Genomic DNA, 72,089 nt, shown 5'->3' on the forward strand with positions numbered 1-72,089 from the left:
TTGTTTGTAACTTGCGATTCGGCATAATTCATGGGTAATACTTCAATATACCTTGAAAGCCTACAGTTTTATTCTGGTGAACAAACATAGAAGCCTATGTATTGACCACAAACGAGAACTCCACAAAATTTACAACTTCACTGAACTACGATTTTTAAAAGTGAATGAAACTCAGCGTAATGTTATAGTCGTCGTAGCTTGAAGGAGTCGTCTCATTGCCATACACCTTGTTTTAGAATAGCTGCAAAAAAACAAGAGTTACAGCCACTTTCTATAATCATTTTCCTTCCACAGATGGACGTGCTTCCCTGAGCAACACATCAGTGTTTCAATGACGTCTACCAAGAGCAAGTTTACAACGTTGTAGTAAAAGTCGGCTTCTCCTCTAAACAGAAATGCATTGATAAAAGAAATTCATCCGCGGAAATATACGACGTCCTTTGTTAAATGTACATACCCTAGGACATGTTTTTATTGTTTTTGTGTTTTTACACACTTTGAAAATGTCGCGAAGTTTTACTAGCCCGGGGGTTTGAGTGGGCGCCGCAACGTGGCACTACGCTTGCTTGTGATTCTTGTAGACATCCCTACATTGCCGGAGACGATGTGCTTGGACCTAGCCTTAGAGAGCTTCGCTGTAATCTGCTTTCTAGAGAGAAGTCAGCCATTAAAGTCAGCGTGCATGGTTTCGTTGCACAAGGGTGGAAAATAATGAGGTGGGATTTGGAGGGAGATTGGATCAGAGGTTCTGCAGCGTGAAATTTTTAGAAAGTGCAAAATTAGGTGCTGGATAGTGGCGGGTGTGAGGGAGGCGCGGAATGGACATCGAGGGAGCCGAGATGGGGTGCACCATTTGCGGAACATCTTCGGGGCTAGGCAAGCACTGGCAAAATATTTCTTTACGAAAATTTCCGCACGTCTTCAGAGCGGGAGCAGTGCGCAGAAAAAGCCGGTTGGAGTGGCGGCCTTCAAGAGGTATTTTTCTTTTTTGTACTTTAGAAGCTGTATGGCCAGCCGTATTGACTCGAGAAGAGGAGCTGCGATTGATGTATCTGTGACGTCCGGCCAGCCGAAGCTGCCGTTATCACCACTGCAGCTTCTCCTTCTCTTCCTCTTAACCCCTCTCGCACAACGCTACATTAACCCGCGCTATCGCAATAAACGTTTTGTCTTGGCCCAGCCACTGCCCCGGCGTGTTCGTTTCAGCGGCGACGAGGGTGGGATGAGAATGGGGTGTTAACTCAATCCACCATGACCGCTGCACCCACGGGAGGATACGCCATGAGAGGAGCGACAAGTGGCCCGCTTAGCAGGTTCGGCTGGAAGCCTTCTTTGAGGGAAATGGCATCGCGGAAGACAAAAAGAAGCGGGCCCTGCTGGTGACTGCACTGTCCACCCACACCGTCGACGTACTGAGCGGACGCTGTGCTCCGGATAAGGTGAATGAACTTTCGTACCAGCAAGTGGTAGCCTTGCTTAAGCAAGGCTACCATTTAAACTTGACGTCACCCCTGTCAGCCCGAGCTGTTTTTTTTTTGTTTTAGATGCGAATCATCTGATGCTCAGGGCTATGTCCCTCCCTTCTTGTTGCGCCACCCACACCCGCACGGCGCATGCTCGGCTTGCTTAACGCCCAGTGGTATCTTACCCTCTAATGGCTCCTGGAGCAACAGTGTTGCCGTTGTCTTCCTAGGCCACCACAAGACGAGCACGCTTTCCTATCCTCCTCAAAGCCGTCTAAACCACGGGTGCCCACGCCCATGTGCGCTACTCCACTGCGCATTCGCGTCTCTCCTCAATCCTCCTCGTGTGCACACGCGCTGTGCGATAGTCCACTGCGCATGCGCGTCTCTCCTCCATTCTCCTGGTGTGCACATGCGCTGCGCGCTACTTCACTGCGCATGCGCGTATCTCTTTCATTCTCCCCCTACCAGCCTCACACTACTATACTCACACTACTTACTTGAACTCTACTTACACACCAACAAACCCCCACTTCTGCTGTGCATCCTCCTCAGGGTTCCCCACAAGGTAGCATTGCGTACTTTTAAATTATTATGTCGCGCCGAGTTCAGTGTTCTTCGATCCATGTTATTCTATTGCAGAGAAACCATTTTAACCATTTCTTGCTAACGCAATAAAAACAAGCCAATCCGATAATTAATGCGACACAGCCACGTATGTGCCGATTAAGGGCATAGACACCCAACGGGAGAAAACACGGCAAAAGGGGACACAAAAGTGTGAAGGTAACGGCGGACACTCGCAGAGTCACCCGTTGATGCGGAGTTCCCGACCGATCAGAAAGATCCACTTTGTGTGGCACAAAGAAGCAACGAGAGACAAAATTTGTAGAAGGAGTGTCTCGCCATTTTTTGATATGGCCGTGATGTACAGACCCCCCTCACGTCGGCTCCGTCTTTGAAGGACCACAAAACCGACAAGGCCGAGCCAGCAACGAACAGGTGCGCCACAAGAGCTGTTAAAGGTTGGTGACGTTCCAAAACATCTTGGAGTGAGTGCTGACGAATATTCCAATATGGAAAATATTACAATATCAATTTCAAGACCCCGCTACGCCACTACGCTAACCCTAACGATGATTCCAGAACGCTTGTGCTCTCCTACTCCCGCCAGGTTTACGAACTCAATAGCCCGTCACGCATGAGCACCTGCCACGCTGCGCCTCCAGGCCTAACGGGTACAACGGGTAGGGGCCAACTTCTTCACAGAATTGAAATCTCTTCGAGGAACCCCCAAAAAGACACCCCGGAGCTGCTGAAGCCCGAAAGGTTGCAGGTCCGCCACAAATTTAAGAACCTCTCCCAACAACTCGCGACTAGTAAGGAGCCTGTCAAATGAAGACACCCCTCTGAACAGAAGGGTATACTAAGACCCCCGCCTCCAGAGAGCTCCCTGCCAGACGACGATCATCCTCTGCCCTCAAGGTAGACTGGACCTCCACAAGATTTCAACCACCACGATAGAGGACTACGCTTTGACGCAGGCCGGCGGAGAACTACCCAACGAGTGCCAAGTGAATATCACAAAGAAACTTCATTACTGTAAGCCCACCCTCCGAGGAGAGAGCGCACAAGAATGTCGGCATGACCCAACTTCAAATGACCAGCGGGAGATGCGCACTTTCAAATCATAACCCCGCCCTCCGCTACAGATGTTAGAGTAATATTGTTACGGGACTAATGTGGGCTATGCCTCACAGCCCCTTGACCGAAGAACGATTACGACGACAACGACGTTCCCGGCGCGCATGTTGCGCGAGGTCTGTGTGATGGCCGTTATGTCCATTCTGTAAATAGATCGCTTCACCCCATCCTATCGTTCGCCTCGTCTGTCCTGCCACCATGCAACATTTTGGTGGGATGTGCGGGATCATCCCCATCCTGGCCTCCGCGTAGCATCGTTTCGGCCTTGGGCGAAATCTTCGCGGGACCGTTGGCCATGTCGAGCAGCCCCAGCCCATTGCGACCTACATTAGACCCCGTCCCCCGCCCCGTGTCCCCAGACCGTGTGCAGCCACTGAAGACCAGCCAATAAAAGCCGAGAACAGAACACAGAAGACCCCGTGTCCCCAGCCCTTTCGTCCGACGTGGTTCGAATTCCGCCGATGGTTCGTTCCTGCTCGAAGACATCACTTCTGTGGGGCCAGGCATCAACACAGACATCATCTTCATCTGTGGCGGCAGGCAAAGCTCCTCTGTATGTATTCATCGCATCGTTCACCGCATCGCAGTCCTCACGCTGCCTCGGCACCGACCGGGACGGTCGCCCTGGACCCGGGGCGTGATGTTACGGGACTAATTTTGGCAATTCCTCACAGCCACTTGACTGAAGAACGATTACGACGACGACGACGTTCCTGGAGCGCATGTTGTGCGAGGTCTCTGTCGTGGCCCATATGTCCACTCTGTAACAAGATCGCTTCACCCTGTCCCATCGTTCGTCTTATCTGTGTCCTGCCGCGACGTCACAATATCTACAGTGCCAGAGAACGACACTAAGGACGAAATTATGCGCAGCCTGGTAGCCTGAAACCATGACTCCCACGTACTGGACTCCAACCGGCTTCGGAACTCCACCCTTGTGCATGTGCTATTTCAGGGAATCCATGGGCCATTCTGGGACCGCTACAGGGCGACCACCCTCCAGTTCCACCAATTAAAGAGAAAGGCAGAGGCATGTTACAACTGTTGGCCACCGGGTAGTCGAAAAGACGTCTGCTCCAATTAACCACCGACCAAAAGAAGCCCCACTTATAGGCTAGCCCAAGGCCCGGCGCAGCGCCCGTGCAAACTGAACTGCATTTTGCGCAGCGGGGCTGCCCAGGAGAGCCGTGGGTCGCCACGCCAGTTCTAATGAGGGCGTCAACAACCACACATGAAGAACGAGATGCGGAAGTTACCAACCAATAATCAACAATGCAGTGTAAACGAAGGAAAACGACCCCAGACAGAGGAGCGCCGAAATCATAGGACTGACAAACCCTCCGAGAAGACGACACCGTGGAATCAACTGCCAGCACAGGGGCAGCAGTGGGCTTTGACAGGCGTTCTCGAACAAGAGAACTGAACAGCAACAAGCAAAACAAAAGCAAAGGCAAATACCCAAGGAATTTTCGCTCCCATATTTTTACCCCAACTCCTCTGAATACTCCGTTACCACAGCTCAGGATAGCAAACTGGTTATAATTCTAAAAGATATAAAAAATATGTGAGCCGACGTAGCGCTACTTAGAAGCGATAACCGCGAACTGAGGGCCGAGAACAGTGACAACAAAGTGCATATTGCGAAGCAGACAAACACCACCGCCGATGAGACCGAACCCACTCAGCCACTGCTTACGTGCTATAACACAATGAAGCCGGCCACTAATCCGAAATCTGACGACAAAAGTGGCGCCGTAGGCGTGCAAGAACTCAAACAAGAAATGGTTCAATCACTCAGCGCCATCCCAAAAGAATTCATAACGCCGTGCGCGCGGAACTACTTGAAAGTACAACGAACATGCGATTGTACCGACAAGCAAAACAACCGACCAGGAAAGCACTACCCCTCTACCAATAGAAATTGAGCAAGATGCCGACCTCTATTGACGTATCACAATTCGGCAATGGAACTCCAGAGGCTACACATCCAAGGCAAGCCACCTGCAAGCCCAATTGTCCACCCTAGATAAGCAACTCTAGATAAGGAACCCAAGCTAATAGCCTTGCAGGGGACAGGATCTAACCACAAAATCCTCAATTACGCAGCGTACACACAACCCGATCAACCAAAGCTAGCTACACTCGTCAACAGCAACATATGAACGTCCGCTTGCGAAATCGCCAACACAAATATACTGCACGTATTCACCGCTCTATTGCCAGTCAAGAAGAGACAGCAGCCGCTCCACGTGCCCAACGTTTACAGCCCTCCAAAACAGGCGACCAAACTCTTCAGACACCTCAAGCTAAAAACCCTGAGAATAGCCGGATAAGAACCTTTAATTATAGTGGTAGACTTGAATGATTTACACCAGGGATGGGGATACCTTACGACAACAGGCAAGGGCAGGAAACTGGAAGATTCACTACAGCCATTGTGTGCCACCCTACGCAATAGTCCAGGAACCTGAACCCGCAACAGAAATAGCGTACAGAGGGACACAACCCTGCACCTAACAATAAAACAGAAAATATTAGCGAGAAATAGGGGGGGGGCCTCCTCTCAAAACTTAGGAGTGACCACCACATAATAGAATAAGAAGCTAACTACTAGATGTGATCGGCTGGCACACGAGCCAACAGGAAACAGTTCGCCAAATGGGATTACTCAGTTAGAAATGTGTGCAAGTGGAACCACCAATTGAACCCACACAAAAAGACGTCAGAGAATGGCGTTGAATTTTTGAAATACACAGACAGCGATGGCCCAATATACATTACGGTCCCGGCACCATACTTTATTTCTAATCAACCGCGCTTGTGGGAGGCGTATCGCAGTATCGAAGCGAGATGGAAAAACCACCGGCACAGAAACGCACTAAGAAGAAAGCCACAGTACCTTACGACAGAAGTAGCCAAACACGCAGGCTACCTGCCGCGATTACAATAGGTGCAAGCGTGCGAAGAAATTCGCGGCAAACTATCGATGAAGCGCGCGTGGGAAATTCTACGGAAACTAATCAAACCCAGCAACAATAGCACAAACAATTAGGAAGATCATGAAGCGTATACAAGATTACGTTCGTAGATACAAATGCATGGAGACCTCACAAAACTATATGCAACACACAATTATATTATGTGCTCCCCACTTCTGCATTATATGGGTGCAAGCAACGAAATTATAGACGAAGAAATCACATTCCGAGAGGTGCACGCCACCGTCAGAACATTCAGAGGAGCGACACACCTGGAGAGAGATAATATATTCAGCAATATACTACATCTCTAAGAGACGACGATTGAGAATCAGACTAACTACTTTAACAAGGTGTAGCGGGAGGGGGAAGTGCCCCCCACCCCCGCTAGAAGCACTCTATCGTAACAGTCATTCCTAAGCCAGGCAAGCCAATGTCAGACGAAAGCCCAGCAGTGATGCGTGGGGAAACTCATGAAGCAAGTCGTGAACGCCCGCATAATGTAGTACCTCGAGACGAACGATATGCTACAACACAACCAGGTCGGCTTCAGACCAAGCTTTTCCCTCAGGATTCAACTCCACTTACTGACCCGCCGCGGCGGCTCAGTGGCTAAGGCGTTGAGCGGAAGAGCAACACGGGTTTTATTTCCGGCCGCGGCGGCCGCTTTTCCGATGGATGTGACAGGCAAAAACACCCGTCCGTACGAGATTTCGGCACCCGTCAAAGATCCCAAGGTGATCAAAAATATTCCAGAGACTTCCACTACCGCGCGCCTCATCACCTGTGTTGGGTCGGCGAATTAAACCCCACACTCAATCAAACTGTATTTACTGTACTACCCACCTAAAAAGACAATGCGGCCATTTTAGCCATTATTCCCACCTATGGCTCCCACTAGGCAATACTCACAGAAATCTCCACGCTCGGGCTGGTGGCAACAATATTCTTTTATGGTGAATCCTTCCTTGAAGGCCTTACAGTGAGGATGAAGCTAGAAAGGTCCCAAACACAAATCTTCAAGATGCCAGGCATGGGAATTCCCCCGGGAGCCATAATTTCGTCAGTACTCTTCAACCTCTCAATCCAAACGATGGCCAGCAAACTCCACAGCATCCCAAAGGTCATGTCAACGATTTACGCAGAAGCTATCACCTTCTGGATCGACCGGGACAGCGATGCCGACATCGAACAGACGCCAAGGAAATGCGCCGAAATAAATCGCGGAATTTGCAACCAACGTGGGCCTCCCGTACCAAACTAACAAATCCGAACAAATGATCCTTCATCCCCAGGATGAAACAGGACTCCCAAAAGGCCATGAAAGTCAACATCAGAGAACAAAACATACCCACCGTCTCGAGGTTAAAAATTATGGCACTGTGGATACAAGCTAATAGAGGGACAACCGAGACACCACGCGTGCTAAGGTCACACGCGTTACAAACAATTTACATATTGAGAAACATCTTGGTTGCATGGTCTCTCTCCTTCTGTCAATGTCTCTGTCCCACGATTCAACGTCCCAGCCGATGTTCACGCATCTGCTGAACGCGATGTTTATATAGTAAAGGAATTTTCTAAACGTTTAGATCTGGTATCTGATACAGTGAACATGTCAACATTGTTGAGCTAAAACAAAACACTACGTACTTCTGAGACACAACCTATAAACAAGAGACATTTTCAGTGTTCTATCATTTTAATAGAGAGAAAGAAAGATAGGGGCTTCATATCTGTAGGAAGGTGCCAGGGCATGTGGGGGAAGCAGACTGGAAGGTGGGGTGTTTGTGGCTTGGGACATCTCGAAAATGGACAGTTTAAACCGAAGCTGATTGCGTCCGTCAGAAGGCGAGAGAGGAGAGGATAGTACTCTTATGGCTGTAAACTGCTCGCCATACACCACTTTCCAGAGAGTAGTGCGCAATTAAATTCAGCGTGGAGAGTTCCATTGTACGAGAGTGGATGCATGACGAGGATTCGAGGTTCTCTCTAGCGCGTAAAGTTCGGACAGTGCCCATTTGGGGGCTGGATATTCGTGGGGGAGGGTTCAACTTAAATTGGGAATGACTCAGAGGGGAATGGAGCGGAAAATGATAGGTTTAACATCAAGGGACAAGAAGAGAGCGGAGTGGGTCATGGAGCAAAGGCGTGTTAAGGACATAGTAGTAGAAATTAGGAAGAAGAAATGTACGCGGGCAGGGCATGAATTGCGAAGGCAAAATAACCATTCGTCATTAAAGGTTTCAGAGTGGATCCCCAGAGAAGGCAAACGTTGCAGGGGGCGGAAGAATGTTAGATGGGCAGATGAGATCAAGAAGCTTGCAGAGATTAATTGGTCACAGTTGGCACAGGGCCAGGGTAATTGTAGAATAACTGGAGTGGCCTTTGCCCTGCAGTTGGCGTAGATAGGCTGGTGATGATGATATTTTAGGGTGTGAGGGAGGCACAGAACGCACACCGAAGCGGCAGAGATGGGGTGCGCAACTTGCGGAACGTCTTCGGGGCTAGGAGAGCACTGGCAAAATATTTCTTTATGAAAATATCAGCTGGTCTTGGGAGGGGGGCAGAGCGCAGAAACGCCGATTGAATGACTTCCTTGAAGCAGTCTGTTTCTTTTTTGTAATGTAGAAGCTGTATCGCCGGCTGTAATGACTCGGGAGGTGGAGGATCCATGTCGGTTAGCAGCTAATATACATGGGTGCTTCATTTCAAAGACGCTAGGGTCTCCTGCGCGGCGATGAAAATCGACACACTAGCCATTGTAAGAAGGGCAAACGCGGAGCCATGCCCGCAGCCCTCCGCTACACTGTACCCTGGATATCTCTGCTGAAGACACGGTGCCGCCACCTTCCAGTGGCCCGGGGTGTGCGAAGCTGTATTTTCATGGGCCTGTGCCGGATGGCAGACCAATGTCACTTCGGTATTCACTTTGGGGGTGAAGTGAAAATGACTTTGCCAGATCACGTGGTTTTCCATCCTTCAGCGACCATGACAGCTGTAAAGATTTGCATTCGAAGATGTGGAAACATGAACCGAAAGCAGAAGGAAAAGAGGCGAGGACTTCTACAGCGAGGATTGCTAAGACGTTTGCTGCGAAACAAGCAGATACGTGGCCTATTATTTGCTCCTACAACCATACGAAATTTTATCCTCATTTTCTGAATCCAGAGGTTACAGTCGATCAAGGTAATCAAAGGTATTTTTTCTTCAATACGTACTTTCTTTCTGAATCCCCGTCTTTATAAGTATGAGTAAAAAGGTAGCAACTGAGAAACCTACATGTTTGAATGAGTTTCAACTGTATCCAACATAATGTCTGTAGTCATAGCTAAGGAAAAAATGAACTGTTTATGCTCCCTTTTTAGAAGTTTGCTCTATTAAACTTGTTATCATCCTGCTTGGTAACGTCTAGAGAAACAAAGAGAAAAATAGAGCGAAATACTCACTCGTTGTTGGTTGCGATGTCGTTGATGTGGTTTTCGAAGTTGTTGCTACCAAAAAAACAAAAAGTCAGGCCTTTTCAGCTATTTTTTGTCGACAAACTGCGAAATCTTCCGCTTCCAGAAGATCACGCTAATTACGGTACCATCAGCAATTCTATATATCAATGCTAAGAGGGAATTGCATGTGTAGCCTAGTAAATATACTAATGAATCGTTCAGCGGTCATCGATTTAGGAAAAAAGTCAGTGCCTTTCCACTCTGTGAAGGAGGAAGACCAGCAAAGCTGTGGTGCCGAGCGTATACGTGAGCGAGAAGCTGCTTTGACCCGGTCGCAGTTAAGGAGTGCACGAAGCAATACACGCTTCATGATTGAATATAACAGCGCAATAAGTGACGAGGGACACAGAAGAAAATGCACAACACGCGCGCTGTTCCATCATGAATATGAACCAACTCTCCCAACTTTCAATCTTGTTTCAATACGCGCTTGTTTGTAACTTGCGATTCGGCATAATTCATGGGTAATACTTCAATATACCTTGAAAGACTACAGTTTTATTCTGGTGGACAAACATAGAAGCCTATGTATTGACCGCAAACGAGAATTCCGCACAATTTACAACTTCACTGAACTATGATTTTTCAAAAGTGAATGAAACTCAGCGTAATGTTATAGTCGTCGTAGCTTGAAGGAGTCGTCTGATTGCCATACACCTTGTTTTAGAATAGCTGCAAAAAAACAAGAGTTACAGCCACTTTCTATAATCATTTTTCTTCCACAGATGGACGTGCTTCCCTGAGCAACACATCAGTGTTTCAATGACGTCTACAAAGAGCAAGTTTACAATGTTGTAGTAAAAGTCGCCTTCTCCTCTAAACAGAAATGCATTGATAAAAGCAATTCATCCGCGGAAATATACGACGTCCTTTGTTAAATGTACATACCCTAGGACATGTTTTTATTGATTATGTGTTTTTACACACTTTGAAAATGTCGCGAAGTCTTACTAGCCCGGGGGTTTGAGTGGGCGCCGCAACGTGGCGCTAAGCTTGCTTGTTATTCTTGTAGACATCCCTACATTGCCGGAGACGATGTGCTAGGACCTAGCCTTAGAGAGCTTCGCTGTGAACTGCTTTCTAGGGAAAAGTCAGCCATTAAAGTCAGCGTGCATGGTTTCGTTGCACAAGGGTGGAAAATGATGAGGTGGGATTTGGAGGGAGATTGGATCAGAGGTTCTGTAGCGTGCAAATTTTAGACAGTGCAAAATTAGGTGCTGGATATTGGCGGGTGTGAGGGAGGCGCGGAATGGACATCGAGGGTGCCGAGATGGGGTGCACCATTTGCGGAACATCTTCGGGGCTAGGCAAGCACTGGCAAAATATTTCTTTACGACAATTTCCGCACGTCTTCAGAGCGGGAGCAGTGCGCAGGAAAAGCCGGTTGGAGTGGCGGCCTTCAATAGGTATTTTTCTTTTTTGTACTTTAGAAACTGTATGGCCAGCTGTATTGACTCGAGAGAAGGAGCTGCGATTGATGTATCTGTGACGTCCGGCCAGCCGAAGCCGCTGTTATCACCAATGCTGCTTCTCCTTCTCTTCCTCTTAACCCCTCTCGCACAACGCTACATTAACCCGCGCTATCGCAATAAACGTTTTGTCTTGGCCCAGCCACTGCCCCGGCGTGTTCGTTTCAGCGGCGACGAGGGTGGGATGAGAATGGGGTGTTAACTCAATCCACCATGACCGCTGCACCCACGGGAGGATACGCCATGAGACGAGCGACAAGTGGCCCGCTTAGCAGGTTCGGCTGGAAGCCTTCTTTGAGGGAAATGGCATCGCGGAAGGCAAAAAGAATCGGGCCCTGCTGGTGACTGCACTGTCCACCCACACCGTCAACGTACTGTGCGGACGCTGTGCTCCGGATAAGGTGAATGAAGTTTCGCACCCGCAAGTGGTAGCCTTGCTTACGCAAGGCTACCTTTTAAACTTGACGTCACCCCTGTAAGCCCGAGCTGTTTTTTTGTTTTAGATGCGAATCATCTCATGCTCAGGGCTATGTCCCTCCCTTCTTGTTGCGCCACCCACACCCCCACGGCGCATGCTCGGCTTGCTTAACACCCAGTGGTATCTTACCCTCTAATGGCTCCTGGAGCAACAGTGTTGCCGTTGTCTTCCTGGGCGACCACAAGAGGAACACGCTTTCCTATCCTCCTCAAAGCCGTCTAAACCACGGGTGCCCACGCCCATGTGCGCGACTCCACTGCGCATTCGCGTCTCTCCTCAATCCTCCTCGTGTGCACACGCGCTGTGCGATAGTCCACTGCGCATGCGCGTCTCTCCTCCATTCTCCTGATGTGCACATGCGCTGCGCGCTACTCCACTGCGTATGCGCGTATCTCTTTCATTCTCCCCCTACCAGCCTCACACTACTATACTCACACTACTTACTTGAACTCTACTTACACACCAACAAACCCCCAATTCTGCTGTGCATCCTCCTCAGGGTTCCCCACAAGGTAGCATTGCGTAATTTCAAATTATTATGTCGCGCCGAGTTCAGTGTTCTTCGATCCATGTTATTCTATTGCAGAGAAACCGTTTTAATCTTTTCTTGCTAACGCAATAAAAACAAGCCAATCAGATAATTAATGCGACACAGCCACGTATGTGCCGATTAAGGGCATAGACACCCAACGGGAGAAAACACGGCAAAAGGGGACACAAAAGTGTGAAGGTAATGGCGGACACTCGCAGAGTCACCCGTTGATGCGGAGTTCCCGATCGATCCGAAAGATCCACTTTGTGTAGCACAAAGAAGCAACGAGAGAAAAAATTTGTAGAATGAGTGTCTCGCCATTTTTTGATATGGCCGTGATGTACAGACCCCCCTCACGTCGGCTCCGTCTGTGAAGGACCACAAAACCGACAAGGCCGAGCCAGCAACGAACAGGTGCGCCACAAGAGCAGTTAAAGGTTGGTGACGTACCAAAACATCTTGGAGTGAGTCTTGACGAATATTCCAATATGGCAAATATTACAATATCAACTTCAAGACCCCGCTACGCCACTACGCTAACCCTAACGATGATTCCAGAACGCTTGTACTATCCTACTCCCGCCACGTTTACGAACCCAATAGTCCGTCACGCATGAGCACCTGCCACGCTGCGCCGCCAGGCCTAACGGGTACAACGGGTAGGAGTCAACTTCTTCACAGAATTGAAATCTCTTCGAGGAACCCCCAAAAAAACACCCCAGAGCTGCTGAAGCCTGAAAGGCTGCAGATCCCTCACAAAGTTAAGAACCTCTCCCAACAACTAGCGACTAGTAAGGAGCCTGTCAAATGAAGACACCCCCCTGAACAGAAGGGTATACTAAGACCCCCGCCTCCAGAGAGCTCCCTGCCAGACGACGATCATCCTCTGCCCTCAAGGTAGACTGGACTTCCACAAGATTTCAACCACCACGATAGAGGACTACGCTTTGACGCAGGCCGGCGGAGAACTACCCAACGAGTGCCAAGTGAATATCACAAAGAAACTTCATTACTGTAAGCCCACCCTCCGAGGAGAGAGCGCACAAGAATATCGGCATGACCCAACTTCAAATGACCAGCGGGAGATGCGCACTTTCAATTCATAACCCCGACCTCCTCTACAGATATTAGAGTAATATTGTTACGGGACTAATGTGGGCAATGCCTCACAGCCCCTTGACCGAAGAACGATTACGACGACAACGACGTTCCCGGCGCGCATGTTGCGCGAGGTCTGTGTGATGGCCGCTATGTCCATTCTGTAAATAGATCGCTTCACGACATCCTATCGTTCGCCTCGTCTGTCCTGCCGCCATGCAACATTTTGGTGGGGTGTGCGGGATCATCCCCATCCTGGCCTCCTCGTAGCATCGTCTCGGCCTTGGCCGAAATCTTCGCGGGACCGTTGGCCATGTCGAGCAGCCCCAGCCCATTGCGACCTACATTAGACCCCGTCCCCCGCCCCGTGTTCCCAGACCGTGTGCAGCCACTGAAGACCAGCCGATAAAAGCCGAGAACAGAACAAAGAAGACGCCATGTCCCCAGCCCTTTCGTCCGATGTGGTTCGAATTCCGCCGATGGTTCGTTCCTGCTCGAATACATCGCTTCTGTGGGGCCAGGCATCAACAGAGACATCATCTTCATCTGTGGCGGCAGGCAAAGCTCCACTGTATGTATTCATCGCATCGCTCACCGCATCGCAGTCCTCACGTTGCCTCGGCACCGACCGGGACGGTCGCCTTGGACCCGGGGCGTGATGTTACGGGACTAATTTTGGCAATGCCTCACAGCCACTTGACTGAAGAACAATTACGACGACGACGACGTTCCTGGAGCGCATGCTGTGCGAGGTCTCTGTCGTGGCCCATATGTCCACTCTGTAACAAGATCGCTTCACCCTGTCCCATCGTTCGTCTTATCTGTGTCCTGCCGCGACGTCACAATATCTACAGTGCCAGAGAACGACACTAAGGACGAAATTATGCGCAGCCTGGTAGCCTGAAACCATGACTCCCACGTACTGGACTCCAACCGGCTTCGGAACTCCACCCTTGTACATGTGCTATTTCAGGGATTCCATGGGCCATTCTGGGACCGCTACAGGGCGACCACCCTCCAGTTCCACTCGTTAAAGAGAAAGTCAGAGGCATGTTACAACTGTTGGCCACCGGGTAGTCGAAAAGACGTCTGCTCCAATTAACCACCGACCAAAAGAAGCCCCACTTATAGGCTAGCCCAAGGCCCGGAGCAGCGCCCGTGCAAACTGAACTGCATTTTGCGCAACGGGGCTGCCCAGGAGAGCCGGGTCGCCACGCCAGTTTTAATGAGGGCGTCAACAACCACACATGAAGAACGAGATGCGGAAGTTACCAACCAATAATCAACAGTGCAGTGTAAACGAAGGAAAACGACCCCAGACAGAGGAGCGCCGAAATCATAGGACTGACAAACCCTCCGAGAAGACGACACCGTGGAATCAACTGCCAGCACAGGGGCAGCAGTGGGCTTTGACAAGCGTTCTCAAACAAGAGAACTGAACAGCAACAAGCAAAACACAAGCAAAGGCAAATACCCAAGGAATTTTCGCTCCCATATTTTTACCCCAACTCCTCTGAATACTCCGTTACCACAGCTCAGGATAGCAAACTGGTTATAATTCTAAAAGATATAAAAAATATGTGAGCCGACGTAGCGCTACTTAGAAGCGATAACTGCGAACTCAGGGCCGAGAACAGTGACAACAAAGCGCAGATTGCGAAGCAGACAAACACCACCGCCGATGAGACCGAACCCACCCAGCCACTGCTTAATAGCTATAACACAATAAAGCCGGCCACTAATCCAAAATCTGACGACAAAAGTAGCGCCGTAGACATGCAAGAACTCAAACAAGAAATGCTTCAATTACTCAGCGCCATCCCAAAAGAATTCATAATGCCGTACGCGCGGAACTACTTGAAAGTACAACGAGCACGCGATTGTACCGACAAGCAAAACAACCTACCAGGAAAGCACTACCCCTCTACCAATAGAAATTGAGCAAGATGCCGACCTCTATTGACATATCACCATTCGGCAATGGAACTCCAGAGGCTACACAGCCAAGGCAAGCCACCTGCAAGCCCAATTGTTCACCCTAGATAAGCAACTCTAGATAAGCAACCCAAGCTAATAGCCTTGCAGGGGACAGGCTCTAACCACAAAATCCTCAATTACGCAGCGTACACACAACCCGATCACCCAAAGCTAGCTACACTCGTCCACAGCAACATATGAACGTCCGCTTGCGAAATCGCCAACACAAATATACTGCACGTATTCACCGCTCTATTGCCAGTCAAGAAGTGACAGCAGCCGCTCCCCGTGCCTAACGTTTACAGCCCTCCAAAACAGGCGACCAAACTCTTCAGACACCTCAAGCTGAAAACCCTGAGAATAGCCGGATACGAACCTCTAATAATAGTAGTAGACTTGAACGCTTTATACCAGGGATGGGGATACTTTACGACAACAGGTAAGGGCAGGAAACTGGAAGATTCACTACAGCCATTGTGTGCCACCCTACGCAATGGTCCAGGAACCTGAACCCGCAACAGAAATAGCGTACAGAGGGACACAACCCTGCACCTAACAATAAAATAGAAAATTGATGTGATCGGCTGGCACACGAGCCAACAGGAAACAATTCGCCAAATGGGATTGCTCAGTTAGAAATGTGTGCAAGTGGAACCACCAATTGAACCCACACAAAAAGACTTCAGAGAATGGCGTTGAATTTTTGAAATACACAGACAGCGATGGCCCAATATACATTACGGTCCCGGCACCATACTTTATTTCTAAGCAACCGCGCTTGTGGGAGGCGTATCGCAGTATCGAAGCGAGATGGAAAAACCACCGGCACAGAAACGCACTAAGAAGAAAGCCACAGTACCTTACGAAAAAAATGGCCAAACACGCAGGCTACCTGACGCGATTACAATAGGTGCAAGCGTGCGAAGAAATTCGCGGCAAACTATCGATGAAGCGCGCGTGGGAAATTCTACGGAAACTAATCAAACCCAGCAGCAATAGCACAAACAATTAGGAAGATCATGAAGCGTATACAAGATTACCTTCGTAGATACAAATGCATGGAGACCTCACAAAACTATATGCAACACACAATTATATTATGTGCTCCCCACTTCTGGATTATATGGGTGCAAGCAACGAAATTATAGACGAAGAAATCACATTCCGAGAGGTGCACGCCGCCGTCAGAACATTCAGAAGAGCGACCTCACCTGGAGAAGACACGATATTCAGCGAAATACTACATCTCTCAGAGACGACGATTGAGAACCAGACTTACTACTTTAAAAAGGTGTAGCGGGAGGGGGAAGTGCCCCCCCCCCCCGCTAGAAGCACTCTATCGTAAAAGTCATTCCTAAGCCAGGCAAGTCAATATCAGACCAATAGCCCAGCCGTCATGCGTGGGGAAACTCATGAAGCAAGTCGTGAACGCCCGCATAATGTAGTACCTCGAGACCAACGATATGCTACCACACAACCAGGTCGGCTTCAGGCCAAGGTTCTCCCTCAAGATTCAACTCCATTTACTGATCCGCCGCGGCGGCTCAGTGGCTAAGGCGTTGCGCGGAAGAGCAACACGGGTTTGACTTCCGACTTCCACCGGCGGAGGCCGCTTTTCGGATGGATGAGAAAAGCAAAAACGCCCGTCCATACGAGATTTAGGCACCCGTCAGAGATCCCAAGGTGATCAAAAATAATCCGGAGATCTCCACTGCCACGCGCCTCATCGCCTGCGTTGCGTCGGCGCATTAAACCCCACACTCAATCAAACTCCATTTACTGTACTACCCACCGAAAAAGACAATGCGGCCATTTTAGCCATTATTCTCACCTATGGCTCCCACTAGGCAATACTTACGGAAATCTCCACGCTCGGGCGGGTGGCAAGAATATTCGTTTATGCTGAATCCTTCCTTGCAGGCCTTAGAGTGAGGATGAAGCTAGAATGGTCCCAAACACAAATCTTCAAGATGCCAGGCATGGGGATTCCCCCGGGAGCCGTAATTTTGCCTGTACTCTTCAACCTCCCATTCCGAACGATGGCCAACGCACTCTACAGCATCCAAAAGGTTATGTCAACGATCTACGCAGAAGATATCACCTTCTGGATCGACCTGGGCAGCGATGCCGACACCAAACAGACGCCCAGGAAATGAGCCGAAATAAATCGTGGAATTCGCAACCAATGTGGACCTGCCGAACCATACTAACGAATCCGAACAAATCATCCCTCATACCCCAGGATGAAACAGGACTCCCAAAAGGCCATGAAAGTCGGCATCAGAGAACAAACCATACCCACCATCTCGAGCTTAAAATTCTGGGACTGTGGATACAGGCTATTAGAGGGACAACCGAAACACTACGCGTGCTAAGTTCACACGCGTTAAAAACAATTTATATACTGAGAAACATGTTGGTTGCATGGTCTCTCCTGTCAATGTCTCTGTCCCATGATTCAACGTTCCAGCCGATGTTAACGCAGTTGCTGAACGCCATGTTTAAATAGCCAAGAGATTTTCTAGGCGTCTAGATCTGGTATCTGATACAGTGAACATATCAACATTGTTGAGCTAAAACAAAAAACTACGTATTTCTGAGACAGAACCTAAATGCAAGTGACATTTTCAGTGTTCCTTTATTTTAATAGAAAGAGAGAGACATAGGGGCTTCATTGCTGTAGGAAGGTGCCAGGCCATGTGGGGTAAGCAGAGTAGAAGGTGGGGTGTTTGTGGCTTGGGACATATTGAAAATGGACAGTTCAAACCGAAGCTGATTGCGTCCTTCCGAAGCCGAGAGAGGGCGCATAAGGTGAGGAGAGTACTCTGACTGCTATAAACTGCTCGCCATCCACCACTTTCCAGAGAGTAGTGCGCAATTAAATTCAGCGTGGAGAGTTCCATTTTACGAAGGTGGATGTATCAGGAGGATTCGAGATTCTGTAGGGCGTAAATTTGGCACAGTGCCCATTTGAGGGCTGGATATTGGCGGGGAGGGTTCAACTTAAATTGAAAACGACTCAGAGGGCAATGGAGCGGAAAATGATAAGTTTAATATCAAGGGACAAGAAGAGAGGATAGTGGGTAATTTGTGCAAACGCGTGTTAAGGACATACTAGTAGAAATTAGGAAGAAGAAATGGACGTGGGCAGGGCATGTAATGCGGAGGCAAAATAACCGTTGGTCATTAGGGGAAGCGAGTGGATCCCTAGAGAAGGCAAACGTTGCAGGGTGCAGGGAGCGGCAGAACATTACATGGGCAGATGAGATCAAGAAGTTTGCAGGGATAAATTGGTCACAGTTGGCACAGGACCAGGGTAATTGTAGAATAACAAAAGCGGCCTTTGCCCTGCAGTTGGCGTAGATACGCTGGTGATGATGATATTGTCCGGGGTGAGGGAGGCACAGATTGCGCATCGAGGCGGCAGAGATGGGGTGCGCCATTTGCGGAATGTCTTCGGGGGTAGGGAAGCCCTGCCAAAATATTTGTTTACGAAAATTTTCGCTGGTCTTGGGAGTGGGGGCAGAGCGAGGAAAATGCCGATTGTAGTGACGTCCCTGAAGCAGTCTGTTTCTTTTTTGTACTGTAGAAGCTGTATGGCCGGCTGTAATGACTCGGCAGGTGGAGGAGCCATGTCGGTTAGCAGCTAAAATACCTGGGTGCTTCATTTCAAAGACACTAGTGTCTCCTGCACTGCGATGAAAATCGACACACTAGTCATTGTAAGAAGGGCACACTCGGAGCCATGCCCGCAGCCCTCCGCTACAATGCACCCCGGATATCTCTGCTGAAGACACGGTGCTGCCACCTGCCACTAGCTCGCGGTGTGCGAAGCAGTTTTTTTCTGGGCCTGTGCCAGATGGCGCCACCAATGTCACTTCGGTAATCGCTTCGGGGGCGAAGTGAAAATGTCGTTGCCAGATCACGTGGTTTTCCATCCATCAGCGAACATAGCAGCTGTCACCATTTGCCAGGCGAAGATGTGGAAACATGAACCGAAAGCAGAAGGAAAAGAGGCGAGGACTTATACAGCGAGGGTTGCTAAGACGTTTGCTGCGAAACAAGCACATACACGGCCTGTTCTTTGCTCCTACAACATTACGAAATTTTATCCTCATTTTCTGAATCCAAAGGTTACAGTCGACCAAGGTAATCAAAGGTATTTTTTCTTCAATAGTACTTTCTTTCTGAATCCGCGCCTTTATGAGTATGAGTGAATAGTTAGCAACTAAGAAACCTACATGTTTGAATGAGGTTCAACGGTATCCAACATAATGTCTGTAGTCATAGCTAACGGAAAATTGATGTGTTTTTGCGCCCTTTTTAGAAGTTGGCTCTATTAAACTTCTTATCATCCTGCTTGGTAACGTCAAGAGAAACAAAGAGAAAAATAAAGTGAAATACTCACTCGTTGGTGGTGGCGATGTCGTTGATGTGGTTTTCGAAGTTGTTGCTAACAAAAAAAACAAAAAGAGTCAGGCCTTTTCAGCTATTTTTTGTCGACAAACTGCGAAATCTTCTGCTTCCAGAAGATCACGCTTATTACGGTACCATCAGCAATTCTATATATTAATGCTAAGAGGGAATTACATGTGTAGACTAGTAAATATACTAATGAATCATTCAGCGGTCATCGATTTAGGAAAAAAGTCAGTGCCTTTCCACTCTGTGAAGGAGGAAGACTAGCAAAACTGTGGTGCCGAGCGTAAACGTGAGCGAGAAGCTGCTTTGACCCGGTCGCAGTTAAGGAGTGCACGAAGCAATACACGATTCATGATTGAATATAACAGCGCAATAAGTGACGAGGGACACAGAAGAAAATGCACAACACGCGCGCTGTTCCATCATGAATATGTACCAACTCGCCCAACTTTCAATCTTGTTTCAATACACGCTTGTTTGTAACTTGCGATTCGGCATAATTCATGGGTAATACTTCAATATACCTTGAAAGACTACAGTTTTATTCTGGTGGACAAGCATAGAAGCCATTGTATTGACCGCAAACGAGAATTCCGCAAAATTTACAACTTCACTGAACTATGATTTGAAGGAGTCGTCTGATTGCCATACACCTTGTTTTGGAATAGCTGCAAAAAAACAAGAGTTACAGCCACTTTCTATAATAATTTTCCTTCCACAGATGGACGTGCTTCCCTGAGCAACACATCAGTGTTTCAATGACGTCTACCAAGAGCAAGCTTACAACGTTGTACTAAAAGTCGGCTTCTCCTCTAAATAGAAATGCATTGATAAAAGAAATTCATCCGCGGAAATATACGACGTCCTTTGTTAAATGTACATACCCTAGGACATGTTTTTATTGTTTATGTGTTTTTGCACACTTTGAAAATGTCGCGAAGTTTTACTAGCCCGGGGGTTTGAGAGGATGTCGCAACGTGGCGCTACGCTTGCTTGTGATTCTTGTAGACATCCCTAAATTGCCGGAGACGATGTGCTTGGACCTAGCCTTAAACAGCTTCGCTGTAAACTGCTTTCTAGAGAGAAGTCAGCCATTAAAGTCAGCGTGCATGGTTTCGTTGCACAAGGGTGGAAAATGATGAGGTGGGATTTGGAGGGAGATTGGATCAGAGGTTCTGTAGTGTGAAAACTTTAGACAGTGCAGAATTAGGTGCTGGATATTGGCGGGTGTGAGGGAGGCGCGGAATGGACATTGAGGGAGCCGAGATGGGGTGCACCATTTGCGGAACATCTTCGGGGCTAGACAAGCCCTGGCAAAATATTTTTTTACGATAATTTCCGCGCGTCTTCAGAGCGGGAGCAGTGCGCAGAAAAAGCCGGTTGGAGTGGCGGCCTTCAAGAGGTATTTTTGTTTTTTGTACTTTAGAAGCAGTATGGCCAGCTGTAGTGACTCGAGAGGAGGAGCTGCGATTGATGTATCTGTGACGTCAGGCCAGCCGAAGCCGCCGTTATCACCACTGCTGCTTCTCCTTCTCTTTCTCTTAACCCCTCTCGCACAACGCTACATTAACCCGCGCTATCGCAATAAACGTTTTGTCTTGGCCCAGCCACTGCCCCGCCGTGTTCGTTTCAGCGGCGACGAGGGTGGGATCAGAATGGGGTGTTAACTCAATCCACCATGACCGCTGCACCCACTGGAGGATACGCCATGAGACGAGCGACAAGTGGCCCGCTTAGCAGGTTCGGCTGGCAGCCTTCTTTGAGGGAAATGGCATCGCGGAAGACAAAAAGAAGCGGGCCCTGCTGGTGACTGCACTGTCCACCCACACCGTCGACGTACTGAGCGGACGCTGTGCTCCGGATAAGGTGAATGAAGTTTCGTACCCGCAAGTGGTAGCCTTGCTTAAGCAAGGCTACCTTTTAAACTTGACGTCACCCCTGTCAGCCCGAGCTGTTTTTTTTTTTGTTTTAGATGCGAATCATCTCATGCTCAGGGCTATGTCCCTCCCTTCTTGTTGCGCCACCCACACCCCCACAGCGCATGCTCGGCTTTCTTAACGCCCAGTGGTATCTTACCCTCTAATGGCTCCTGGAGCAACAGTGTTGCCGTTGTCTTCCTGGGCCACTACAAGACGAGCACGCTTTCCTATCCTCCTCAAAGCCGTCTAAACCACGGGTGCCCACGCACTGTGCGCTACTCCACTGCGCATTCGCGTCTCTCCTCAATCCTCCTCGTGTGCACACGCGCTGTGCGATAGTCCACTGCGCATGCGCGTCTCTCCTCCATTCTCCTGGTGTGCACATGCGCTGCGCGCTACTAAACTGCGCATGCGCGTATCTCTTTCATTCTCCCCCTACCAGTCTCACACTACTATACTCACACTACTTACTTGAACTCTACTTACACACCAACAAACCCCTACTTCTGCTGTGCATCCTCCTCAGGGTTCCCCACAAGGTAGCATTGCGTAATTTTAAATTAGTATGTCGCGCCGAGTTCAGTGTTCTTCGATCCATGTTATTTTATTGCAGAACCCCGTTTTAACCTTTTCTTGCTAACGCAATACAAACAAGCCAATCAGATAATTAATGCGACACAGCCACGTATGTGCCGATTAAGGGCATAGACACCCAACGGGAGAAAACACGGCAAAAGGGGACACAAAAGTGTGAAGGTAACGGCGGACACTCGCAGAGTCACCCGTTGATGCGGAATTCCCGACCGATCAGAAAGATCCACTTTGTGTAGCACAAAGTAGCAACGAGAGACAAAATTTGTAGAAGGAGTGTCTGGCCATTTTTTGATATGGCCGTGATGTACAGACCCCCCTCACGTCGGCTCCGTCTTTGAAGGACCACAAAACCGACAAGGCCGAGCGAGCAACGAACAGGTGCGCCACAAGAGCAGTTAAAGGTTGGTGACGTACCAAAACATCTTGGAGTGAGTCTTGACGAATATTCCAATATGGCAAATATTACAATATCAACTTCAAGACCCCGCTACGCCACTACGCTAACCCTAACGATGATTCCAGAACGCTTGTACTCTCCTACTCCCGCCAGGTTTACGAACCCAATAGTCCGTCACGCATGAGCACCTGGCACGCTGCGCCGCCAGGCCTAACGGGTACAACGGGTAGGAGCCAACTTCTTCACAGAATTGAAATCTCTTCGAGGAACCCCCAAAAAGACACCCCGGAGCTGCTGAAGCCTGAAAGGCTGCAGATCCGCCACAAAGTTAAGAACCTCTCCCAACAACTAGCGACTAGTAAGGAGCCTGTCAAATGAAGACACCCCTCTGAACAGAAGGGTATACTAAGACCCCCGCATCCAGAGAGCTCCCTGCCAGACGACGATCATCCTCTGCCCTCAAGGTGGACTGGACTTCCACAAGATTTCAACCACCACGATAGAGGACTACGCTTTGACGCAGGCCGGCGGAGAACTACCCAACGAGTGCCAAGTGAATATCACAAAGAAACTTCATTACTGTAAGCCCACCCTCCGAGTAGAGAGCGCATAAGAATATCGGCATGACCCAACTTCAAATGACCAGCGGGAGATGCGCACTTTCAATTCATAACCCCGCCCTCCGCTACAGATGTTAGAGTAATATTGTTACGGGACTAATGTGGGCAATGCCTCACAGCCCCTTGACCGAAGAACGATTACGACGACAACGACGTTCCCGGCGCGCATGTTGCGCGAGGTCTGTGTGATGGCCGCTATGTCCATTCTGTAAATAGATCGCTTCACGACATCCTATCGTTCGCCTCGTCTGTCCTGCCGCTATGCAACATTTTGGTGGGGTGTGCGGGATCATCCCCATCCTGGCCTCCTCGTAGCATCGTCTCGGCATCGGCCGAAATCTTCGCGGGACCGTTGGCCATGTCGAGCAGCCCCAGCCCATTGCGACCTACATTAGACCCCGTCCCCCGCCCCGTGTTCCCAGACCGTGTGCAGCCACTGAAGACCAGCCGATAAAAGCCGAGAACAGAACAAAGAAGACGCCGTGTCCCCAGCCCTTTCGTCCGACGTGGTTTGAATTCCGCCGATGGTTCGTTCCTGCTCGAAGACATCGCTTCTGTGGGGCCAGGCATCAACAGAGACATCTTCATCTGTGGCGGCAGGCAAAGCTCCACTGTATGTATTCATCGCATCGCTCACCGCATCGCAGTCCTCACGTTGCCTCGGCACCGACCGGGACGGTCGCCTTGGACCCGGGGCGTGATGTTACGGGACTAATTTTGGCAATGCCTCACAGCCACTTGACTGAAGAACGATTACGACGACGACGACGTTCCTGGAGCGCATGTTGTGCGAGGTCTCTGTCGTGGCCCATATGTCCACTCTGTAACAAGATCGCTTCACCCTGTCCCATCGTTCGTCTTATCTGTGTCCTGCCGCGACGTCACAATATCTACAGTGCCAGAGAACGACACTAAGGACGAAATTATGCGCAGCCTGGTAGCCTGAAACCATGACTCCCACGTACTGGACTCCAACCGGCTTCGGAACTCCACTCTTGTACATGTGCTATTTCAGGGATTCCATGGGCCATTCTGGGACCGCTACAGGGCGACCACCCTCCAGTTCCACTCGTTAAAGAGAAAGTCAGAGGCATGTTACAACTGTTGGCCACCGGGTAGTCGAAAAGACGTCTGCTCCAATTAACCACCGACCAAAAGAAGCCCCACTTATAGGCTAGCCCAAGGCCCGGAGCAGCGCCCGTGCAAACTGAACTGCATTTTGCGCAACGGGGCTGCCCAGGAGAGCCGGGTCGCCACGCCAGTTTTAATGAGGGCGTCAACAACCACACATGAAGAACGAGATGCGGAAGTTACCAACCAATAATCAACAGTGCAGTGTAAACGAAGGAAAACGACCCCAGACAGAGGAGCGCCGAAATCATAGGACTGACAAACCCTCCGAGAAGACGACACCGTGGAATCAACTGCCAGCACAGGGGCAGCAGTGGGCTTTGACAGGCGTTCTCAAACAAGAGAACTGAACAGCAACAAGCAAAACACAAGCAAAGGCAAATACCCAAGGAATTTTCGCTCCCATATTTTTACCCCAACTCCTCTGAATACTACGTTACCACAGCTCAGGATAGCAAACTGGTTATAATTCTAAAAGATATAAAAAATATGTGAGCCGACGTAGCGCTACTTAGAAGCGATAACTGCGAACTAAGGGCCGAGAACAGTGACAACAAAGCGCAGATTGCGAAGCAGACAAACACCACCGCCGATGAGACCGAACCCACCCAGCCACTGCTTAATAGCTATAACACAATAAAGCCGGCCACTAATCCAAAATCTGACGACAAAAGTAGCGCCGTAGACATGCAAGAACTCAAACAAGAAATGCTTCAATTACTCAGCGCCATCCCAAAAGAATTCATAATGCCGTACGCGCGGAACTACTTGAAAGTACAACGAGCACGCGATTGTACCGACAAGCAAAACAACCGACCAGGAAAGCACTACCCCTCTACCAATAGAAATTGAGCAAGATGCCGACCTCTATTGACATATCACCATTCGGCAATGGAACTCCAGAGGCTACACAGCCAAGGCAAGCCACCTGCAAGCCCAATTGTTCACCCTAGATAAGCAACTCTAGATAAGCAACCCAAGCTAATAGCCTTGCAGGGGACAGGCTCTAACCACAAAATCCTCAATTACGCAGCGTACACACAACCCGATCACCCAAAGCTAGCTACACTCGTCCACAGCAACATATGAACGTCCGCTTGCGAAATCGCCAACACAAATATACTGCACGTATTCACCGCTCTATTGCCAGTCAAGAAGTGACAGCAGCCGCTCCCCGTGCCCAACGTTTACAGCCCTCCAAAACAGGCGACCAAACTCTTCAGACACCTCAAGCTGAAAACCCTGAGAATAGCCGGATACGAACCTCTAATAATAGTAGTAGACTTGAACGCTTTATACCAGGGATGGGGATACTTTACGACAACAGGTAAGGGCAGGAAACTGGAAGATTCACTACAGCCATTGTGTGCCACCCTACGCAATGGTCCAGGAACCTGAACCCGCAACAGAAATAGCGTACAGAGGGACACAACCCTGCACCTAACAATAAAATAGAAAATTGATGTGATCGGCTGGCACACGAGCCAACAGGAAACAATTCGCCAAATGGGATTGCTCAGTTAGAAATGTGTGCAAGTGGAACCACCAATTGAACCCACACAAAAAGACTTCAGAGAATGGCGTTGAATTTTTGAAATACACAGACAGCGATGGCCCAATATACATTACGGTCCCGGCACCATACTTTATTTCTAAGCAACCGCGCTTGTGGGAGGCGTATCGCAGTATCGAAGCGAGATGGAAAAACCACCGGCACAGAAACGCACTAAGAAGAAAGCCACAGTACCTTACGAAAAAAATGGCCAAACACGCAGGCTACCTGACGCGATTACAATAGGTGCAAGCGTGCGAAGAAATTCGCGGCAAACTATCGATGAAGCGCGCGTGGGAAATTCTACGGAAACTAATCAAACCCAGCAGCAATAGCACAAACAATTAGGAAGATCATGAAGCGTATACAAGATTACCTTCGTAGATACAAATGCATGGAGACCTCACAAAACTATATGCAACACACAATTATATTATGTGCTCCCCACTTCTGGATTATATGGGTGCAAGCAACGAAATTATAGACGAAGAAATCACATTCCGAGAGGTGCACGCCGCCGTCAGAACATTCAGAAGAGCGACCTCACCTGGAGAAGACACGATATTCAGCGAAATACTACATCTCTCAGAGACGACGATTGAGAACCAGACTTACTACTTTAAAAAGGTGTAGCGGGAGGGGGAAGTGCCCCCCCCCCCCCGCTAGAAGCACTCTATCGTAAAAGTCATTCCTAAGCCAGGCAAGTCAATGTCAGACCAATAGCCCAGCCGTCATGCGTGGGGAAACTCATGAAGCAAGTCGTGAACGCCCGCATAATGTAGTACCTCGAGACCAACGATATGCTACCACACAACCAGGTCGGCTTCAGGCCAAGGTTCTCCCTCAAGATTCAACTCCATTTACTGATCCGCCGCGGCGGCTCAGTGGCTAAGGCGTTGCGCGGAAGAGCAACACGGGTTTGACTTCCGACTTCCACCGGCGGAGGCCGCTTTTCGGATGGATGAGAAAAGCAAAAACGCCCGTCCATACGAGATTTAGGCACCCGTCAGAGATCCCAAGGTGATCAAAAATAATCCGGAGATCTCCACTGCCACGCGCCTCATCGCCTGCGTTGCGTCGGCGCATTAAACCCCACACTCAATCAAACTCCATTTACTGTACTACCCACCGAAAAAGACAATGCGGCCATTTTAGCCATTATTCTCACCTATGGCTCCCACTAGGCAATACTTACGGAAATCTCCACGCTCGGGCGGGTGGCAAGAATATTCGTTTATGCTGAATCCTTCCTTGCAGGCCTTAGAGTGAGGATGAAGCTAGAATGGTCCCAAACACAAATCTTCAAGATGCCAGGCATGGGGATTCCCCCGGGAGCCGTAATTTTGCCTGTACTCTTCAACCTCCCATTCCGAACGATGGCCAACGCACTCTACAGCATCCAAAAGGTTATGTCAACGATCTACGCAGAAGATATCACCTTCTGGATCGACCTGGGCAGCGATGCCGACACCAAACAGACGCCCAGGAAATGAGCCGAAATAAATCGTGGAATTCGCAACCAATGTGGACCTGCCGAACCATACTAACGAATCCGAACAAATCATCCCTCATACCCCAGGATGAAACAGGACTCCCAAAAGGCCATGAAAGTCGGCATCAGAGAACAAACCATACCCACCATCTCGAGCTTAAAATTCTGGGACTGTGGATACAGGCTATTAGAGGGACAACCGAAACACTACGCGTGCTAAGTTCACACGCGTTAAAAACAATTTATATACTGAGAAACATGTTGGTTGCATGGTCTCTCCTGTCAATGTCTCTGTCCCATGATTCAACGTTCCAGCCGATGTTAACGCAGTTGCTGAACGCCATGTTTAAATAGCCAAGAGATTTTCTAGACGTCTAGATCTGGTATCTGATACAGTGAGCATATCAACATTGTTGAGCTAAAACAAAAAACTACGTATTTCTGAGACAGAACCTAAATGCAAGTGACATTTTCAGTGTTCCTTTATTTTAATAGAAAGAGAGAGACATAGGGGCTTCATTGCTGTAGGAAGGTGCCAGGCCATGTGGGGTAAGCAGAGTAGAAGGTGGGGTGTTTGTGGCTTGGGACATATTGAAAATGGACAGTTCAAACCGAAGCTGATTGCGTCCTTCCGAAGCCGAGAGAGGGCGCATAAGGTGAGGAGAGTACTCTGACTGCTATAAACTGCTCGCCATCCACCACTTTCCAGAGAGTAGTGCGCAATTAAATTCAGCGTGGAGAGTTCCATTTTACGAAGGTGGATGTATCAGGAGGATTCGAGATTCTGTAGGGCGTAAATTTGGCACAGTGCCCATTTGAGGGCTGGATATTGGCGGGGAGGGTTCAACTTAAATTGAAAACGACTCAGAGGGCAATGGAGCGGAAAATGATAAGTTTAATATCAAGGGACAAGAAGAGAGGATAGTGGGTAATTTGTGCAAACGCGTGTTAAGGACATACTAGTAGAAATTAGGAAGAAGAAATGGACGTGGGCAGGGCATGTAATGCGGAGGCAAAATAACCGTTGGTCATTAGGGGAAGCGAGTGGATCCCTAGAGAAGGCAAACGTTGCAGGGTGCAGGGAGCGGCAGAACATTACATGGGCAGATGAGATCAAGAAGTTTGCAGGGATAAATTGGTCACAGTTGGCACAGGACCAGGGTAATTGTAGAATAACAAAAGCGGCCTTTGCCCTGCAGTTGGCGTAGATACGCTGGTGATGATGATATTGTCCGGGGTGAGGGAGGCACAGATTGCGCATCGAGGCGGCAGAGATGGGGTGCGCCATTTGCGGAATGTCTTCGGGGGTAGGGAAGCCCTGCCAAAATATTTGTTTACGAAAATTTTCGCTGGTCTTGGGAGTGGGGGCAGAGCGAGGAAAATGCCGATTGTAGTGACGTCCCTGAAGCAGTCTGTTTCTTTTTTGTACTGTAGAAGCTGTATGGCCGGCTGTAATGACTCGGCAGGTGGAGGAGCCATGTCGGTTAGCAGCTAAAATACCTGGGTGCTTCATTTCAAAGACACTAGTGTCTCCTGCACTGCGATGAAAATCGACACACTAGTCATTGTAAGAAGGGCACACTCGGAGCCATGCCCGCAGCCCTCCGCTACAATGCACCCCGGATATCTCTGCTGAAGACACGGTGCTGCCACCTGCCACTAGCTCGCGGTGTGCGAAGCAGTTTTTTTCTGGGCCTGTGCCAGATGGCGCCACCAATGTCACTTCGGTAATCGCTTCGGGGGCGAAGTGAAAATGTCGTTGCCAGATCACGTGGTTTTCCATCCTTCAGCGAACATAGCAGCTGTCACCATTTGCCAGGCGAAGATGTGGAAACATGAACCGAAAGCAGAAGGAAAAGAGGCGAGGACTTATACAGCGAGGGTTGCTAAGACGTTTGCTGCGAAACAAGCACATACACGGCCTGTTCTTTGCTCCTACAACATTACGAAATTTTATCCTCATTTTCTGAATCCAAAGGTTACAGTCGACCAAGGTAATCAAAGGTATTTTTTCTTCAATAGTACTTTCTTTCTGAATCCGCGCCTTTATGAGTATGAGTGAATAGTTAGCAACTAAGAAACCTACATGTTTGAATGAGGTTCAACGGTATCCAACATAATGTCTGTAGTCATAGCTAACGGAAAATTGATGTGTTTTTGCGCCCTTTTTAGAAGTTGGCTCTATTAAACTTCTTATCATCCTGCTTGGTAACGTCAAGAGAAACAAAGAGAAAAATAAAGTGAAATACTCACTCGTTGGTGGTGGCGATGTCGTTGATGTGGTTTTCGAAGTTGTTGCTAACAAAAAAACAAAAAGAGTCAGGCCTTTTCAGCTATTTTTTGTCGACAAACTGCGAAATCTTCTGCTTCCAGAAGATCACGCTTATTACGGTACCATCAGCAATTCTATATATTAATGCTAAGAGGGAATTACATGTGTAGACTAGTAAATATACTAATGAATCATTCAGCGGTCATCGATTTAGGAAAAAAGTCAGTGCCTTTCCACTCTGTGAAGGAGGAAGACCAGCAAAACTGTGGTGCCGAGCGTAAACGTGAGCGAGAAGCTGCTTTGACCCGGTCGCAGTTAAGGAGTGCACGAAGCAATACACGATTCATGATTGAATATAACAGCGCAATAAGTGACGAGGGACACAGAAGAAAATGCACAACACGCGCGCTGTTCCATCATGAATATGTACCAACTCGCCCAACTTTCAATCTTGTTTCAATACACGCTTGTTTGTAACTTGCGATTCGGCATAATTCATGGGTAATACTTCAATATACCTTGAAAGACTACAGTTTTATTCTGGTGGACAAGCATAGAAGCCATTGTATTGACCGCAAACGAGAATTCCGCAAAATTTACAACTTCACTGAACTATGATTTGAAGGAGTCGTCTGATTGCCATACACCTTGTTTTGGAATAGCTGCAAAAAAACAAGAGTTACAGCCACTTTCTATAATAATTTTCCTTCCACAGATGGACGTGCTTCCCTGAGCAACACATCAGTGTTTCAATGACGTCTACCAAGAGCAAGCTTACAACGTTGTACTAAAAGTCGGCTTCTCCTCTAAATAGAAATGCATTGATAAAAGAAATTCATCCGCGGAAATATACGACGTCCTTTGTTAAATGTACATACCCTAGGACATGTTTTTATTGTTTATGTGTTTTTGCACACTTTGAAAATGTCGCGAAGTTTTACTAGCCCGGGGGTTTGAGAAGATGTCGCAACGTGGCGCTACGCTTGCTTGTGATTCTTGTAGACATCCCTAAATTGCCGGAGACGATGTGCTTGGACCTAGCCTTAAACAGCTTCGCTGTAAACTGCTTTCTAGAGAGAAGTCAGCCATTAAAGTCAGCGTGCATGGTTTCGTTGCACAAGGGTGGAAAATGATGAGGTGGGATTTGGAGGGAGATTGGATCAGAGGTTCTGTAGTGTGAAAACTTTAGACAGTGCAGAATTAGGTGCTGGATATTGGCGGGTGTGAGGGAGGCGCGGAATGGACATTGAGGGAGCCGAGATGGGGTGCACCATTTGCAGAACATCTTCGGGGCTAGACAAGCCCTGGCAAAATATTTTTTTACGATAATTTCCGCGCGTCTTCAGAGCGGGAGCAGTGCGCAGAAAAAGCCGGTTGGAGTGGCGGCCTTCAAGAGGTATTTTTGTTTTTTGTACTTTAGAAGCAGTATGGCCAGCTGTAGTGACTCGAGAGGAGGAGCTGCGATTGATGTATCTGTGACGTCAGGCCAGCCGAAGCCGCCGTTATCACCACTGCTGCTTCTCCTTCTCTTCCTCTTAACCCCTCTCGCACAACGCTACATTAACCCGCGCTATCGCAATAAACGTTTTGTCTTGGCCCAGCCACTGCCCCGCCGTGTTCGTTTCAGCGGCGACGAGGGTGGGATCAGAATGGGGTGTTAACTCAATCCACCATGACCGCTGCACCCACTGGAGGATACGCCATGAGACGAGCGACAAGTGGCCCGCTTAGCAGGTTCGGCTGGCAGCCTTCTTTGAGGGAAATGGCATCGCGGAAGACAAAAAGAAGCGGGCCCTGCTGGTGACTGCACTGTCCACCCACACCGTCGACGTACTGAGCGGACGCTGTGCTCCGGATAAGGTGAATGAAGTTTCGTACCCGCAAGTGGTAGCCTTGCTTAAGCAAGGCTACCTTTTAAACTTGACGTCACCCCTGTCAGCCCGAGCTGTTTTTTTTTTGTTTTAGATGCGAATCATCTCATGCTCAGGGCTATGTCCCTCCCTTCTTGTTGCGCCACCCACACCCCCACAGCGCATGCTCGGCTTTCTTAACGCCCAGTGGTATCTTACCCTCTAATGGCTCCTGGAGCAACAGTGTTGCCGTTGTCTTCCTGGGCCACTACAAGACGAGCACGCTTTCCTATCCTCCTCAAAGCCGTCTAAACCACGGGTGCCCACGCACTGTGCGCTACTCCACTGCGCATTCGCGTCTCTCCTCAATCCTCCTCGTGTGCACACGCGCTGTGCGATAGTCCACTGCGCATGCGCGTCTCTCCTCCATTCTCCTGGTGTGCACATGCGCTGCGCGCTACTCCACTGCGCATGCGCGTATCTCTTTCATTCTCCCCCTACCAGTCTCACACTACTATACTCACACTACTTACTTGAACTCTACTTACACACCAACAAACCCCTACTTCTGCTGTGCATCCTCCTCAGGGTTCCCCACAAGGTAGCATTGCGTAATTTTAAATTAGTATGTCGCGCCGAGTTCAGTGTTCTTCGATCCATGTTATTTTATTGCAGAGAAACCGTTTTAACCTTTTCTTGCTAACGCAATACAAACAAGCCAATCAGATAATTAATGCGACACAGCCACGTATGTGCCGATTAAGGGCATAGACACCCAACGGGAGAAAACACGGCAAAAGGGGACACAAAAGTGTGAAGGTAACGGCGGACACTCGCAGAGTCACCCGTTGATGCGGAATTCCCGACCGATCAGAAAGATCCACTTTGTGTAGCACAAAGTAGCAACGAGAGACAAAATTTGTAGAAGGAGTGTCTGGCCATTTTTTGATATGGCCGTGATGTACAGACCCCCCTCACGTCGGCTCCGTCTTTGAAGGACCACAAAACCGACAAGGCCGAGCGAGCAACGAACAGGTGCGCCACAAGAGCAGTTAAAGGTTGGTGACGTACCAAAACATCTTGGAGTGAGTCTTGACGAATATTCCAATATGGCAAATATTACAATATCAACTTCAAGACCCCGCTACGCCACTACGCTAACCCTAACGATGATTCCAGAACGCTTGTACTCTCCTACTCCCGCCAGGTTTACGAACCCAATAGTCCGTCACGCATGAGCACCTGGCACGCTGCGCCGCCAGGCCTAACGGGTACAACGGGTAGGAGCCAACTTCTTCACAGAATTGAAATCTCTTCGAGGAACCCCCAAAAAGACACCCCGGAGCTGCTGAAGCCTGAAAGGCTGCAGATCCGCCACAAAGTTAAGAACCTCTCCCAACAACTAGCGACTAGTAAGGAGCCTGTCAAATGAAGACACCCCTCTGAACAGAAGGGTATACTAAGACCCCCGCATCCAGAGAGCTCCCTGCCAGACGACGATCATCCTCTGCCCTCAAGGTGGACTGGACTTCCACAAGATTTCAACCACCACGATAGAGGACTACGCTTTGACGCAGGCCGGCGGAGAACTACCCAACGAGTGCCAAGTGAATATCACAAAGAAACTTCATTACTGTAAGCCCACCCTCCGAGTAGAGAGCGCATAAGAATATCGGCATGACCCAACTTCAAATGACCAGCGGGAGATGCGCACTTTCAATTCATAACCCCGCCCTCCGCTACAGATGTTAGAGTAATATTGTTACGGGACTAATGTGGGCAATGCCTCACAGCCCCTTGACCGAAGAACGATTACGACGACAACGACGTTCCCGGCGCGCATGTTGCGCGAGGTCTGTGTGATGGCCGCTATGTCCATTCTGTAAATAGATCGCTTCACGACATCCTATCGTTCGCCTCGTCTGTCCTGCCGCTATGCAACATTTTGGTGGGGTGTGCGGGATCATCCCCATCCTGGCCTCCTCGTAGCATCGTCTCGGCATCGGCCGAAATCTTCGCGGGACCGTTGGCCATGTCGAGCAGCCCCAGCCCATTGCGACCTACATTAGACCCCGTCCCCCGCCCCGTGTTCCCAGACCGTGTGCAGCCACTGAAGACCAGCCGATAAAAGCCGAGAACAGAACAAAGAAGACGCCGTGTCCCCAGCCCTTTCGTCCGACGTGGTTTGAATTCCGCCGATGGTTCGTTCCTGCTCGAAGACATCGCTTCTGTGGGGCCAGGCATCAACAGAGACATCTTCATCTGTGGCGGCAGGCAAAGCTCCACTGTATGTATTCATCGCATCGCTCACCGCATCGCAGTCCTCACGTTGCCTCGGCACCGACCGGGACGGTCGCCTTGGACCCGGGGCGTGATGTTACGGGACTAATTTTGGCAATGCCTCACAGCCACTTGACTGAAGAACGATTACGACGACGACGACGTTCCTGGAGCGCATGTTGTGCGAGGTCTCTGTCGTGGCCCATATGTCCACTCTGTAACAAGATCGCTTCACCCTGTCCCATCGTTCGTCTTATCTGTGTCCTGCCGCGACGTCACAATATCTACAGTGCCAGAGAACGAAACTAAGGACGAAATTATGCGCAGCCTGGTAGCCTGAAACCATGACTCCCACGTACTGGACTCCAACCGGCTTCGGAACTCCACCCTTGTACATGTGCTATTTCAGGGATTCCATGGGCCATTCTGGGACCGCTACAGGGCGACCACCGTCCTGTTCCACTCGTTAAAGAGAAAGTCAGAGGCATGTTACAACTGTTGGCCACCGGGTAGTCGAAAAGACGTCTGCTCCAATTAACCACCGACCAAAAGAAGCCCCACTTATAGGCTAGCCCAAGGCCCGGAGCAGCGCCCGTGCAAACTGAACTGCATTTTGCGCAACGGGGCTGCCCAGGAGAGCCGGGTCGCCACGCCAGTTCTAATGAGGGCGTCAACAACCACACATGAAGAACGAGATGCGGAAGTTACCAACCAATAATCAACAGTGCATTGTAAACGAAGGAAAACGACCCCAGACAGAGGAGCGCCGAAATCATAGGACTGACAAACCCTCCGAGAAGTCGACACCCTGGAATCAACTGCCAGCACAGGGGCAGCAGTGGGCTTTGACAGGCGTTCTCGAACAAGAGAACTGAACAGCAGCAAGCAAAGCACAAAAAAAGGCAAATACCCAAGGAATTTTCGCTCCCATATTTTTACCCCAACTCCTCTGAATACTCCGTTACCACAGCTCAGGATAGCAAACTGGTTATAATTCTAAAAGATATAAAAAATATGTGAGCCGACGTAGCGCTAGTTAGAAGCGATAACTGCGAACTGAGGGCCGAGAACAGTGACAACAAAGCGCAGATTGCGAAGCAGACAAACACCACCACCGATGAGACCGAACCCACCCAGCCACTGCTTAATTGCTATAACACAATAAAGCCGGCCACTAATCCGAAATCTGACGACAAAAGTAGCGCCGTAGACATGCAAGAACTCAAACAAGAAATGCTTCAATTACTCAGCGCCATCCCAAAAGAATTCATAATGCCGTACGCGCGGAACTACTTGAAAGTACAACGAGCACGCGATTGTACCGACAAGCAAAACAACCGACCAGGAAAGCACTACCCCTCTACCAATAGAAATTGAGCAAGATGCCGACCTCTATTGACATATCACCATTCGGCAATGGAACTCCAGAGGCTACACAGCCAAGGCAAGCCACCTGCAAGCCCAATTGTTCACCCTAGATAAGCAACTCTAGATAAGCAACCCAAGCTAATAGCCTTGCAGGGGACAGGATCTAACCACAAAATCCTCAATTACGCAGCGTACACACAACCCGATCACCCAAAGCTAGCTACACTCGTCCACAGCAACATATGAACGTCCGCTTGCGAAATCGCCAACACAAATATACTGCACGTATTCACCGCTCTATTTCCAGTCAAGAAGAGACAGCAGCCGCTCCCCGTGCCCAACGTTTACAGCCCTCCAAAACAGGCGACCAAACTCTTCAGACACCTCAAGCTGAAAACCCTGAGAATAGCCGGATACGAACCTCTAATAATAGTAGTAGACTTGAACGCTTTATACCAGGGATGGGGATACCTTACGACAACAGGTAAGGGCAGGAAACTGGAAGATTCACTACAGCCATTGTGTGCCACCCTACGCAATAGTCCAGGAACCTGAACCCGCAACAGAAATAGCGTACAGAGGGACACAACCCTGCACCTAACAATAAAATAGAAAATTGATGTGATCGGCTGGCACACGAGCCAACAGGAAACAGTTCGCCAAATGGGATTGCTCAGTTAGAAATGTGTGCAAGTGGAACCACCAATTGAAGCCACACAAAAAGACGTCAGAGAATGGCGTTGAATTTTTGAAATACACAGACAGCGATGGCCCAATATACATTACGGTCCCGGCACCATACTTTATTTCTAAGCAACCGCGCTTGTGGGAGGCGTATCGCAGTATCGAAGCGAGATTGAAAAACCACCGGCACAGAAACGCACTAAGAAGAAAGCCACAGTACCTTACGAAAAAAATGGCCAAACACGCAGGCTACCTGACGCGATTACAATAGGTGCAAGCGTGCGAAGAAATTCGCGGCAAACTATCGATGAAGCGCGCGTGGGAAATTCTACGGAAACTAATCAAACCCAGCAACAATAGCACAAACAATTAGGAAGATCATGAAGCGTATACAAGATTACCTTCGTAGATACAAATGCATGGAGACCTCACAAAACTATATGCAACACACAATTATATTATGTGCTCCCCACTTCTGGATTATATGGGTGCAAGCAACGAAATTATAGACGAAGAAATCACATCCTGAGAGGTGCACGCCACCGTCAGAACATTCAGAGGAGCGAGCTCACCTGGAGAGAGATAATATATTCAGCAAAATACTACATCTCTAAGAGACAACGATTGAGAACCAGACTAACTACTTTAAAAAGGTGTAGCGGGAGGGGGAAGTGCCCCCCCCCCCCGCTAGAAGCACTCTATCGTAAAAGTCATTCTTAAGCCAGGCAAGTCAATATCAGACCAATAGCCCAGCCGTCATGCGTGGGGAAACTCATGAAGCAAGTCGTGAACGCCCGCATAATGTAGTACCTCGAGACCAACGATATGCTACCACACAACCAGGTCGGCTTCACACCAAGGTTCTCCCTACAGATTCAACTCCACTTACTCACCCGCCGCGGTGGCTCAGTGGCTAAGGCGTTGCGCGGAAGAGTACCACGGGTTTGATTTCCGGCCGCGGCGACCGCTTTTCCAACGGCAAGAATATTCGTTTATCCTGAATCCTTCCTTGCAGACCTTACAGTGAGGATGAAGCTAGAAAGCTCCCAAACACAAATCTTCAAGATGCCAGGCATAAGGATTCCCCCGGGAGCCGCAATTTCGTCTCTACTCTTCAATCTCTCAATCCGAACGATGGCCAGCGCACTCTACAGCATCCCAAAGGTAATGTAAAAGATTGACGCAGAACATATCACCGTCTGGATCGACCGGGGCAGCGATGCCGACATCAAACAGACACCAAGAAAATGCGCCGAAATAAATCGCGGAATTCGCAACCAAGGCGGGCCGCCCACACCAAACTAACAAATCTGAAAAAATTATACTTCATCGCCCAGGACGAAAAAGGACAGTAAAAATGCCATGAAAGTCGTCATCAGAGAACAAAACATACCCACCGTCTCGAGCTTAAAGATTCTTGGAGTGTGTATACAGGCTAATAGAAGGACAACCGAGACACCACGCGTGCTAAGGTGACATGCGTTACAAACAATTTTCATACTGTGAAACATGTTGGTTGCATGGTCTCTCTGTCTGTCAATATCACTGTCCCACGATTCAACGTCCCAGCCGATGCTAAGGCAGTTGATGAACGCGATGTTTATATAGCAAAGGCGATTTCTAGACGTCTAGATCTGGTATCTGATACAGTAAACATACTTGTCAACATTGTTGAGCTAAAACAAATCACTGCGCATATCTGCAGCACAACCTAAATACAAGTGAAATTTTCAGTGTTTCTTTATTTTAATAAAAAGAGCGATAGATAGGGGCTTTATTGCTCTAGGAAGGAGCCAGGCCAAGTGGGGCAGCAGAGTAGAAGGTGGGGTGTTTGGGGCTTGGGACATCTTGAAAAAGGACAGTCCAAACCGAAGCTGATTGCGTCCTTCAGAAGGCGAGAGAGGGCGCGTAAGGTGAGGAGAGTACTCTGACAGCTCTAATCTGCTCGCCATACACCACTTTCTAGAGAGTAGTGCGCACTTAAATTAAGCCTTGAGAGTTTCATTGTACGAGGGCGGATGTATGAGGAGGATTCGACATTCTTTAGCACGTAAATTTGGGACACTGCCCATTTGGGGGCTGGATGTTGGCGCGGGAGGGTTCAACTTATATTGAGAACGACTCAGATTGCAATGGAGCGGAAAATGATAGGTTTAACATCAAGGGACAAGACGAGAGAGGAGTGGGTCATGGAGCAAAAGCGTGTTAAGGACATACTAGTAGGAATTAGGAAGAAGAAATGGACGCGTGAGGGCACGTAATGCGAAGGCAGAATAACCATTGGTCATTAAGGGTAACAGAGTGTATCCCTAGAGAAGGCAAACCTTGCGGGGGACAGCAGAAAGTTAGATGGGCAGATGAGATGAAGAAGTTTGCAGGGATAAATTGGTCACAGTTGGCACAGGACCAGGGTACTTGTAGAATAACAGGAGCGGCCTTTGCCCTGCAGTTGGCGTAGATAGGCTGGTGATGATGAAATTTTAGGGTGTGAGGGAGGCACAGAATGCACACCGAGGCGGCAGAGATGGGGTGCGCCACTTGCGGAACGTCTTCGGGGCTAGGCAAGCACTGCCAAAATATTTCTTTACAAAAATGTCCGCTATTCTTGGGAGTGGGGGCAGAGCGCAGAAAACGCCGATTGGAGTCACGTCATTGAGGCAGTCTGTTTCTTTTTTGTAGAAGCTGTATGGCCGGCTGTTATGACTCGGAAGGCGGAGGAGCCATGTCGGTTAGCAGCTAAAATACATGGGCGCTTGATTTAAAAGACGCTAGTGTCTCCTGCGCTGGGACGAAAATCGACACACTAGCCATTGTAAGAAGGGCAACCTCGGAGCCATGACCGCAGCCCTCCGCTACAATGTACCCCGGATATCTTTGCTGAAGACACGGTGCCGCCACCTGCCAGAAGCCCGGGGTGTGCGAAGCAGTTTTTTTCTGGTCCTGTGCCAAATGGCGCCACCAATGTCACTTCGGTAATCGCTTCGAGGGTAAAGTGAAAAGGACGTTGCCACATCACATAGTTTTCCATCCTTCAGCGTACATGGCAGCTGTCACGATTTGCCAAGAGAAGATGTGGAAACATGAACCGAAAGCAGAAGGAAAAGAGGCGAGGACTTATACAGCGAAGGTTGCTAAGACGTTTGCTGCGAAACAAGCAGATACGCGGCCTATTCTCTGCTCCTACAACATTACAAAATTTTATCCTCATTTTCTGAATCCAGAGGTTACAGTCGATTAAGGTAATCAAAGTTATTTTTTCTTCAGTAGGTACATTCTTTCTGAATCCCCGTCTTTATGAGTATGAGTAAATAGTTAGCAACTAAGAAACCTACATGTTTGAATGAGGTTCAACTGTATCCAACATAATGTCTGTAGTTATAGCTGAGCGAAAAATGAACTGTTTATGCTCCCTTTTTAGAAGATTTCTCTATTAAACTTCTTATCATGCTGCGTGGTAACGTCAAGAGAAACAAAGAGAAAAATAAAGCGAAATACTCACTCGTTGGTGGTTGCGATGTTGTTGATATGGTTTTCGAAGTTGTTGCTAACAAAAAAAACCAAGAGTCAGGCCTTTTCAGCTATTTTTTGTCACCAAACTGCGAAATCTTCCGCTTCCAGAAGATCACGCTAATTACAGCGCCATCAGCAATTCTATATATCAATGCTAAGAGGGAATTGCATGTGTAGACTAGTAAATATACTAATGAATCGTTTAGCGGCCATCGATTTAGGAAAAAGTCAGTGCCTTTCCACTCTGTGAAGGAGGAAGGCCAGCAAAGCTGTGGTGCCGAGCGTAAACGTGAGCGAGAAGATGCTTTTACCGTGTCACAGTTAAGGAGTGCACGAAGTAATACACGCTTCATGATTGAATATAACAGTGCAATACGCGACGAGGGACACTGAAGAAAATGCACAACACGCGCGCTGTTCCATCAGGAATATGTACCAACTCCCACAACTTTCAATCTTGTTTCAATACACGCTTGTTTGTAATTTGCGATTCGGCATATTTCATGGGTAATTACTCTAATATAACTTTGAAAAACTGGAGATTTATTCTGGTGAACAAACATAGAAGCCTATGTATTGACCACAAACGAGAACTCCACAAAATTTACAACTTCACTGAACTATGATTTTTCAAAAGTGAATAAATCTCGGCGTAATGTTATAATCGTCGTAGCTTGAAGGAGTCGTGTGATTGCCATACACCTTGTTTTGGAATAGCTGCAAAAAAACAAGAGTTACAGCCACTTTCTATAATAATTTTCCTTCCACAGATGGACGTGCTTCCTTGAGCAACACATCAGTGTTTCAATGACGTCTACCAAGAGCAAGTTTACAACGTTGTAGTAAAAGTCGGCTTCTCCTCTAAACAGAAACGCATTGATAAAAGAAATTCATCTGCGGAAATATACGACGTCCTTTGTTAAATGTACATACCCTAGGACATGTTTTTATTGTTTATGTGTTTTTACACACTGCAAATGTCGCGAAGTTTTACTAGCCCGGGGGTTTGAGTGGGCGCCGCAACGTGGCGCTACGCTTGCTTGTGATTCTTGTAGACATCCCTACATTGCCGGAGACGATGTGCTTGGACCTAGCCTTAGAGAGCTTCGCTGTAAACTGCTTTCTAGAGTGAAGTCAGCCATTAAAGTCAGCGTGCATGGTTTCGTTGCACAAGGGTGGAAAATGATGAGGTGGGATTTGGAGGGAGATTGGATCAGAGGTTCTGTAGCGTGAAATTTTTAGACAGTGCAAAATTAGGTGCTGGATATTGGCGGGTATGAGGGATCCGCAGAATGGACATCGAGGCAGCCGAGATGGGGTGCACCATTTGCGGAACGTCTTCGGGGCTAGGCAAGCACTGGCACAATATTTCTTTACGAGAATTTCCGTTCGTCTTCAGAGCGGGGGCAGTGAGCAGAAAAAGCCGGTTGGAGTGCCGGCCTTCAAGTGGTATTTTTCTTTTTTGTACTTTAGAAGCTGTATGGCTGGCTGTATTGACTCGGGAGGAGGAGTCAAGTCGGTTAGGAGCAAAAACTAATAAACGCTTCATTTCAAATACGCTGGTGTGTCCTGCGCTGCGATTGATGTATCTGTGACGTCACGCCAGCCGAAGCCGCCGTAATCACCACTGCTGCTTCTCCTTCCCTACCTCTTAACCCTTCTCGCACAACGCTACATTAACCCGCTCTATCGCAATAAACGTGTCCTCTTGGCCCAGCCACTGCCCCGGCGTGTTCGTTTGAGTGGCGACGAGGGTGGGATGAGAATGGGGCGTTAATTCAATCCGCCATGACCGCTGCACCCACGGGAGAATACGCCATGAGACGAGCGACAAGTGGCCCGCTTAGCAGGTTCGGCTGGAAGCCTTCTTTGAGGGAAATGGCATCACGAAAGACAAAAAGAAGTGGGCCCTGCTGGTGACTGCACTGTCCACCCACACCGTCTACGTACTGAGCGGACGCTGTGCTCCGGATAAGGTGAATGAACTTTCGTACTCGCAAGTGCTAGCCTTGTTAAGCAGCACTTTTCGCCGCAACTGAACGAGATAGCACAGTCTTAAAAATTCTTCACCCGCAACCAGCGCCGTGGTACACGCCTTGTCGTCGCGGAGGAAGACACGGGCACCGACGGTTTGTTCGCGCTGGAAGCAGTGAACAGTAATATCGGCCAAATCGGCATTACGCAACCCATCGTGCGCTCCTTGGATTGCGCTGGGGTACCATTTGACATGCAGGTCGACACAGGCTCACCGGTTTCAGTTATCACGTGGCCAACATATGAACGGAACAAAGCAGTGTGGCCCAAGCTGCGTGGTTCGCCATTGAAACTGACCTGCTTCCTGGGACAGCTTACAGTGCGGGTACAACTGAAGCTCAAGGTTTCGGGCGGAAACAGGTCGACGGTTGGATCTTTGCAAGTAATTGGTTGCTCCGGCCCCAACCTCTGCGGACGTGACCTGATTCAAGCGTTCCACATGCTCGATGCACCGGTCATGAACGTGAACACGCCAGGTGAGAAACTGCCGTTATTCGTGGCTGACGACATTAACGTGGACCGGTTGCTAGCCGAATTCTCTGATGTGTTCGCGCTAGGTTTAGGGCTCATAAAAGGGCCTCCGGTACACTTCGAGACGCGAGAAAACGTGGTGCCAAAATTTTGGAAAGCTCGGGAAGTTCCTTATGCTTTTCGCCCAAAGGTCGACGCTGAACTGGACCGCCTTTCGGACGCGGGTATTATTGTCCCGGTGCCTCATTCGAAGTGGGCCGCGCCAGTAGTACAGGTAGCAAAACGGAATTGCTGCATCTGCTTTTGCGGCGATTTTAAACTAACGGTAAACAAAGCCTGTCACACTGAGCATATCCGTTGCCACGGGTGGAGGGTATCCTGGCGACATTGAACGGCGGTAAAGTTTTTACCACGATAGACTTACGGGAGGCGTAGAACCAGCTTCCATTGGATGAGGAAGCCATGCTACTCACGACCATAAACACGCTTAAGGGACTGTTCAGCTTCACTCGCCTGCCTTCAGGAGTGGCGTCCGTGCCGGCCGTGTTTCAACGTCGTGTGGAGACCATTTTGCAGCGGCTTTCGGGTGTTCAAGTCTACCTAGATGACGTCATCGTGGCGCAGAAACGCAATGACTGCACTACACAGCGCACAGTATTGAAGCGTTTCCAGGAATATGGCCTGCGCTTGAACGCAGACAAGTGCTAGTTCCGCCAACCAGAGGTGGATTTTTTGGGACATTGAATCAGCGCTCGAGGTCTTCAACCAAAAACGGAGAACATAGATGCCATCCTGGAGGTTCAGGCCCCGCGGAATCCAGCAGAATCGGGGTCCTACCTTGGAATGGTCACGTACTACCAGAAGTTTCTCCCCAACGCATCGACCGCCATGGCGCCCTTATATCAACTACTCCGGAAGGCAGCTAAGTGGAAGTGGGGTACCCCTCAAAAACAGACATTCAGCAAGGTGAAAGACCTTCTCAAATTCGCAGATTTTCTGTCGCATTTTGACCCACATAGGCCGCTAGTCCTGGAATGCGATGCCTCCCCGGACGGAATCGGCGCAGTGCTTTCACACGATGTCGGGGGCGGGGTACATCGGCCCATAGGGTTCCGTTCTCGGTTATTGATGGAAGCTTAGAAAAATTACTCGTAGCTGGAGCGTGGAGCCTTAGCACTTGTGTTTGGTGCATCGAAATTCCGACAATACTTACTGGCAATACTTTCACATTGATGACGGAACATAAGCCGCTTGATAGACTTTTTATCCAGACAGGCCAGTACCCGTGATGGCCGCTGCGCGAATCCAGCGATGTGCCCTGCTGCTCAGCGAATACGATTACGTCATCAAACACCAGCCCGGGAAAGACAACGTTCCAGAAGTTGCCCTCAGCCGGCTCCCCACGTCAGCAACTTTCCAGCCACAGACGCAGGAAGAAACTGGGGACGTGAGTATGTCCTGCTCACGGAAACCCTCAATGATGGTGTCATGTCCGCGAAGCAACTGAGCACTCTCACGGAACGCGGTGACGATTAAGCGAAGGTGCAAAAATGGGTGCAGGCGGGGTGGCCAAGAAATTTGGGGCCTGAGGACCAGCACTTGATGCCATACTTCAATCGGAAGGCTGAGATAACGGGAAGTTAAGGGCTTTTCTACTGGGGCCATCGAGTGATCGTCCCTAAGAGTGCCCGATCAGTGATGTTACGTCTGCTGCATGATACTCAAGGAATTTGCTCAATGAAGCGGCTAGGGCGCTCCTTGATGTGGTACCCACCGATCGATAATGACCTTGACCACATGGTTAAGTCCTGCCCCAGTTGCATCCCAGCTGCTCCCATGCCCCCCAAGAAACCCCTGTTCCATGGCCGGAGACGGATGAGCGTTGGTCGAGGCTGCATATCGATTTTGCGGGGCCGATCGATGGTCACATGCTACTGATTGTGTTGGATTCACACAGTAAGTGGATGGAAGGGATACCCATGAAGAGTTCTACCACGCACGCCACCATAGAGGCTCTGCGCACCTTGTTCAGTACATTCGGGTTTCCCCGGACACTGGTTCCGATAATGTCCCACAGTTTACGAGTTGGGAATTTCACAATATAATGAAGCTGAATAACATAGTACACCTCCGAACAGCACTGTATCACCCCCAGTACAATGGGCTCGCGGAGAGGGCAGTTCGTACTCTCAAGTTTTCTTTGAAGAAGAATATGCAGGGGTCACTGAAAACCCGCCTGACGAGGATTCTGATGGGGTACCGCAGGACGCCGCAGGCCGCGTGCCGGACACCAGCGCAACTCCTAATGGGCTACGATCTTCGCTCCGGGCTGGACAACGCAATGTCCGTTCCGCCGTCGCCAGCTGACCATCCCTCCCTCGATGTGTGGCAGCCCGGTGAGCCAGCCTGGGTGAGGAACTTCGGGCGAGGCGAGCAGTGGACTCCAGCCAGCATCACACCGACAGACGAAGCCCGCCTAGTCAATGCCGATGGTCCGGAGGGGGGAAACATTCGGCGCCACAGCGACCAGTTGAAGCCACTGGAGTTGGAGCACGACCAGGGAGAAGCCAGTGACTCCAGGTACCGGGAAACTGCCGGCGGGACCCTAGCACGTGGAACACAGAGGCGAGTGCCAACAAGCAACGAGATCGCCGGGAGCACCTCAACTCCGGTGTTGCGTCGGTCGGGCGGCAACGCAAACCGCCAGACCGTTACTCACCGTAGGGGGAGCGAAATGATGTATCTGGGACGTCACGCCAGCCGAAGGCGCTGTTATCACCACTGCTGCTTCTCCTTCCCTCCCTCTTAACCCCTCTCGCACAACGCTACATTAACCTGCGCTATAGCAATAAACGTTTTGTCTTGGCCCAGCCACTGCCCCGGCGTATTCGTTTCAGCGATGGGAATCTACACACTAGCCATTGTAAGAAGGCGAAACGTGAAGCAATGCCCGCAGCCCTCGCTACAATGTACACCGGATATCTCTGCTGAAGACACGGTGCCGCCACCTGGCAGTAGCCTGTGGTGCTCGAAGCAGTTTTTTCCTGGGCCAGTGCCAGATGGCGCCACCAGTATCGCTTCGGTGGTCGCTTCGGAAGTGAAGAGAAAATGACGTTGCCAGATCACCTGGTTTTCCACCCCTCAACGACAATGGCAGCTGTAATGAATTGCCAAACGAAGATGCGGAAACATGCACTGAAAACGGAACATAAAGAGGCGAGGACTGATATAGCGAGGGTTGCGAAGACACTTGCTGCGAAACAAGCAGATACGCGGCCTATTCTTTGGTCCGACAAAATTACGAAATTTTACGCTCCTTTTCTCAATCGAGATTTTACAGTCGATTAACGTAATTGAAGGGTTTTTTTTTTACTTTTATATGCAACCCATCTAATGCTCGCCCCTCTGTCCTTCCTGCGTCTTGCCGGCGTTGTCCGCACAGCTGCACCTCTCCTCCTCTCCTCTCTCCGATAGCGAAAACTCCCTCCCTGCTCTCCTGTCCTTCGGCCGCGGTGAATATAAACCGGCATGCCGCGCTCCGGCTCTCAGTCGACGTTCGTCCACCCACCTCCCCTTCGCGTGGGAATCCGTGCTATAAGCGTAATAAATACGATGGAAAACGCCAATGGAACCCCCCATGAGATGCGTTGCATCACACAAGGGTTCCGGCGAGGGGAGGTGGGTGTAATTTCTTTCTGAATCCCCGTCTTTATGAGTATCAGTGAATAGTTAGCAACTAAACAAGCCTACATCCTTAGATAAGGTTCAACTGTATCCAACTTAATGTCTTTATTAATAGCTCTGCGCAAAATGACAACTGTTCGTAATTTTCCCGTCTTAGAAGTTTGCTCTATTACACTTCTTATCTTCCTGTTTGGTAACGTGAAGACAAACAAACAGAAAAATAAAGCGAAACACTGACTCTTCGGTTGTTGCGATGTTGATGCGGTTTTGGAAACGGTTGCTAACAAAGAAACGCGAAAAGAGTAAGGACTTTTCAGCTATTTTTTGTAGCAAAAAACTGCGAACTCCGGCTTCCAGAGGATCAGGCTAATTACGGTACCATCATCAATTCTATATATCGCCGCGAATCACGTATAGGCTTGTTTATTTATTGGTTGTTTTTACTGCCGGCCCACGCACGACTTTGTTATCTGCGTTCCAAACTAAGCGCGTCTTCCATTCTTTACTTCTACGCCGTACGGGCTCTCACATTCAGATCAGCAGACTGTTTCGCCCTAACGTCACTAGCCCAGAATAATCTTCTGTGATCTACAATGTTCTCTATGTGAATCGACGGTTCCAGAAACACTTGCGGCGAAAGATAAAAGCCTTCAGAGCAGACGCCGCGGCATTCGATCTCCGACGCTCACTTGCGTACGTCACTTTTGTGACTGCTGCTTCACCGCACGTGTAATATTTGAGTTGTTAGGGGAGCACAAGTTCGCTCCAATAAACTTGTTTTTTTTTCTTGAACACAACTGCGTCGTCTTTGGCTTCGTGACAACTGTTGGAGGGGCTGGGTACATGCACCCTCAACCCTCTTCAAGTCGCCAAGCAAGCCCTACTCGTTCCAGCCGCCGACAGCAAGGCCTAGAGCCGGAGTTTGGACTACTGCCAGATAAATTGAAGGCGGAAGATGTCACGACCATTTCCATGAACAACGCATCCACAATGAACAACACATCGAGCCATCCTGTAGTTCTGCAGCAACCACGGGAACCACCATCATTTCATGGATCACCCACGAAAGATCCTCAGGACTGGTTGGAAAAAGTGGAGAATGTTCGAATCTTTATTAGGTGGGATGACGAAGAAACGTTTCGGCATGCCTTCTTCTCTTTGGAGGGTGCGGCTGGAACGTGGTTCGAGAACCATGAAAGCTTTTGACTAATTGGACTCTCTTCAAGAGCGAGTTCCTTAAAACGTTCGTCACCGTCGTGCGAAAGGAACGAGCCGACTTTTGATGGAAACACGCTCACAACACCCCAACAAAGGGTAGTGATCTTTGTTGAGGAGATGAAGAGGTAGTTTCGACGTGCGTATCAGGAGATGACAGAAGGAAAGAAACTTAGGTTTCTCATGCGAGGTGTAAAGCAGGAGCTTTTTGCTTGCCTTGTCCGCAACGCTCCAATTACGGTGGCCGAATTCGCGTCCGTGGCAGTCGCGATGGAGAAGACGCTGGAAGTTCGAACGAGGCAGTACGATCGCCCGGTCAACGCGCTGGTTTCCGAGACTATCGGTGCCGGGGCTACAAGCTCCGACACACTGCGCGAGACCATGCGAGCAGTGGTCAGGGAGGAGCTTCGGAAGCTTTTTCCAACGACGCCGCAACCTCAAGTGGCTTCCCTGACTGACGTCATCGGTGAACAGGTTCAACACGCTTTGGGCACATCTATGTCATCCCAGACACCCCGTGAGCCACAGGCAATGACCTAATCCGCGGTTGTTCGGCGACTCCGCCCTGCTCCAACACGTCTACAAGGAGCTCCGACGTACCGCCGTCCACTCTCGCTGGCGCCCCACTGTCGCCGCCGTCCAACGCACCGCCGTCCACAGCCCAAAACCAGACGCCGAGGAAGACCGACGTTTGGCGAACCGCCAATAATCATCCGCTGTGCTGCCACTGAATAGGCCGATCACATCTATCGTCGTTGCCCACAGATGAGACTCGGACTGCGTGCTTCTCTGTCGACGGACCTCACCCTCTCCCTGGGCAACGACCACGTGAGATCGACAACTACCTTTCCCAAACCAGCCGTGGCAGAGCCTGTTTCAACCGTTGGCTGTCGCCCTACCCATACGAGTCGCCGAACCGCCGTACCAATGCTGAGTTCACACTTGGAAGGTCCCCAGCCCATGCAGGAGAACTAAAATCAGACTTCGGGAGGTAAAGTTGCACAACGGCGGAAAAAAGAAAACCCTCCAACGACGCAGCGACTAGCGGAAGACCATGATTCACGACATTCCCCGACCCTGACGACCCAATTTAACCCTGACGTGACTCCCGACCACGACTACAGCAAAACAGGGCGACGCGCATCCGACATGACCTAACCTGCCGATGAGAATACAAGGAAGGCCACGACGCACAGTGCAGTCCATCCGTCAACACGCAGAAGCCGAGATACGACACCACGACGCACCCGGAACTCAAAGAAGGCCGCGTCCGACGTTCAGCTGTCCATCGACACTTTGAAGTAGTCGCCCTCATAGACACGGGAGCCGACTACTCAGTCATGAGCGGACCTTTTGCGACTAAACTGAAGAAAGTTATGAACAGTTCGGACGGTCCGCACATTCGCACAGCAGGAGACCACCTCGTGACGCCAAGTGGAACGCGCACATCGCGCGTCACCATAGACGGCACAACGTACCCTGCGGTGTTCGTCATTTTGCCTAACTGGTCCCGCGACGGAATTCTTGGAATGGACTTTTTGACGTTCAACGGTGGAATAATTGATCTACATACCAAGTCAATTCCTTTTTTCCTTCGATCACTCCATGACGCCGGAACCGAACCCCGAACACCGTGCTGCTTTAAGGATCGCCGATGACCATGTCACACTTCCACCCCGCGCAAGCTTGATGATTACCGTCTACTGTGAAGATGCTGTTCCTGACGTCGAAGCTATCGTAGAAAGTGATTAAAGGTTGCTCCTCGACCGCGGTGTCTCTGTTGCAAGAGGCATTGCGCGCTTTACGCAACGCCAATATTTTTTTGTTCACTAATTTCAGCGAGGAACACCGCATTTAAACAGAGGCGCTGCAATTGCGTTCCTCGAACAAACGCAAGAAGGAAGTCACGTGATCGCAATTGCCGACTTTAAACGCGCACCCGAGGATACCTTCAAGCTTCCAAATCCTTTCGACGTGAATCCGGCGTTACCGTAAGAAGAACGGAAGAAATTATTGGATTTGCTGCATCGCTACAGAGAGTGTTTTTCATCGAACTCAAAACTACCTCAGACACCTCTAGCGAAGCACAGAATAGTAACCGAAGATGGAGCCCGACCTACCCGACAGCCACCGTACCGCGTCTCGTCACACGAGCGGGAAGCCATCCGGACTCAAGTCGACGACAGGCTGAGCGACGACACTATACAACCATCGAAAAGCCCCTGGGCTGCACCGGTCGTACTCGTGAAGAAAAAAGACGTCACTTAAAGGTTTTGCGTTGAATACCCCAGACTGAACAAAATCACCAAAAAGGATGTGTACCCCCTCCCCCGAATCGACGACGACCTCGACCACCTCTGCCACGCGAAGTACTTATCATCGATGGATCTGAAGACCGGCCACTCGCGAATTGAAGTGGACGAGAAAGACCGAGAGAACACTGCCTTTATAACCCCGCAAGGCCTATGCGATTTCAAAGTGGTGCCGTTCCGTTTGTGCACAGCGCCAGCAACGTTTCAACGAGTCATGGACACGGTGCTAGCTGGCCTGAAGTGGCACACCTGCCTCGTATACCTCGACGATGTTGTGGTATTCTCCCAGACTTTCGACGAACACCTTGCAAGGTTGCAGTCTGTACTCGAGACCACCCGTACGTCGCGGTTAACGCTGAAGCCAGAAAAGTGCCGCTTTGCGTACGAGGAACTCAACTTTTTGGGCCATGTCGTCACCACCGCGGGAGTCCGCCCTGATCCGGTGAAAACTTCCGCCATCGCGAACTTCCGGAGACCGAAAGATAAGACGGGCGTGCGGACATTTCTCGGACTATGCGCATACTACAGACGCTTCGTCGCAAACTTCGCCTGCATTGCAGAGCCATTCACCCGCTTGACGAAAGATAGCACCCCTTTCAGCTGAGAAAATGCCCAAGAAGCAGCCTCCTGCGAGCTGCAAGAATGCCTGCAAAGCCCGACTGTGCTCCCGCATTTCGACGAAATCGCCTAAACATAAATGCACACGGACGCCAGTGATATAGGCTTGGGTGCCGTCCTCGTACAAAAGCAAAGCGGGTACGAGAAAGTAATCGCCTATGCCAGCCGTGGTCTGTCTAAGGAAAAAAGAAAATACTGAGCCTCTGAGAAAGTGTGCCTCGCGATTATATGGGCCATTTCGAAATTTCGCCCATACGTGTATGGAAGACCATTCAAGGTTTTAACAGACCACTATGCGCTGTGTTAGCTCGCCAATTTGAAGGACCCCTCTGGCCGTCTTGGTAGGTGGAGCTTTCGCCTCCAAGAATTCGACGTTACAGTAGTCTATAACTCCGGGAGGAAACACTCCGACGCATACTGCCTGTCACGCCCTCCCGTCGACCTACCACCACAAGACTCCCATGAAGAGAGCGCGTTCTTCGGAGTCGTGAGTGCGAGCGACCTGGCCGCAGAGCAGCGTGCCAACCGCGATCTACGCGTCATGATCGACTGCCTCAAACGATGCAACTTCGCCGTGCCCAGGGCCTTCAAACGGAACTTACTTGCATTCAGCCTGCAAAACTCTGTTCTCGTGAAGAATTTCAGCCCCGGAACGAGAGCGAATATCTTCGTGTCATCCCGGCAGATCTTCGTGACGAAATTTTGGAAGCGTGCAACGACGACCCATCTTCCGGACATTTCGGCACAGCTCACACAATTAGGAAAATCAAGATGAAGTACTTCTGGCCCCAACTTGCATCCGACGTCACCCACAACGTCCGGAGCTGCCGTGACTACCAGGTAAGAAAAACCAGACCGACAAGACCCGCCGGACTTCTGCAGCCAATCGGCGTCCCATCTAGGCCATTCCAACAGATTAGAATGGACCTTCTGGGCCCGTTCCCTGCATCCCGATCCGAGAACAAGTGGATTGTTGTAGCGACAGACTACATGACGCGCTACGCAGAGACCGCCGCTCTTCCGAGGGGGACTGCACAAGAAGTGGCAAAGTTCTTTATAAGCCAAGTTGTGCTGCGACATGGAGCCCCGGAAGTCCTAATCACAGACCGTGGAACGGCCTTTACAGCGGATCCGATGCAAGGGATATTATGCTACAGCAACACGGATCACCGAAGAACAACGGCGTATCACCCCCAAACGAACGGAACAACTGAACAACACAATCGCGGATATGCTGTCAGTGTACGTCGGCGTTGAACATAAGACTTTGGACGAAGTGCTCCCGTATGTCACCTTTGCGTACAACACGGCTATCCAGGAAACTACGCAGATGACGCCGTTCGAGCATGTCTACGGAAGACGGCCGACTACGATGCTCGACGCCAAGCTTCCGCACGTAGAAGACGACGACCTAAACGCCGACGTCCAAGGATACCTTCAGCGTGCAGAGGAGGCCCGCCAGCTGGCTCGAGTTTGTACAACGGACCAGCAGCTGCTGGATGCCGGGTGCTACAACCTCCGAAGCCGAGACGCCGAGTACCACCCTGGGGATCCTGTTTGGGTTTGGACTCCCATCCGTCGACGCAGACTAAGGGAGAAGCTTCTGCGACGGTATTTCGGACCCTATCAGATTCTACGACGTGTCGGCCAACTTACCTACGAGGTGATCCCCGATGGTGATTCCGGAACATCACGACGACGCATGCGGCCCGAAGTCGTCCACGTGGTTCGCTTAAAACCTTCCTATGCAAGATGACGGACTTTTTTTGTTGTCTGTTCGGGCTGTCTTTTATTTTAGAATCGGGTCGATGCGCTCTTAGAAGCGGGCGTGATGCCGCGAACCATGTATGGGTTTGTTTGTTCATTGTTTGGTTTTAATACCGGGCCACGCCCCGCTGTGTTATTTCCGTTCCAAACGAAGCGTGTCTTTCATTCTTCGCTTTTATGCCGCACGGGCTATCACATTCAGATAAGCAGACTGTTTCGCCCTAACGTCACTAGCCCAGAATAATCTTCTGTTATCTACAATGTTCTGGATGTGAATCGACGGTACCAGAAACACTTGCGCCGAAAGATCAAAATCTGCAGAGCAGACGCCGCCGCATTTGATCTCCGACGCTCGCTTGCGTACGTCACTTTGCTGACTGCTGCTTCGCCGCACGTGTATTATTTGAGTTGTTAAGGGGGCACAAGTTCGCTCCAATAAACTTGTTTTTTCTTGAAGACAAGTGCGTCGTCTTTGGCTTCGCGACAATATCATAGCTAAGAGATAAATGCATGTGTAGACTGATAAATATACTAAAGAAAATTTTCAGCGGCCATTGAGTTAAGCAAAAAGTCAGTGCCTTTCCACTCATTGATAGACGATGACCAGCAAAGCTGTGGTGCCGAGCGTAACATAACCGAGAAGATGCTTTGACCGTGTCGCAGTTAAGGAGTGCACCAAGCAATACACGCTTCATGATGGAATGTAACAGCGTAATAAGCGACCAGGGTCACAGAATAATATTCGCAACACGGGCGCTGTTCCATCACGAATAGGTACCAACTCGACCAACTTTCAATCATGTTGCAATACACGCTTGTTTGTAATTTGCGATTGAGCATACTTCCAGGTTAATTACCCGAATAAAGCTTTGATGAACTAGCGTTTTAATCTGGTGGACAAACACGGAGCTCTCCGTTCCCTACATTAAAATGCTTTGTATTGACAGCAGACTAGAACTTCACAAAATTTACAATTTTACTGCAACAAGTACTTTTAAAAAGTAAATGATACTCGGCGTAATGTTAGAGTCATCGTAGCTCGAAGGAGTCGTCTGACTGTCATATAAGTTGTTTTTTAATAGTTGAAATAAAACAAGAGTTAGAGCAACTTTCTATATTCACACAACCTCCACAGATGGACGTGCTTTGCTGTGCAACTCATTATTGTTGGAAAGACATCTTACAAAGACCAAGCTTACAACGGTGTCGTAAAAGACGGCTTTGCCTTCAAACACAAATGCATTGCAGGGAAGAAAATTATCCAGGGAAAATATACCACATCCTCTATTAAAACGTATATACCCTAGGTTGTGTGGTTTTTTTTTTTTTTACATACACTGAAATTGTGGCGCAGTTTTACAATCCCGGAGATTTGAGTCGGCGCTGCAACGTGGCACTACGCTCGCTTGCGATTCTTGTCTACATCGCTATGTTTTCGGAGACGATCTGCTGGAACCTAGCCATAGACAGCTTCGCTGTAAACCGCTTTCTAGCGAGGAAAGAGCAATTAAGTCAGCGTGGAGGGTTCCTTTGTACGAGGGTGGATGTATGACGAGGTGGCATTTGGAGGAGGATTGGAGGCTCTGTAGCGAGTAACATTCGGACAGTGCCAAATTATGTGCTGGATATTGGCGGTTGTGAGAGAGGCGCAGAACGGACGTCGAGGCGACAGAGATGGGGCGCACCATTTGTGGAGCGTCTCCGGGACTAGGCAAGCACTGGCAAAATATTTCTTTACAAAAATTTTCGCTGGTCTTGGCAGCGGAGGGCAGAGCGCAGAAAAAGCTGGTTGGAGTGAGGGCCTTGAAGTGGTCTTCGTTTCTTTTTTTACAGTAGAAGCTGTATGGCTGGCTGTAATGACTCGGGAGGAGCAGCCATCTTGGTTAGCAGCTAAAATTCAAGGGTGCTTCATTTTGAAGACGCTAGGGTCTCTTGCGCTGCGAAGGCAATCAAAACACTAGCTTTTGTAAGAAGGCGAAATGCGGAGCCACGCCCGCAGCCCTCCGGTACAATGTACCCCGGATATCTCAGCCGAAGATACGGTTCCGCCACCTGGCAGTAGTTTTGGGTGCACGAAGTTTTTTGCTTGGCCTGTGCCAGATGTCGCCAAGAGTGTCACTGCGGTGGCCGCTTAGGGGGTTAAGTGAAAATGGCGTTGCCACATCATGTGGTTTTCCACCCCAGAGCGACCATGGCGAGCGGTCACGAATTGCCAAGCGAAGGTGCGGAAACATGCACCGGAAACGGAAGGAAAAGAGGAGAGGACTTATGTAGCGAGGGTTCTGAAGTCTATAACCTTGCAAGCAGATACGCGTCCTATTCTTTGCACCTACAAATTTATGAAATTTGATGTTCATTTTCTGGGTCCGGCTGTTACAGTCGATTGAGGTTATTGAAGGTATATTTTCTTGAATAGCTACTTTCTTTCTGAATCCCCGTTTTTATGAGTATGAGTGAACAGTTAGAGACTAAACAAATCTACATGCTTAGATGAGGTTCAACTGCATCCAACCTAATGCCTTTAGTGATAGCAAAGCGAAAAATGATGAGTTATATAATGTTGCCTTCAGAAGTTTGCTCTATTACACTTCTTCTCTTCCTGCTTGGTAACGTGAAGAGAAACAGACAGACAAACAAAGCGAAATACACACTCTTTGGTTTTTGCGCTGTTGGTATACGGTTTTGGAAGCTGTTGCTAACAAGAAAAACACGAGAACAGTAAGGCCTTTTCAGCGATTTTCAGTCCCAAACCGCGAAATCTCCCGCTTCCCGAAGATCACGCGAAGTACGGTACCATAAGCAATTCTATACTTCATAGCAAAGAGATAAAAGCATGTGTATACTGGTAAATATACAAATTAATCGTTCCGTGGGGCATCTATTTAGGAAAAAAGACAGTTCCTTACCACTCTGTGAAGAAGGACGACCAGCAAAGGTGTGCTGCCGAGCGTAAACAACAGCGACAATATGCTTTGACCACGTCGTAGATAAGGAGTGCACGAACCAATACACGCTTCAGGATGGAATGTAACAGCACCATAATCGACGACGGACACAGAAGAAAATTCGCAAGACGGGTGCGATTCTATCAGGCTAGCGCAAGCGTTCTTAATATCAAGACTTACATATTCGGCACCGTATCTCAATCTGAACAAGACCCAGAAGACTACACTCGACACCGTCATCCAAAAGGCCACCAAGAAGGCCCTCGGCTTACCAATATACCCGTCAACCCAGCGCTTACAAGGCATGGGCGTACATAACATGGTTGACGAGCTCATCGAGGCACACCTATCCCGCCAGCATCTCCGCCTGAGCCAGAGAGAGAGAGAGAGAAACTTTATTGCGTGCCCGGCAGAGTGAATTAGGCCGTGGGGATCGGCCCCGATCCCGGGCGGGTCGAGCCCGTAATGGTTTGCGCCACCGCAGGTCCTTCCCGCTGTCGGGTCAGGGCTTCCTCCACCTGCCGGATGGCCTGAAGTTGTGTGTTGTAGTCTGAGGAGGTGATGGCTTCACGCACTTTTGGTGGCAATTCTTGTGCTTCAGAGTGTGTTTGTAGGTGAGTGCAATCGTTGAGGATGTGCGCTGTCGTAGCGGGGGCAGTCTTGCAGATGATGCAACGGTCGGTGTTGTATAGCGTTGGGCAGATGTATCTGGCGAGCACGGGTGTCAGGATTGAGTCCGTCTGTAGCTGGTGGTATAGCACGCCTTCGCGGCGCGTTAGTTGCGGGTGTGGGGCAGGGAGTCGCTGCCTGTTGTGGCGGTACCATCTCAGGATGTCTCCGTACGTCTCCAGTGGTACTGTTTTGCTCTCTTCGGCTCGCAGTTGGCTGTTCCGATTGCGGTCCGAGTGTTGGCTGGTGTGCGTCGCGCGGTACGTAAGCCCTCGCGCTGCGCGGTCAGCCTCCTCGTTCTGGTTACGGATCCGCCCCTCCGGGTCGAACGGTCCTACGTGTGCAGGATACTAACTGATAAAGATCGGGTGCTGGCGGGTTTGACAAAATTCTCTGCAGCGCGGTGCTTGACAAGATAGGATGGCGCAAAAAACAGGCAACAATCAAGACCACTATACCAACAGAATGGACGAGGACCTTAAAGACCAAGCCCCTACCCCGGAACATGGCCCCGGGCAAGGACGACGGTAGGAGGCAGGCTCGAGCCAAAGCAGTGTCCCAGCAACTACAACAAGAAAATGGAGTGCTCTACGTAGACGCCTCTCTTGTGAAAGGAAGCAATCGCGCAGCTGATCAACAGCGTGGCGGTAAAGACTAAGGAGCCCACGACAGCGGAGGAAGTAGCCATAGCCCTGGCGCTCGTTCAACCGGGCGTCGGGGTGGTGGTCACTGACTCAAAGAGAGCCTACAGTGGTTTCAGAAAGGGGGTGATCTCCTCCGAGGCAGCCACAATACTATCGAAAAAGAGGGCACGGGGCCGAGCCGTAGCGCTCACATGGGTGCCTGCCCATACAAAGGTAGCCGGCAACGTCATCGCTGACTACCACGCCCGAGCAATGACCCTCCGGGCAGGGCAGGACACGGACACCCCAACTCCGGCACTCACATATAAAGAAATTACGAACGAATACAAAGACGAGCGGCGTACCCTCCCCGAGCCAAACCGCACACTGACCAGGGAGCAAAAGACAATACTCAGGCGCATCCAGGCGGGGTCACTAGCCCACCCCGTCCTGTTGCATACATTTTACCCTGAACACGAGGGGGACCGCTGCCCATTCTGTAAAACAAACAGCGGCACGCTCGCACACATACTGGCGGAGTGCACTGAACTCAAAGCCCATACCCCCCCCCCCCACCCTCCCTCCACCTTCCCTACCCCACTCCAGGAGCGATGGGAGACCTTGCGGTCCAGCCCCGCCCTGCCGACCCAGCTCGCGCTGACGGCCAGGGGCCAGGAGCTGCTGGCCCGATACGGTTCTCGCGACCTGGGAACGGGTCCGTCTGGCATCTGAAAACGCCTCGAGCTCAAATAAAGTTACTACTACTACTACTACTACTATCATGAACCGTACCAATTCACCCAAATTTTCATCTTTTTGCAATACACGCTTGTTTTTAATTTGCAATTGAGCATACTTTTCTCTGGTTAATCAAATGAACGAAAATTTGAAGAACTAGAGTTTTATTCTGGTGGACTGACATGGGGCTATCCATTTCCCTCCCGTAGAAGCCCGTACATTGACAGGAGACGAGAATTCTACAAGATTTGCCACTTCACTGTGAGGCTGTAATTTAGAAAAGTAAATAAAAATCGGCGTAATGTTAGAGTCGTCTTCCCTTGAAGGAGTCGTTTCATTGTCATATAGCTTGTATTGAAATAGTTGCATTAAAACAAGGGTTACAGCCACTTTCTATAATCATAGTCCCTCCACAGAAGGACGTGCTTCGCTGTGCAACACATCAGTGTGGATAAACACATCTCACAAAGACCAAGCTTACATTGATGTCGTAAAAGTAGGCTTCGCCTCAAAACACGAATGCATTGCTGGAAGAAATTTATCCAGGGAAAATTTACGACGTCCTTTAATAAAATGGAGAGAATTAGGACATTTTTTAATTTTTTATGAGTTTTTACATACGTAAAAATGTATCGCAGTTTTGCAATCCCGGGGATTTGAGTGGGCGCCGCAACGTGGCGCTACGCTCGCTTGCGATTCTTGTCTACATCACTATGTTGCCGGAGACGACCTGCTGGAACCTAGCCATAGACAGCTTTGCTGTATAATTTATCGCCCTTACCACTCTGTAAAGAAAGATTACAAGCTGACTTACGCGCAGTGAAATGAGTACGCGGAACAATGCGCGTTTATTTTGTTCTTCAAAATTGAGCACTCGTCTCGGCTTAGTAGCTGATTTAAACTTGGAAGGGCTGCAGTTTTATTCTGGGGGAAAGAGTGAGAGAGAGACTACGGTTATTGTCCTGGGTTAGGTTTACTGGGCCTATCATGCCGAGGTAGGGCATCTGCGTAGGCTTTGGCCCGGAGCACCAGGGCATGGTGGAACGTTGCATCCAAGCACGCTACGTGAGACAACCAGGATGTGAAGAGTTATTTATGGTAATACGGGGAGGGCACGGAAGTACCAGACTGCGAGGAGGTGTCATTTGTACGGTCCTCTACCGTTGATGGCGTAGGTGGGTAAGAGAAGGGAGCAATGTGCGTGAATAGCGCCCTTGTGGGTAAAAAGTGTGCGTATCTGCCGACTTTGTTTGGCTTCATCGGGGCTACAGAGTTCACTGATGGGGAGAGAATTGGACGAGAGTCTGTAATGCAGAGTGATCCTCTGGTATATGTGAAGGGGATCCTTTAGGGAAGGACGTGACGACAGGGGGAAGGCGCGTCTCGGGCCTCCGGTGTAATCAGGCTCGGGCACCCTTGTGGGCGTTTTCTGCGCCGTGAAAGCCTATTGACCTGGAGTCCACGCGATGGGTATGAGATGTGAGATGTCGGGTGGGAAACCACAATTTCGCGCACCTATTGGGACATCATCTATTGGGTGTAATTCCGAAACGCCGTTTGGTCATCCCTCAATACGTGACGCGGCGGGAGGGGAGGATCGTCGTGGCCAGATCGATTGTAGCTTCCTCGGTCTTGTAAAGATGGGCCACTCTGATTGTCGCTGAGGTCTGCGGTGCGGAGTTGCAGTGTGATCGATGGTGGTTGGTAAATGGACAGATAACCGATTTTCGGGGAGTGCATGTGTCTTATGTCATATGAAAGCCAGCGATTTATATACAACGGTTACTGCAAGGAGTTTCTAAACAAACAACTGGAAGTTATTTTATTGTCCACTACACTTTCCGCAGTCTGGCAGGTGGCAGCATGAGGGTATGAACGTGACACTACCTTATGTGGCCAAACAACTCTGTCGTTTTCAATGCACGATTCAACAACCGCATGAAAGAATAAGAAAGGTTGCTTGTGGCGTTAGCCGGGGACACGTTTTATACAGCCCTTTTAATCTGAGGTACAGTTATAATTATATTGGGGGAACGATACACTGGCGTGGTTCCCAGCATTACTTTTGGCCGACCGCGTAAGGCCGGTTGAACTCAAAATTCCGATTTCAAAAGTTCCATGATGCTTACAGCAGAACCATTTTGATTTAAGGTGTTTTAGGTGATGCCCTTGTCATGGGTCAAGAACACCACAGGAGAGCGGATGCATTAAAACCTAAGGAAAGGGAGAAAAGAACAAAGAAACGCCCACTTGAACAGGCGCGCCAGGCGCGCACCAATGAGAGAACGCCAGCGCCTAAACCACGAGGCATCATGGTCAAATATTGCAGCGCACTGGTCATCCAATCAGAGAATGCCGCGCAGGAGACCAGTAGCGTGATGACCTTATATGGACATGGAAAGGCAAGGAGGCAATGAGAGTACGCCACGAGAGAGCCCAGAGGCGATAAAAACTGGGTGCACAAAGAGAAGGAAGAGGCAAGAAACCGAGAGGCAAGAAACCAGGAGGACTTGGCAGCGCGTGAGCTTGAAGAAACGAGCCAGGGGGACGCGGCCAGGCCATCGACCACGCCATCCGAGCCTGGGCGAGAGCGGGCCGACTTCGCATCGGCACCGTCATCCTAGGTGCACCACGAAGCTGTGTCTTCGTGGCCCCAGCGGCATCGGTCGGGAACCAGCTGTCAACATCTACGCTGCGTCGACGTATGCTTGGACGGGCCCGACAGGCTACGTTCGTGCCGAGCCTACCTGGCACCTCCCGCGGCAGCGGCTATCGGGAGGTAGCCACAGAGGAAGCCTAAGGACGCGCGGAGCCCACGCTTTCCAAGGAACGGCCGCGCGCATCGACCGCCGGCATCAAGGACCTCCAGCGGCAGCGGCTACCAGAGGGTAGCCACAGAGAAAATGTCCGGATGCGTGGAGCCCACGCCGTCCAAGGAACGACCGAGCGAATCGAACGCCAGCACCGAAGCGAGACGAGGACGGCTATCACCGAGTCGCGGCCACGCAACGGGTGCAACACGTCAGCGCTGACGACTGGGTAGGCCAGTCCATTAGGGACACAGTCATAGGAGAAAACTAGGGAGTTGTGGAGGGAAAGTCATTACCTAGGACTTGATGTAATGAGCGGATATAAACTAACTCTGTAGGGCTGTATTGTAGATACTTTTGGGATTTGCTTTGAATTGTATTTCGGTATATTGAGTTCGAGGTTTCATTGTTCTCGGATGTGTACAATTGATTTCTTAACTGGTTTCCGTTAGGGTTTTTTAGGTGTGCATTAAATGGGTACTATGTTAAACCTGTCACAGGCTTTCCTGCGTCCATCTCTCTGAGATGGGACAGACAACCTCACCATCCGTTCACGTGACAGCCTTTCATTTGGGATAAAGAAAAAATACCTCACGAAAATCGGGTATCTGTCTCTAAGTATGTGTCATCTGTGAGTAGCTATGGGGCGTCAACGTAAAGGGTATTTCAGTTCGCCTCTGCGGCTAATTCGACGGGTGCGTGTTGCTAAAAAAAACGAAGCCACTGAGTGTGAAGGCTGTCGGAACAGCGGAGTTGTGAGTTGACTGAGCTTATTGCACTTAGCGCAGGCTTCATTCTTGTGGGTAATGTTAGAGTGGTCTTAACTGGTAATTGTTATCTATTTTTTTTCCAGATAGTTCCGGTGAAGCAACAGTGGGAGCCGTTTTCGGTGACTATCCTCCCTGTGCAGGTGGTCATGTATCGACAACGGACATTTTTTCTGTAAAGTTTTAACCTTAAAAGTGAACTAACTAATCATGAATAGAAAAAAGAAATGCGGCGTAACGGCGGAATCGTACTGGCGGATAATTGGCATATACTTTGTTTGGGGAATCTTTAGATAGAACAATACCTGGAGCTGTAATCGCTCTCTCCCTCTGTAAATGGCCGTGTTTCGCAGTGCTACACAGAACGTCCAATAGCCAGCTTATGAATAATAAGCATACAGCAATGCCCTCAAAGTCGTCTTCGCCTGGAAGACAAAATGCATTGCTAGGAGGATATTTATCTAAGAGACAAATAAGCCATATTATGTCAAAATAAAAAAGCCATAAGAGGGTTTTTTTGTTTTAATGAATGTTTTTTTTTTCACTTCTGGGGACAGTTGATGCAATATCAGCAGCGACTGAAGTCAAGACCAGCCATAAAATAGCCCCGCTCTTAATAACGGGACAATTGCGTGGCCCCTCATTTTTGGCCGCGTTGTCAAGTTGTGAACTAAATAAGCGCGGGGGCGCTTGTGAACAAGTTTACGTGATTCACTGATGCCTGTGTCACTCCCTGTGTAAATGCAACAGCTGTTGGGCGAATACCGCAATAAACTAAAAAGTAGTTTAGTACTTCTTCGCACATCTTGAATCTTGATATGTTCATGTCGGTGTTTCATAAACAACGCTTGGTAATGTGAAGAGAAACCACAGAGAATGTGCAAGGCTCAGCGGCAGGCCCTTACCGGTTTCGGGGCGGTAGACTGTAGTGTTTCCTTGATGCGTCACTTCGGGAGGCAGTTCTTTAAAAGGGCACAAAAAGGCGAAAGACAGTTCTCGCTGTTTAATGTCACTCCTCAATGCTGAATTAAAAATGTTCAAACCAACACGCAAATGGTATAAATTACATTTGTCCATGATTGGGGGCTACCTCGTCAGACTTCTTACATGCGATATTTCGCTAGGAAACACAAGATGTTATTTAGAAGCAGGTAATCGTACCCATCTGACCGAATAGTCAGGCAGGTCATAGATGTTAAACATAATTAGGGGGGATCTTCATACAACACTGGTTGCAATAATGACCCTTCGTTTACTTCTCCAGCTCTAAATTTCATCCTATCACACGATATGTGAAAGCATTTCAGGGCTAATTAGATTAAACTAAGCTAGCTTTACTGACATTTGCTTACCATCATTGCGGGAGTTGGGTAAAATAAGGCCTTTATTCTTGTGTTGTGCCACAGTCGTGAAGAAACACAAGTAACGTTTTGTAGGTACACGCGGGATCTATTGGCGCCTTGCGAACATTACTCAGCTGTATCACACTCCGGTGTGAGTATAAAAGAAGCGAAAAGTGAAATAACAATATGCCTCCGCCTGGGCTTGCAACTCTGTTACAATTGGGCAAATTGCGCACAGCGCCGCAATAGGAATAAATAGAAATAATGTGCCACCGATCGTAGCAGGCAACAAAACAAATAAAAGAGGAACGCCAACGTGTCGCTTACAGCACCGGGTGGTCGGGAAGGGGTGGGGTAGGAGGGCTAAATTTATTTTTCGCCGAATACTTACTCTATCTGTCTGGAATTTTACAAATATACACCTTCCTTTTCAAACTAGATCGCGGACATGGTGAAATCGCAATGTATACGCAGTTCTGCATTAAAATGTTTAATTTTAGAAACAGAAATCCGCCTATTTAAGTTGCGAAAGTTTGGCACCGTTCCTGTTGATCAGGGGTAGGAAACCTGCGGCCCTTGGCTCGCACGGGGCCCGCGGAGCAGTATTATGCAGCCCCCAGCACGCAGTGAGAACCGCCATGCCTTCCCCGTCAGGTTGTACCAGAAGGCCGACGCGCCAGTTTTACCTTTAAATGTGATTAGACAGGAGATAAGAACAGAGAATTCATATCTTCTAGGCGGCATTGTCGCCCATCTTGATATTTAACCGATTTTTTGTCAGCTATTTTCACATATTGTTGTTAATTTTGCTGAATTTTGTTTCTTTGCTGACAAAGCACCCTCCTTCCAACACCAGATTTCCCAGGCAGCCCTCCGCCGGGTCGGCTTCGTGCAACATGGAAATCCACCTCAAAAGGTTGGCGACTCCTGTTGCAGATGAATGAGTAATGCTGCTCTCGACCAATCGAAAGAGTAGTGCTCGCAAACTATGTAGATGGCGATAACCTGGTTCAGGGCAGATTGCCCATCGATCCATATCTAAGGATCTGGGGAAAGTTATAAAGAGTGGCCAATGGCCCCTCTTCGAATAATGAGGATGCCGACTTAATTGGGTGCAGTGAAGTGTGAGTGTGAGAAAAAAAACGGATTACCACATTATTGGATTTTTCTGAAGGTGCTCCTGTTGGAGTACCAGACAGCCTCTGTTCGTCCAAATCGCTAAAACATTCTCAAAACACGCCTATGGTGTTAAAGAGAAGGTAGGGAAGAGTGGTGAGTCGAGCTTTAGAAATACTGAAGCGAAGGAGGTCACCGACCTAGCTAGGGGTGCCTTGTCTGGTGAGACTACCATTTCGATGAGGGCCGATGTTTTAGTAGCTGTGACATCGGTATGCAATGCTCGGTCATAACTGTTAGTAGCTTTGCCAGAGCCTGTGGATTATACTCCTTTTATAATTTCAAGGAGGTGAGGCGGTCAAGGAAGAGAGGCGTTTAGTGAGGATCCAAGGGATCGTCACCTCAGAGTCTGATAAATTTGCTGAGAAACTGTGGCATTGCTTATTGGTTACTTGAATTACGGGAGTATGCGGGCCATGAGACGCGGTTCAAAAGTTTCTTCAACTTCTCTTTTTGAATGCCCGGGTGATGACGTGTGTAAGGAGGATGAGGGGCTGCGTTCCATTCGGAGAGTTTGTACGTTTACTCATGAAAGCTGTGATCAGCGATGTAAAATGTGGGTTGGAAGAGATGTTAGTGGTCGTGAGCGGGGAGATGACTTTATTGATGAGTAAAGGAGGGTATTAAGGTAGAGGGGAGGTAAAAGGGACAGATGTGGCGTTAGAATAGCTAAGGTACCGACTACGTTTCATGATTTAACGCAAAAACTACCGCGGCTTCCTGTTTCTTTGTAGCTCTAGATTTTTGGGGGAAGCTTTAAATGGCAAGCAGCGAGAGGTGACCATCCGTGCAACCAGACCGCAGATGTAGCAAGGACACGCAAGAACGCCACCAAAGAGCGAGCAGACTAGAAGCGAAATCCACCACCGTCGTCAAGCCTCCAAATACAAGGCGGTAGAAACGGGGACGGCACAACACGTTGGAGACAGATTGAAGCGACTAGAAAGCATGGGGGGACAACGGATACGAAGCAAAGTACATCAGACGGCATGACAAGGAAGCCTTTGAAAAGGCAGGGCAATAGCTTATTGTTTCAGGCGTTGGACATTAAGGCATTCGCATGCAGAACATAGATGCTTAGGCACCCTCAGACTGTCCCCGGACCGCATATTAGTTGCATCAACACAACGTCTGTGATCGCACACGTTTATTTTTTTCTGGATGGTTAGAGACCGAAAAGGAATTGGTTTAGGCGTTTTGCGTTTCAAGGTTTGTCTTGTATCGTCACACCGACTAAGTTTGCCAGAATTCCGATCAGAGTGTAAAATGGTGACAATGAAGCTTATATGACCATCTCTACTTAGTGGCACCTACTGCTGTAACAGAGTGTTTACAGCAAGTTTCATTTTCCCAATGTTAACAGCTCCGTGGAATGCCCACCTTCGCATGCGGGGTCGCCCATTATTCGTTTCCAACTTTGTTTTTTGGATTTGTACCATGAATAGAAATTGAAAGAGAAATCTTACGACTCACCGGACACCGTCACTTTTACAGGCTGTATCACTCTGTTTGTCCCGTACGTTTTACCGTCACCGCCACCCTCGCTGTCTTGGTGGTCAGAGGTGTCTTCATCAACGCCTGCATGATTTTGGAGGCAGAAAACACGTGTCGCGTTTTAGCAGGTGCATTGCTCTCATTTGGCCATGACTACAGTAAAGCAGAGGCAAAGTAAAAATCGGCATTGGTTTACGATCACGCTTGCAGGCGAAACCTCGGCAGGAGGTCACGAAGTTTCAGTGATGGGTTCAGCGCTATTCGCTTAAGAATTTTAGCATTAGAAAGAGCGAACAAGCAAATATGGTCTGAAAGGTAGGGTGAAGAAAAAAAATTCCCCCGCATTTCCCCGAGGGGGAGAATGTGAAAGTGCGAATGCACGGTTGCAGAATGCAGAGCGCAAGCCCCGCTTGCGGCGCTTGCGCTCGGCCCCTGCAGCCCACCGCCTCGCCGCCTTCTCTTCCATCTCTTCCATCGGGTTTGTAGTATCTCGTGTACACCACGCAGTTATCAAGCCGCTATAACGCCGCTGAGTCACCAACGCACGCCGCTGACGACGTAGTTTGAATGCGTTAAAGATATAAGGCGCGTTACTAACACTGATATCAGCGTCGCGTCCGTGGCTTAGCCGGTGCTGTTTTTTAAGTGCATTCGCACTTAAAAAACAGCATTTATAAGCGACCCCAAACCATCCGGCGGTGGCGGCGGCGTCCGCAGTGCTCCTCTATATTTATAAAAGAAACAGCATCCGGCGCCAGGTTTCGATCCGAGGACTTTGCGGCCGCAGCGCGACGCTCTACCGACTAAGCCACGGACGCGACGCTGATATCAGTGTTAGTAACGCGCCCTATATCTTTAACGCATTCAAACTACGTCGTCAGCGGCGTGCGTTGGCGACTCAGCGGCGTTATAGCGGCTTGATAACTGCGTGGTGTACACGTGATACTACAAACCCGATGGAATAGATGGAAGAGAAGGCGGCGAGGCGGTGGGCTGCGGGGGCCGAGCGCAAGCGCCGCAAGCGGGCCGACAACCGTGCATTCGCACTTTCACATTCTCCCCCTCGGGGAAATGCGGGGGAATTTTTTTGTTGACTGCCGTTTCGCCGCCCGTGTATTCTTTCAGTTGTTTGGGGAGCACAAGTTCGTTACAATAAACTTCTTTTTCCTTCAAGACAGCTGTGTCGTCTCTGGCTACGTGACCAGCGTAAATGCGGCGATAGGCAAATAATACTAGCCGAAATAGCAGAAAAGGAGAACAATAATTTCCGCTCGCGAATGGTGAGCTGCCCCTGCCCTCCGTTTTTGTTTCAACCGAAAACGCAGTTCTAGTTTTTTGTAAAAAAATTAGCCTTTCAAGGACCGACAAGCAAAGATGTGCAGCTGAAAACAAGGTAGCTGCGCTTGCACAACTGCCCAGAGGAATACGCAGAAGAGAAGGAACCGACAAATGGCCAACAAGTTTCAAATAGACGATCCATCACGAGGCTGCTCGGTGTAACTACACACTCTTATCGGAGGCAGCGCTCAGGTCCTCAATTTTTTGTACATTATTTCAGAGTTAACTGAGTCTGTATATGATTTACTAGAGTGAAGCTTTTTTATCTCCTCACTGCGTGTTCCGGGAGCTTCTATTGCTGTGTTCTATGAATGCACCGCTAGGTGCTATCTCACAGCGATTAATGCACTGTGCAGGTCTCACCTCCCACTTTAGCTCAGGGGGAAACAAGAAGGGGAGGCGCCTGAAAAAGCTAAACCAAAATTCACGCATCTCCATGAAGTGAATCATTGCAAGTGGGTGAAGTACTGGACATCGTTCTTATCGTAAATCACACATGGCATTGCCCACTCGCGCATGTAAATGAGTGACAACGCGAGTGTTGAGAATAGAGATTTCCGATCCAATCCAATATGGTACAATTCAATTTAATCCAATCCAATTCAATGAATTTTAATCCAATTCAATCCAACCCAATCCAATGCAGTGTTCCTCGTGCATACGCAACACTGTGTACAGGAACGCTTAATCCAATTCAATCCAATCCATTTCAATTCAATCCAATCCAATACAGTGCAATGCTCCTCGCGCATGCGCAACACTGTGTGCACGGATGCCAAGCCGCGGACTCGCTTCGCCCTTAAAACACTGGCCTTTCTACAATGCGACCAAGAAGCCTGCTGTGAAACTAGCTCACGGCCCCCGGAGAAGTACCAGTTCGTGCCTGCATCACGTTCTCTGCGCTGGGAGTTTGTCACGCTACACGTTTCGACTTTCATCTCGTATTTCTGGACGCCCCCGTGACTGCTCCCCGTTCTAGGAAGTCAACAGCTGCGCAACCGATATAGCTTTCAAAAGGCCGCACTCAAGTCTATTTCAAGCCGGGTACGCCAAAATGACAGCTTGGCCTTACCATAATTCTCACATATGCGTGGGATCCGAGACTTTTGGAGATTTTGCGCAGTAAAAGCCAGCAGGGAAATGGTGAAGCGCGCTACTGAAACGTTCTCCCGCAATGTAGCATTTTGCTGGCTTCGGTCGTCGGCTAGAAACTATAGGGATTGTAAAGTTACGCGAACTGATATTTCACGGGTGGTGGTTTCTGTAGCTAGGGAGAAAATAAAACGTGCTTCCTAATAATTATTTTTCTTTTTGGAAGCTTGGGTAATCCCCTCCATACCCTTGTAAAACCGGTTTATCAAGTGAATATATTGCATGCACCATATGGGTTTGAACACACGCGCAACCAAACATATCTTTAGACGTTCAGAGGCCTTCCAGCAATGACTTTAGGACTGGTGGCTTTTATCACTATTAAAATTTGTAGATCCTCTTCTCAGCCTATTTTGAGAATAGAGCGAGACTTTATCCACGATGCTAACCATGACAAACTTGGCCGAATGCTCACTAACTGCAGAGGAATCTTTTCAGAAATGTTTCCTTCGTGCCAATATACTGCCGCCAAATAAATTGCGTTTTTAATCAAAGCTGTCCTAATCTAATTAGCTCTCTCCTATCCACCTAGAGCAGTTGCCCCCAAGGAGCAACGCACAGGAAGATAAACTGCAGAAGTTGGGTTATGAGTAATCTTTCTTTAGCAAAGATCAACTGTAACAACCATGTAGGTAGAATTCCAAAGCGTTCCCGCTCATTCTCAAATAATACCCACAACATTTGCTGGAATATCTCACCACACACAACGGCACACGACTGATATTTCATGTCACGTAAATAAGTGTGTGTTCAAACTCGTCCGACAAGACACCTGTTTATGCACCCTAATGGCATTTTACTGGGAGGAGATTTCTGCGTAGGCTATTTTTGAATATATGACGGTCATATCTAAACCACTAGCGAACATTTTTAAGTTGTTCGTCCTCCGTGGTTTACTAATACGTGCCTTGTCTGTGTATGCGTGCGTTTGCGTTGGCTCGTGTGTGTGCGCGCGCCCGCGCTCGCGCGTTTGTGTGTGTGTGTGTGTGTGTGTGCGCGTGTGCGTGTGTGTGTGTGTGTGCGCGCGTGTGCGTGGGTGTGTGTGTGTGTGCGCGCGTGTGCGCTTCTGCGCGTGGGTGTCCACGTGCACGTGCGTGTGTGTGTGTGCGCGTGTGTGTGTCTGTGCATTTTTGTGCCTGTGCGTGGGCGTGCGCGTGTGCGTGCGTGCTGCGTACGTGCGTGCGTGCGTGTGTTTACGCGCGCCTACCTGCCTGTTGCCTTTCTGGCTCTGCATTCAAAAGCTCTGCATTCAAGGAAGCCTCCATCAATGCAGTCTGCTAAAAACTGCGGCGTGGCAGCAAAACTATGTTTACAGCCACAAATTTCATGTCTAATCTATTGTATGCGTATTTTAAAGGAAATAGCAGGTCTTTTCCTGTACGTTCTACCTATGATAATGACATGCAGCAAAGTTAGCTATGTGAATCTATTATTATGGTAAAACTAGCCCAGTTCTGTTTTACCAGGTTCCAAGGAGATCGTTCCCATCATAAGTGACTGAAGGGCAAACTTTTCAAGAGGAGCTGTTCTAAGACACGTATAGGTGATTTATTCCTTCTGCAGAATATCCTGGTGGTTATTTGAAGAAATTGTAGCGGTAATGAACCTCAAGGGACATAATCGTCCTTTCACCGACAATTAATCAATAACTATGTTGCAGCCGTTGGTTTCACGCGTCCAGGGATAACGCGCGTGACGTCGAATGAAAAGCGCCGAGCCCTTACCTGAACGTACTGTAAACACAACAGAGGCGACTACTGCGCCTACGACGAGGACTACGCAGCAAAGACCAAGAACGGCGGCCCACGTCGTCCACTCGCTGTTTTCATCACTGCAAGTTTCGGGGGAAAATGACTTCTCAATTTGTGTTGCAATGAATGCCGCTTAAACACTGGTTGTACACCACGGGTTACATCCATAAACAAGCTTCTTAAAAGCTTTCACGAGCGAACGGCGCCTCCATTCGCGCTCAAAGTTAATCCGAGTGTCGAATTTTTAACAAGAAATTGTTTTTTCTCCCGGATACACAAAGATTTCACCGACGTCATATCCGTCATGGAAACGACGCCAGTACAACGGAGCAAGCGCCCTGTAAAGGGTGCACCCCTTCAGACAGGGTCTTGTTGCGGGGAAGCAACCTTTTAGTACTAAAGAGTACGTTATTACTTAGAGTTGGTCATTTCCTCGTTTTATATTTTAACACGACAGTGTTTTGTGCCGGTATACCATAAGATTTTGCTGACGTCATATCTGTCACGGAAATGACACCAGTACACCTTTGCCAAGGCGACCGGCCAGCAGGACGTCGCTCGCAAAGCACACTCACAAGACAGCCGCCAACTCTAAATTCATGTTCAGCCTCAGATTCCGCTGCACGTTTCACTGTCGTGTTTTACCGATTCCTATAACAAAGAAATCAACTAAGGTTTTCTGTACTGATTTTATTTTATATCGATAACAATTATCGCGCGCTTCTTGTTAATTAGAAAACAAATAAAATCGATTTTCGCCGACAGTATACTTGGTGGCTATCCTGGCCATGTTGACCGGCGTTATAGTGGGGCGCCACCTCGGGTATCCAAAAGGAAAGAGTCGATGGTGGTTCGCAGGAGACTCCCGGACCATACGTGTTTTGTTCCGGACATCCTATAGTGGCTTTGCACTACAATGGCGGTCAAGATCGTCTGTATGCCCCCTAGATATACCATCAGCAAAAACGGCATTTATATCTTTCATAAACATTGCGGTAAGTTCTGCTCTTGCTGGTGCAACATTTTACCATAACAAAAATGAAAATAAACCAAAAAGAAAAAGAAATGAAGAAATCTTACCCTAACGCGTGAAACTTGAAGGTATCGAAGCTGTACGCAAGCTTCATGGCCGTCGCGAACACTTTATTCCTCGATTGCAGCACATGTGCCTTTTCTTCGCTGCTGAAACGACCTTGCTGGGATAAGTGTGAGCTGCTTTCATTTTTGGGTGGGAGCGTTAATAATTGGACATCTCCTTGGAGGGGCGTACGCTATGACGTGTCTTTCTCATTCCGAGCCCCTGTCACCAACATTACTGCGAACGCTGGAGTTTATTTGTTAGGCCAATCTCGGCCAGTCTCCATTGTTGTATATGCTTGGCTTGCAAATGTGTGCCGCGGGCGCTGGACGGTCGCCGCGACGAATGTACACCCGAGCGCTCGGCATTTTCTTGGTTCTGTTAACAGCCGGGCGGTCGATGAAACGCCCGCTCTCACGTGCGCCCCCTCGACAATTTCTTGGTATTTTTACTCGCGGATGTTTAAAATTGCTATTTGCTAAACAGCTCCGCTGTTAAAATTGTGGAGAGAACTAATGACTTCCCAAGTAAGCATCTTGTACAGGGCCTGCAAAAAAAGGAAGGCAAACAACTGTCGGAAAAGAACGACAGAAGTACGGAGAAATGAACCGCGGAAATGGACGAACCGTGCCCTACGCGTTACACCTGCACAAAAACACATATCTCTCATCAGGGCCGTACACAGGGGAGTGGCTGGGTGTCTGAACACCCCTGAACACCCCCGAACCCATAACCTCTCCGCTCGCAAAGTTTTTCCTCCACGCTATGTAAACACTGCAGTGATAAATTATATCTTAACAACAGTATTAAAAAAGTGTGTTTTTCACAAAAATGGTTCTTTAGAGACTGGTGCTGACCCGTATGGCTTGTACATTATAAAGTGTACAAACCAACGAGCCCTAAGGCTTCGTTAAAGCAGCAAAAATGGGTAAGATACTGCTTAAGAGCGGGCTTTCCTTCATTTTATTTTTTTTTCATTGGTGTACAATATCCCCGAAAAATTGTTATGGACGGGTGCATGAAATGAGGCCACCGAAATATATATTCACCCACCCACCACCCACCTTCACCGCACCAACAACCCACACACACACACACGCACGTGCGTACCCGTGCACGTTGAACATAGGGAGAGGCAGTGTAGTTGAGGAAATGTTCTTACCGCTTATTCGGATAATGTTACCTTTACTCGGTACCTAAACCACAAAAATGTCTCTCGCTCTGCCTGTCTCTCTGTCTCATTGTTCAGCCATCCGGCCCCCCAAAAAATTAGCAGTGGCTTAGCTCGGGTATGCCAGGATATACGTAGCATGAGCTAAGGTTCAGCTGGTTATTCTTAGCTTTCCTGTGTGTCTAGGATTAGCTTGATCGTGGCCTCCGCGATTTGCTGCCGGCGGCGCGCCGTTGCTCCGGCCGTCCCATTCGGCGCGGAAGCAAGGGGAGCGGTGTAATTTTGCGAACTCCGACCCACGCCGCGAGGCGGCGCCGTTAGCCTAAGGTTGAAACGAGGCTCGTCTGGCCGACGCTGCCTGCGCTTTGAGTTGTAAATCAGCCTTCGTTGTCACGTCTTCGGGATAGAAAACTTGAATATATGGTCTATGTATTTTCACTCGATCCTACAAGTACAAAGTAGTTTAACGTATGTTGTTTAACACCCACGATTGCCTTTGCACACAGCTTTAGTGGTCGTTTGCTTGAAAAGCGAATGCCGAGAAGAGATCTGTCATCTCGGGCAGAGTGAATGCCAGCGTGCTGAATTCTTTTTTCGCTGTTACATCATTTTCGCGCGATATCGCTGCGCGAAAATATGCTTCTTTTGCCTTTTAAGTTGTTTTGAACGCTCTGGGTATCCGTTGTGTGTGTGTGTGTGTGTGTGTGTGTGTGTGTGTGTGTGTGTGTGTGTGTGTGTGTGTGTGTGTGTGTGTGTGTGTGTGTGTGTGTGTGTGTGTGTGTGTGTGTGTGTGTGTGTGTGTGTGTGTGTGTGTGTGTGTGTGTGTGTGTGTGTGTGTGTGTGTGTGTGTGTGTGTGTGTGTGTGTGTGTGTGTGTGTGTGTGTGTGTGCGTGCGTGCGTGCGTGCGTGCGTGCGTGCGTGCGTGCGTGCGTGCGTGCGTGCGTGCGTGCGTGCGTGCGTGCGTGCGTGCGTGCGTGCGTGCGTGCGTGCGTGCGTGCGTGCGTGCGTGCGTGCGTGCGTGCGTGCGTGCGTGCGTGCGTGCGTGCGTGCGCGCGTGCGTGCGCGCGCGCGCGAAAAAAGCGTAATACCGATAAGCTCTCGTGTATTGTTTATAGGCAGGCGACTACGATAGTCAAATAATCTGTTAGGCTTCCACGGGTACGAATCAATCATATTTTTGCATTTTATTTAATATGCTTAGGGGTTTGAAGTACCTACTGCATTCACGCTACCAAATGATTTGCCGTGAGTGAAAAATTCATGATATTCCGCGATGCCTTTCATATCGCTATCGACTCTACATATGTATTTTTTCGAAAGAATGTTTCTGAATTTCTAGATTTGCTAATTTGTTGTCATGACATATTAAGGGCATTATTTTTTCGGTGAGCAGTTAAGCTGATCACTAATATCTGTATGCGCAACATCGGCTGTAAGTAAGTTGTTCGGGATATTTGTGAATAAACACATCAAGTGGAGAACTATATACCAATCGTAACTCGGGTAAAGATTTTTATTACATTACTTAGACCACGCCCATTTATGGTAGACTGGAAGTCTATCTGTATGTTTGTATATGCAAGCATGCATGCCAATAAACGGCACCAGCAAGTTTAACCTGCCTATTGCGGAAAAAATAC

The 72,089-nt window shown here is 49.1% G+C and overlaps 1 pseudogene; it reads left to right on the forward strand.

Annotated features, from left to right (window-relative positions):
- Positions 1-25,176: 25,176 nt before the first annotated feature.
- Positions 25,177-56,363, forward strand: LOC144148564 (uncharacterized; annotated as a pseudogene).
- The last annotated feature ends 15,726 nt before the right edge of the window (positions 56,364-72,089 follow it).

Source organism: Haemaphysalis longicornis, unplaced genomic scaffold (assembly GCF_048455015.1).
Source record: "Haemaphysalis longicornis isolate Haplotype H1 unplaced genomic scaffold, Haemaphysalis longicornis Haplotype H1 scaffold_8, whole genome shotgun sequence".
Classification (NCBI taxonomy): Eukaryota; Metazoa; Arthropoda; class Arachnida; order Ixodida; family Ixodidae; genus Haemaphysalis; species Haemaphysalis longicornis.